Source organism: Haemorhous mexicanus, chromosome 10 (assembly GCF_027477595.1).
Source record: "Haemorhous mexicanus isolate bHaeMex1 chromosome 10, bHaeMex1.pri, whole genome shotgun sequence".
Lineage (NCBI taxonomy): Eukaryota > Metazoa > Chordata > Aves > Passeriformes > Fringillidae > Haemorhous > Haemorhous mexicanus.
The window spans coordinates 19,495,835-19,567,923 of NC_082350.1; the positions used below are offsets into that span (position 1 = coordinate 19,495,835).

At 40.3% G+C, this 72,089-nt stretch overlaps 2 protein-coding genes across 2 annotated transcripts; one reads left to right on the forward strand and one right to left on the reverse strand.

The window, feature by feature from the left end:
- The first annotated feature begins 16,724 nt into the window (after nt 1-16,724).
- Nucleotides 16,725-34,929, forward strand: CCDC39 (coiled-coil domain containing 39). Its single transcript, XM_059855716.1, has 20 exons — nt 16,725-16,881; nt 17,202-17,321; nt 18,334-18,480; nt 19,475-19,633; nt 20,586-20,678; nt 20,765-20,893; nt 21,417-21,608; nt 23,233-23,336; nt 23,654-23,786; nt 26,721-26,915; nt 27,580-27,744; nt 28,302-28,439; nt 29,006-29,214; nt 30,414-30,537; nt 31,278-31,437; nt 31,740-31,846; nt 33,111-33,251; nt 33,389-33,568; nt 33,784-33,866; nt 34,484-34,929. Exons 1-20 carry the CDS (start codon nt 16,771-16,773, stop codon nt 34,641-34,643), a joined length of 2,850 nt encoding a protein of 949 aa, XP_059711699.1. The 5' UTR covers nt 16,725-16,770; the 3' UTR covers nt 34,644-34,929.
- A 154-nt stretch (nt 34,930-35,083) lies between these two features.
- On the reverse strand, nt 35,084-44,144 carry TTC14 (tetratricopeptide repeat domain 14). Its single transcript, XM_059855717.1, has 12 exons — nt 43,957-44,144; nt 43,758-43,879; nt 43,340-43,539; nt 42,887-42,971; nt 42,668-42,797; nt 41,939-42,091; nt 41,187-41,258; nt 40,025-40,144; nt 39,821-39,943; nt 38,990-39,107; nt 36,939-37,048; nt 35,084-36,510 (listed from the first exon to the last, which is right to left on the reverse strand). The coding sequence occupies exons 1-12, from the start codon at nt 44,112-44,114 to the stop codon at nt 35,553-35,555; spliced, it is 2,349 nt and encodes a 782-aa protein (XP_059711700.1). The 5' UTR covers nt 44,115-44,144; the 3' UTR covers nt 35,084-35,552.
- Nucleotides 44,145-72,089: the final 27,945 nt, after the last annotated feature.

Sequence of the window (72,089 nt, forward strand, 5' to 3'; positions counted from 1 at the left end):
AGCTCTCAGGCAGTAGTTTCCCACTACAGCACTGAAAACCCAACAGCTCCCTGCCACCACGGGGAGCCCTCCTGTCCTTCCTCTACTTGCATATTTCAGTTCTCAAAAATAAACCAGGAGAAAACCATCCAGTTTTTTGGTAAGGTTAGTTTTCTGAGGATTGAGGTTCCTTATCTGATTGAGAAGATGGCTGAATAAATGCCAGAGAGGGATAATAAAGACAGAGAGATCGTGTGGCTGTCAGTTAAGAACAAATGCTTTCACAATGAGGTGTTTCCAATGTCCATTCATAAAAAAAAGGCTATGGATAGGCAGCAGAATGAAAAACCATCAGTGGGGGTAAAAATAGTCATAGATTGCAAACAAACTGCAGAGCTCTGAAACTCTGCAGGGTTCATTACAAAGCTAAGGAGAGAAGAAAAGAATGAAATGAATAGTTTGTTTATGTAAATTTGGATTCTGGTTCTAAATTTGACATGAACACAGGGTAGCAGGAGGTGCCCAGCTCCTGCTGGGTTCTTCCTCAGGCAGGTGGCACAGAGCACTGTGATCCCTCTTGGGTTTCTGGACCTGGCAATCTTGCCCTGGGCTGATGGGGGCCCCTGGGCCAGCACTCAAGAATTTCTGAGATTTAAGCCACTTCTGTGCACAGCCAGCAGAAATCCTGCCTGTGGAGAAGAGAACAGTTCTGCCTTCATGTGTCTATTTAAGCTTTATTCACACCAGGAACATTTGCCTCACTCAGGGTAACCACGTGAGAAAAGCCAAGCAGAGTGCTTGGGACTGGGATCTCAGAGAACAACTTCTGATCACAGCCACTCATGTGCTTATCACCCCTAAAGTAACCCAGTTTTTAATTCTTGGGAGTGTTTCCTCTCAGCAGTGGCTTTCAATGCAGACTGAATCACTGGTTCTATTCAGTGACTCACATTCCTTCTTATGTAGATCTATAAAAGTGAGCTAAGTTGAGCAGATCTTGTGCATTTGGATAGAACATGCAAAGCAAATACACACAGTTTTCACTAGATTCCTAGCAAAAAGTACTTTTTTAGCTGCTTCTAGAAGTGGTTCATGTAAAAGCAAACGTATGAATCCAAACTTTATTGCATACTGTACAAATTTATGAATCTCAGCATTAGTCAAGAAAAGTTGAAATCCTTTCTATTATGGAACTTCCTCAAACTCCTTTCGCTATTAATTTTAGAACATACACATTTTTTTCACTTGTTTCTTATGGTTTGGTTATCTAATCAAGAGTACAGGTGGCTCACTGATTAAACACCAGGTTTTATCAATATCAAAAATATTTGAAAACTCATTACTCAGCTTCTCCAAAATCATTCATTGTTTTATCTATAAATATTGCAAATAGCTACAAATATTTCAAACTGAGATTTTTAGACTGTACCTCCTTCATTTTTAGACTGTACCTCTTCCAGGGTTAGAGCTTTACATCTATTTCTCTCCACTCTTCAATGACATTTTCAATTATCATGGTTCCCTGTGAATCCAGGAACATTCTTTGTCAGAAAGTATATGTTGCAAAATTCGTGGTAAAACGATGAAAATTAGCAAGCAGGGTATAATACTGTATTTCACACACAAAAATGGTCATTATATGGTTGTATGCTTGGACAAATTGAAATGTGATGTAGAAAACATTAGAGAACACTGCTGCCCACAGTATCTGACAGTTTCCCCTCCCTCCTGGCAATTCCATCCCTGTGAATGACTTAGCTGAACTCACCCTGCACAGCCAAGGCTCATGGGGAGGCCTCAATGGGACACACATTGCAAAGGCTCGAGACACACTGGCACAAATCATGTGGGGTGAATGACTGGAATTTATGGCTTATATCAGGGGTACACATAGGAATTCTGGACAGGACCCCACTACGGTACATGGCACACAAACAGGGGGAAAAAAAGGTTGTTCTTCCTGTCAGAAATTTTCAATCCAAATAATTTAAGTTGTAAACATATTCATGGGCATAATGCACTCTGCTGCACAAATAGCTGGTGAGAAACCCATTCTCCTAAAACAATGACAGATGGCTTTGAACAATAATGAGCAATTGCATTAAAAACATTTAAAAATTCTGTTTCCAAACTGTTCTTGAACACAACAGTAAAAGTATTCACTCTGAGTAACTTTGCCAGATGGAGCAGACAGCAATGAGTAAAAGCCTATCAAGAATTAAAAAATATTTTGAACATAAAGTACACCAAAAAACTATGACTTCTTTTTATACCCTCTCAAGTACAGAATGTCCTGTGAGCTAGTAGAGGACATCCTATACTATAAGTCTGTTGAAATGCTATAATTAAAGGTCTGTCAGAGTTTCCATTAAATCCCTGATTTTCAGGGTTTAATTAATAATAACAGTGAAAATTAATGTGAGTAGAATTAAAGCCACTGTCATAGCTGTGCTGCATATTAATTCCTGATTTTAAGTCTCTACAACATGTGGGACTGATCCGGCTTCCTCTCCTCAGTCAAAACTCCTATCACAATGTAAAATTCCTCATTGCAGACAGTGGATATTTGTCTGAACACAGAAAGTGTGCTCAGGATCTGAAATACCTATGGCATTTATACAGTAAATTAAGTGAACATTTCAGAAAGTCAAGAATTATAAAATTGCATAAACTTTTGGAATAATTGCCTTAAGTTCAGTTTAAGCTCATATACCTGAAAACCAATGAATATTCAAAATTTCTCAGAGAATTCCTTCCCAGAAATCCACTCAATGTAAGATTATCCATTTATCTTTGCTATATTAACAACTATAATTATTTGTATTATTTTCTAAGAATTAAGGCATTAACTCCTTAATAGAAGATGGAGTAAATATTGGGGAATGGAACTGGAACTGGAAGTTCCTCGGAACTGCAAGAGCAGATCAGATGTTCTGTTACTGAAACAAAGGCTCCTGGCATTTTGGATTTGGGTGCAAATAATTTAGAACACAGAACATTCCATGAGATAATTCCCTGAAAATAAGCACTGGTATCTCACCATATAACACAAGGAAATTTAATCTTTCACATAAAAGGATCAAATAAAACTACCTCAGTGTGGAAGTCTAGAGAGGGACCTGGCAGAATACTAGGGGATATTCAGTTCTCTTCAAAGTAAATAGTATTACAGCTAAAAAACGTGAAAGCATGAAATTTTCTCAACACTGCTGTGAGAAATAGACCCAGAAATCCCAGACATATGCAAAACACTGTAGTGAAGGGTGGAGACAGTACCTTCAGAAATTGCTAAAAATGTTAAAACACTTTGTTTCACATAAAAGAACCTATTATAAAATACTTTTTTTCCCAGATTCCAAAATAATAGGTGTCATTATTTCATCTTACATTAGAACCTATGTTGTAAGTCAATATCACAAATTTCAGAGGTTAATAGATAAAGAGGATCAATGCTATTCACTGTTAGGACTGCTAAGTAGGTCAAGGAAGTTCACAAGTAAGAAACTTCCAAGTAATAAAGAAAAGTGGGAATTTATATAGGTAATGAAATCTAAGCTGTTGCACTGACAGAAAATGAAGATTACCTAATTACAAATTCACATTATATTGTATATAATGATAAATATTAGGCTGGAAGCCAGTGACAGAGAGTATAATCTGTTTTCAGTGAAGCTGGATACATTTGAAGCACAACACAAAAAGGGGGGGTAGAAGGTCAACAATCAAAAAGGCTCTGTGGTGGTTTTGTACCTGCACTGTCTTGATATCTAAATGTGGGGATCCACTGTGGTTGTCACAGTGCAAGTCACTAAAAGGCAGTCTTTGATCTGCAGAACATAAAATCTAAATAGAGAATTTGGTAAAGGTGTTGGAAAAGGAAGAATTATCATTCAAAATGTTAGGAAAGAAAGAAGTATTATACTTTCCAATCTAGAATTGAGGCCGTAGTTCCAGAGCAAGCTAAACCAGAAGTGTAACTGCCAGGCCCTTCCTCACTGTGTGCTCCTCAGGACATTGCTGAGCTGTCTTGGTTCACTATTCCAGCATAAAAACATCCCTACAAAACCAGGCACAGTGAGTAGTGACACAGATCAGTAAAGGAACTGGAAATACCTGAGGCAGCAAGAGACAAAAATGTGTGGCCATGGGGGAGTGGATAGAGGGGGAAAAACTCCTGCTTTGGGAAAAGTCATACATAGAAATTCAGTCATTTATCCAGATTCACCTAGAAAAAATTCTATGGCATGCACAACATAATTTTTCAGTTATAAGTGCCTATAAACAGGCCCTGGATAAGTTTAGAATGGATGTTTCAAGACACTTCTTAATCTCTGAAGCACCCCAAATTTGCATCAGCCATCCTTTAAGGTTTATAAGAGCAAAAATTGTAAAAAGATTTCAGATGGAGCTTTGCACTTTATGAGATGGTTGACAAAGGTGATAAAAGGTTACAACTTGAAAACTCTAAATTGTCCTTTCAATTCTTCGCATTTTGAAATGCCTCAACTAATTCTTAACTAAGAAAATCTGAAAAACCTCCCTCAAGTATTGGAGGCAGGTAAATCAAATGACTGCTAGTGTTAAAACTGGGAAAAATATTCAAATCCAGATGTGAAACCCTTAGAGATGGAGAATAGTGCTCTTTATGATTTGCTAACATCACTAACCAGTCTTCATCGAGACAAATTACCAACATAACCAGAGTAAACTCTACCATTAATCTGGAGTGCATCTTGCTCTGCTTCCAGTCTTTCAGAGCTTTAAGAATTGAAAAACCAAAGCAAAATTTGGCATGAGGACATAGTTTGCTGTAATCAATATCATGATAAAGCAGGGAATGTCTCAAAAAATGGAAAAAGCCAGTAACTGTTGGTGCATATCTGTTGCTGAGCTATGAGCCCTTCTGTTAGATTTAAGCTAAGTACCACAGCATCACATTCTCCTCTCTCGTGTTCTAGAAGTCACACGGCAAACATCTGGTGATCAAAGTGAAATCACGAACTGGATAATTTCTATTTGGATGTTACTTTTTGGCTCCACTTATCCCTGCAGCTGGAGCATTTCCTTCCAGAAGCTCTATGCTGTTCTGTCAGCAAGGCTGGAAAAATGCCACAAATTTCTGAAAAACTTTGAAGGGGCTTGGTGTTAACGACTTGTGCTTTCCAATCAGTACAGCTTGAATCAATAGCACTGCTGCTCAATGTAAACAGGCATAATGGGAATTTTACAAAGCAAGACTGTTTGTATGTAACATCAAAACCCACACAAAGTCCTTTCCATAAGACTGCAAATCGCATTTAGAGTAAGACCAGAGAGAAAAGCAAGATTACTTTGTGATGATTTGCTGCAAAGTTCACTACACTCTTTGCTTGATAATGAATTTCACTCATATTGTTATGTATTTCAGGTTTTACCAACAGAGTGCTCAACTGCCAAAACATGATTTTAGCACATCAGAACAAAGGTGAAAAAAATGTAAAAGAGTACACATTATTATGTGATTTTCTGCAAGTAATAATTCACAAAAATATTCTTTTACTATTAGTACTGCCTAAGCACAAATTCCAAAAAAAAGAAAAGGAAGGGTGAAAAGATGGATGTTGCTGCTTCAAGGATGAACATGGATTCAGGTATATGAAAAACTGTCTAATTATGTGGTAAGATTTTGCTTCCATCAGAAATAATAACTGGGAAGAGATTGCTAAATGCATTTCTTCTGCAAAGGGAAAAAAACAGTTTCTAGTGTGTTGCACTTGTAAAAATCTGAATTTTTTCTTTTTGCCTTGCCATTATTTACAGTATCTTATGTACATCAGGGATAAATACAAGACAAGCAGCATCTTTTGTTGCCTCTCAAGTCACACTTCCTGGCTGCTCTATGTGTGCTTTCTACCAGCTGTACACACTGACAGCGACTGGTGAGTGGGTCCAAGCAGCCTTCTCCTGGCTTTTGGACATGTATAAAAGCATGGCCCAATTGTAAATAATTAAAAGATTTACTGGTCAGGCCAGGCTCCAGAAGCTGTAGCACACAACAGGGAACAGCCAGGCTTGGTGCCTCAAGTTCCCATGTGATACAACAATTACAGAAGTACACAGATCTTGGTCTGTCTCCTCTCTGCTTACATTTAGCCTCTGGCTGCTTCTGCTCTTACAGCTGCTCCTCTCAAGCCCATGGATATGCTTTTGAGTTTGCAGGAGTCCCTGGACAGGGAGGCAGAGAGCAGTTGCTTTTGTCAGAGCTTTTGTAAAGAACTTGCTGCGAATACTGCAAGAAATCAGTTCTCTGAACTGGAACTTTTCACCGGAGTTTATCCATTTCGCCAAAACTTTCAGAGAGGAAAGTATCTCAAGTCAGTATTTGTGACAAAGCAAAGAAAGAGATGCATGGCCAGCATCCCAGGATAGAGCTACCAGCCTGGAATGTCAAAGACAAAGCATTCAAGTGAACCTGAGGCAGCATTTGTACAGTTGTAAATACAACACTGTGCTTATTAGAACACCTACATTTTCCAGATTGTTGTCAATACAGAAGTTGTTTGGGTGCATGGGACTCCTGGCTGCTTACTCAGGTTCTGTCCTGTACAACACTGGGCAATTAATCAGGAACCATCTTTCCTGAGATGTGCAGTGCTGGACGAGTGCCCAGCCTGCCCAGAATCCTCAGCCTCAGGGAAGATGTAAATAGGAGCTTATGGTGAGTATTGAGGAGCAATGACTGGAAAGCTGCCTAAGGACTGTGAAAGTGCTCTCCCAACATCCATTTGATAATGAAGTTACTCCAATGACTTCAGTGAAATTATCCTTACTTTACATAGGAGTCAGAGGAAAATGAAGCTGCCTCAAACTGTAAAACCTACCTTGTACATCTTATCATGCAAATTAAATTAAAAACCCCCATGGAAATAGTCCAAAGAACTTTCTCTGCATGTGGCTGTAAGTCACTTAAGCCATTCAGTGAGACAGGATAATGGCCATCACTTTTCACTTGGCCAGTTCATATTGTGGCACTGGGAGGAAGACAGTCTGTCAAGTTTTTGTCTGCAGAGTCTGATTTTTCACCACACTGCTCCTGCACTCCCTCCATTGTGTCAGGAGTGCATTAGGTGTTGGAAGGGCAACAAGAGGCTCAGCCAGTGGGTGGGGAGGCTGGAGAAGGGGAATTGAATTGTAGGCAGTCTGCAGAGTCTGTTGGAAAGGCTGTGCTGGCTCCCTTGGTGGCTGATATGTATCTGTGTCCCCGTGCCACATTACATGGAAGGGATTAGAAACAGGATTTCTGATATTTCAGCTGACATGACAGGAGTGATAATTTCATGCAACTATGTTGCAAGCTAAATTCAAATATTCCACCTTTAAAGGGATTGTATATATTTTCATCTGTGCTCTTAGGCTCAGAACCTTTTCCTGAAATGACTGATACAACAATAAAATGCACTTCAAAGAGGCTAGTACATAGATAATGTCCTGCCTCTCTAAGTGTACCTTACTCATGCCCTAATGACTTAAATGACTACATGAAATGGCAATAAATGTTAAAATAACCTCCAAAACCTCCATGGATCACAGTTTACAAAAGTTTGGGACATCTTTTGAAAATCAAAAATCTAACACTCTTTTTGTTTCATTTTTGGGGATGCTTTTCTTTTTTAACAAAGGCCAAGACAATTATGAAACAAAGTCATAAAAATATCTCAACTCTAAGTAGAAGGTATCAAGGTCACTGACTATAAGTATAAATAATGCTGCTTCATAAATCTTAAACAGCTTACTGCAACTACTAATATAACTTTAAAGTATTTACAAGATTAATCTTTTTAAAGTAAATTACAGGATCATAATATCAAACAAGATTATGTTATGTCCTATATAGCATTTTACTATGCACATAGCAGTAACATGACAGCAAATATGCACTTCAGAGGTATCAAGTAGCTACTGCATGAAGAGGGTGACACTGCATGCCAAATACTAAGCACAGCAACAAGTCTTGGGGCCATCTGATCTTCCCATAAAAAATACTTGGTTAAACCCTTGATAGCCTCATTGTATGTTTAAACTATAATGTACAGGAGTAAGATTTTCTAGTTGCTGGCTGTTGAACCAGAAGAAATACTAGGAATACTACAATGCAGACAGTATCCTTGGATCCTGTCCTTGGGACAGAATGAAGGAACTTTTGCTAGGGTCTATGCATTTCTAGAGCTCTTGCAATGGCATTTTCTGTGTTGGGATCATGCAGCTCACAGAGTGCACCAGGTAAATTTCAGCAGAGGTCTGTTGGTTCAGGTGAGCCCTGTGCCTTATTCTAACTAAGGATCTTGTTCACTGTAAGGTTTGTCCAGCATGAGAAGCAAATCTCCCAGCAGAGGCAAGCAAGATCACCGCAGGAGTCCAGTTAGTAATTAGACAAATGACACCCTTCTAGAGCACTGAATAGTGATAAAATTTTTAAATAGAAAGCTTTGCTTGCTAAAAATTTTTGGTAGTAAAGAGAACCAAGATCTTTTTCCCAACCAAAAGCCAAAACCCACCTGGTTTATGCCACTATTTCAGTAGGGCCTTGTCCAGCAGAACAAACACACTGAAGAGAAGCCCAGAGTGTGCCTGTGATTCCAGACCAGAGTGCACATGAGGATGCTGCTCTCAGAAGCTCCATCTCATTATGTTACTGTGAGTAACTTCTACTTTCCCTGACCCAGCCAGAGATTGTGTTTGCAGTAAAGGACCACACGTGTTTCTGTGCCCTGCAACAAAAGCCCAGAGGACGTTCCTGTCCCTTTCTCTTTGCAGTCCCCAAGCAAAAGCTGTTGCCTTGACAACTCTGGGGTGTTCTCTGTTCTCTGGGGTGTTCCACAGATGCTGGCAGGAGGAAGGCCAATTTCCTTCCACAAAATACTGCTAAGGAATAAACAATTAAAACTGTTGTGATTCCTTCAGTAGTGCCAAAAGCAGAAAGAAAATGAAGAAACCTGCTACAGACACAGGATTTTATAAGCCAGAAGCAGAGAAGCACTGAGAATTCACAAACACAAGTAGGGAACAGAAGAAATTGCAGTTGCTTGAGATTTCAGCAAACAGCTGGGAATGGCTGTGGCTAAGGTCAGGCTAAGGCTCTTCTCTTTGATCACCCTTCTTGAACTGGAAGACCTCTGGCCTTCCACGGCACCACCCTTGCTGTACCATTACACTCTTTGTAAAGAAGGTGATAAAAACAAGAATGAAAACAAAATTAAAACAACACTAAAAGAATTTTTAAAAGGTTTGCAGTTTTCACTGCTATTGTGTATTCATATTAAGTAGGACTAACTTCCTGTATTTCTAATTTTGAGCTGCATTTTAATTTTTTTACTTTGACTCTACTTCGAAAAAATGTATTTTTGAAGCAAAAAGAAGACACAAGAAAACTGATGGTCAGGAAAGAGATCACAGTAGCTGCCCTCCACTAGAAAGAACAGCAGACAGAGGTGATGTTTGTAACAGCAAGGAAACATGGTGCCTTGAAGCTCTGTTTTTCTGTGTCCTGTAACTGAGCTGAGGGCTACTCAGCCATGGAATACTCAGCTGTGTGACCATTCTGTCACATCTCACTGCACCCATGAGGAACATCACATCCATTGAAGGACAGATATGCTGTTGTAATCTTTAAACTCCTCATTACCTTAAGCACATACAAGCACAAAAGCTTTTGGCTTTTCTCATTTATCAAACCTTCCCCTCCTTCAAGGGTTAGCCAAAGCACAAGCTGTGCTATATCCACTGCCAGCAGATATCTAATGATAACAGCTTATGTGCATCCTTTACCAGAAAGAAATTATTTTTGAAAGTATCTATTAGTAATTAGAGCTGGATTTTCAGAGTCAATAGAAGCTAAAAGTACAGGAAAAGCTACTCACAACTTCATGATGCCAATAAAATCTGTAATAAAAAGCAATGCACTCTGTATTCCAAAAGGCTGCAGCATCTCAATAGACACATCTGACAAAAGCATCTAACACCACTGAAGCTGTAGCATGCATTATTGTATTTTATTCAAGGAAAGCATAGACAAAATCTACTGGAGGAACATTTCTGCTAGCAGTAAAATTTAACATGCAACCAGGTATGACCAGGCTTCATGATACACTAACCTGCTAGTCAAACTAATAGCACTTCTATTTTAAGCTAAATGAAAGGGGATTAGGTAAGAAAACTCCCTCTGTTGACCACTGACATTGTTTATTACATAAAAGGTAATTGCTTGAAGAAGATTCCATCTCTTTTTGCTGCAGAAAATGTCTTGGTTTGCTGTTAACCCTTCTCCCATTACAGTGCAGCCACACTCATGCCACTGCTCACAGAAGCATAGAGAGCCTTCTGCATGATTGAGGGCAAGAACTTTGTAACACACTACCTTTATCTGTCATATTTTGGTCTACAGCAGTAAATTTTGTACGCCTCTACTGACTACTCCCTAGAAATATGGTAAAGATGTGGCCTTTTATACAAAGATAAGGTACACAGAAATGATATCCAGAGAAAATATGGTAATAGAAAAGAACAGGCTCAAACAACAATGAACAGCTCACAGTCAAATCCAAAAGCATTAGAAGATTTCAGGCTGTGTTGGTAGAGTACAAATCCATCTTGGATCAAATTATTCACCCATTTACTGTGGTCCCTCGCTTGGCCTGGCAATTAGTTCAACTGTGGAATGCTACTTAGGAGTACATTCACAATTCCTACATATTCTCTGCAGCACAAATGCACTTTGGGAAGGAAGAACTGGATCCAGGCTGCCCATTGTAAACAAAACAGCCATTACTTCCCCAGAGGTGCTAAAGCTGTGCCTGGAAATAAAATAAAATACATAAAAAATGAAAAATAATTAAGAATAAAACATCTCTAATTTCCTGCTTGTTTTTCTGGGCAATATGAGGGAATTTACTTAACCTCTCCATGCCTCTGTTTTGTCATCTCTAAAATAAGGATCACACTACTGCCTTCACAGGACTCACTGCTATTTTTTGGCACTGACAGGGCCATGAATTTTTCTGATCTATGTAACATATATGTGGAGCTTGCACATTCTGTGCATTCCTGTAAGACAATTCTCTCTTAGGCCATAGACAAAGCTCATCTGTCAAGCAAAAAGTTTTGTTAGCAAAATCCATTCAGCAAAACATCAATAAATAAGGAAAACCCAAATCTGATCTTTAACACATTCTTGAGGAACTCGTCTGCACAGACAGAAGGTAGAAATAACTGTCAGTGGATGGGCCTGACTTGCAGAAGGAGATTTTTCCATTTTGTTTAAGAAAAAAAATGACGGAAAAATCTATTTTTAGAATTACAATTTGAAATGCCTGTTGGAAAAATTATGAAAAGCAAAAGTATATTTTGCCCTCTTTTTCCGTACCACTACTGATTTATCATTGCATGGCACAATTTTTGCTACAACTTACAGTAAAATATTGAAATTTAATCCCTTAGGGATGTAAGCTACTTTGTACATGCGTAAACAAACTGCTTTATGCTAAGCACTAAGTCTCAGTCTCTTCCCCAAAATTGTTTAAAGTAATTTTGGATATAATTAGCAACCCCTGAGAATGCAATTAGTCTATGACTGGCAATTCTGCAGTAATGATTCCCCTCCTGTCAAATGGGTTTTAAATTGAAAGGTCATTTTGGATAATAATTTCTATGATTTTACCTCTCTTTCCCCTCAAAGTTAAAGCCTGAGTTAACTTGTGGTGTCTTAAGGGAAAGGAACATGTTTTCTTGGAGTGTTTTCGAAAGGTATTATAACCTTCATCAACACAGAAATCTTTCAGAGCTGCTGTTTTGTTTCTCAGAGTAAATCCTTAGCTTTATTCCCAAATTCCTCAGAAAGCTGCTACTCATAGCATCAAACAAAAGGGTGATTTTTACAAGTTTTGTGCTTGAGTCTGTAGAATTTGCTCCCCTAATGCACAATGCTGTATTTTCCTTTGCATTTGCCTGCTTTCACTGAGTGTAAGCAGGCCCTCAGTTACCCTTCAGCTGACTGGTGTCAATGATAATAACAATACATTTTTTTTTTTTGACCACTCCAATCTAAAGGCAAGTTAGCTCTGCACATGTATGCACGCACACACAAATGTAAGTAATATGTGAACATTTCCAAAGGACAACAAGTCCTTTTGGAATAGTAATGAATAGAGAAATCATCTTGTGCCCTGCATGAGATAGGTGCATTTCAAAATTTTCCTGTATAGCTTCCATGAAAATTGGCCCCTAAGCAAGGGTGTGAGTCATTGATGAATACAGCTCTGAGGCTTCACGCTGTGCAGCAAGAGCTGTAAAAGGCATTAGAGGAACAGAGGGGAGGAGGAGGAGAGAGAGAGAGGGTTAGGAGGTTATTAAATAAAACCTGGTAATGGTTTTACATGAACGTTTTCTGAGCAGTGTTTGGAGCAGGCACACCCCGCCCCGCCGGGCAGCGCCTTTGCCGGGCGGGGCACGCAGGGGCTGCTCTGCCCCTCCGCCAACCACTCCCGCCTTGCCAAAGGCATCGCTCTCACTGTTGCCCTCCCAGCGCTCGCTGAAACTCGGGACCTACAAGTAACACAAATTACCCTATGGCACATTGTCTTATAGTAACTTTTCAATTGAATATTGCAGCAAAAGGACGGGGTTTTGTCCTCCTCACCCATCTCCAGCACACAAAAGCCACTGCTCTGTACCAGCAATATTGCAGCCTTTGCCTGCACAACTATGCAAAAAGTGTAGAACAGGATAAAGAGAATAAATTTAGGCTTCCTCAAACTTCAAAGGTATTTGATTTTGGCTCATATTTGTCCTTTTCTTTTCCCCAAGATCAATGTATTAAACTGCTGTTAATTTATATGATTTACTGGTTAGTAATAAACATAATTGATAACACATCAGACCTGAATTATGAGAAATTCTACTTTTACATGCAATTGTGCTTTTCCTACCCAAGTCAGGAGGTCCAGGTTTTGATAAAGACATTGGGTTCTTAGTCAATACTTCAGTCATTATCATGCCAGATCCTCCATCCTTCAGGCTTCCTGCATGTCCTGATCTCACACTCACTTGTGTGGTCCCCTCAATCTCTCTCCCTCTTTTTGCTTCTTCCATTTTGCAGCAGCCTTAGTGCACCCATCTGAAAGAGAAGATACAGTGTGGGCCATTACATCCCATCATCAAGCACCCTGCCACTTGCAGGTTCACATGGGAAATTGATTATCTGCAATGATTAACTCACACCAACTGTCTACACTGGGTTAGTTATAAATAATCCAGCAAAACATTAAATGAGTTTTTTTTCAGAGGGTGGCTTAGATGCACAGTCAGGAAAAAATATTTTCCCATATTTTATATAGAAAAAGTATCATGTATTAGAAAGAAATCCATAACTGAAATCTTTATTTTCACACAGATAACAGTTTAAGGAGATTGGGCATAAACAAAAATGATGGTTTTTAACAGGTACAAGAGGAGCTTTAACTCTTTTGAAGGCCAGAAATGCTGGTTTTACATTTAAGTCTTTTGAACAAATGGGCACAGTGGTTTACATTAGTGAAAATTCAACCCAAAAGGAATATTAACAGAAAAACAGTTTCTCATGCTACAAGTACTCCTGTTCCTCTAATACCTTTAAGAGATAGAATTAAAAAAATTTTAAAAACCCCTAACTTTCTGTGTATGTGTATATACATATATATATATATATATATATATATATATATATATGTAAGAAGAGGAATTTTATAATCCCTTTTAACTGAAGAGTCGATAACTGACTGGTGTTATTTTAAAAAGAGACACCAACAAAACCCCCCTGAATCCACAGACATGCAGCACCATCTGGTGGATTAGCAGGTTTGACAAACCTGCAGTTACTGAATACCTTTCCACAGGCAGGAGAAAGGAGAAACTACAGGAGCAAAAGCATCTCATGGAGATTTGTTTAGCCAGCATCAGGCAGGAGAAAGTGAGGAGTGTGGAATTTCCATGAAAATTGTGAAATAATACTCTTTAGTCACATAACACTTCATACTTTTCAGACACTATGTATAAATCTGGACACAAAAATATGTGAAGAGTACACTTATGATGACAAAAATTCAAAAGTTTGATATGCAATTTAATTAAGTGCTTCAAGATTTATTTAATTTGATTTCCATCATGCACGCATTAAGGCACATGTTTATAAATTACTAATTTTTCACTGGAAGCCTTGCTTAGGGAACAGAACTGACTGCTCACCTAACAACAGTTTTCCAATAATGTGCTTTCTTCTTCTCAGGCACTATATGCTCTCATGTTCTTTCACACAAAAGCTCAGCTTGGATAGTACAGGATTATCAGGTGCTCATCACTGCAAAGCCACAATGAATTACAGGTGTCAATTTAAAGCCCCTGCAAAGTTGCATTTCTTCTTCACATACAGTGAGTAAAAGGAGCTTCTCATTTAGGGTAGGAAAGGAAGGGGCCCTTATATGTACACAGGGATGTGCCATTGTAGTCTCTGCTGTCTCTCTAGTAGCTTGTAGTGTCTTTAGAATTCCACCTTCCCATTGAGCCAGGTCACCTCCCTGCTCTCTGCAATAGGTGGCTCTTGGCACACAGCCCTTGAGGGGGTCAAAAGGCTCAGTCCTCTGCAGGCACTCACCTGACACTGTCCAAGCAGCTGAGGCTCAGCTGAGGCTCCCTCCTCGTCATCACACCCCTGCATCACCTCTGCACTGATCCCTTTGTGCTAATCCCCATTTCTGACACTCTGCTGTGAGCTGCTGGTCCTAAGATTTCATTTTGAAAAGACACCTGGCTGCACAGGTCCAGCTTCTAGATGTCTCCTTCATGTATGCTAGAATCAGGAATATAAATATATATATATAAATATATATATATAAATATATATATATATATATATATATATATATATATATCTATCTTAAGTCTGAATTTTCTGCCTATAGAAGTTTCCCTTCTTCTTAATGGCCATATATCCCAGCTATCTTTCTGCATCATCTGCATCTTTGTCTTGCCCACATTGGTAATGAAGGTCCCATCATCCCTCATTCCTCAGGAAGACACTAACTGTACTCAGCACATCATTCTCACAATCAGACACATCATCACTGAGCTGTGAAAGTGTACACACAGCAAGATCAAAACACAGGTCACTGGCCATCACAACTTCACACATCCCAGAGGGCAAACAGGAAGGTGGCAGGGGGCTTCTTGCTGCCAATTACTGTCTCAAGACACTGCGTTACCCTTGATGCTTCAAAAATATTATTCAGATCTTCTTACAAGCATCCACAGTCAACCATGCCAGGCAAGACAAGAGGCAAAAAAGATCTTACTCATGACATCTATATTTTTTTCATTGGTAGCTTGAGGCACTGAACCCTGTACTAATCCTTTATTTTTAAGGAACTGATGCCCCCATACATTGTTGTTCCTTTTTTTTCAACACTTTAAGAATAATGCAGGACTGTTCTCAGGGGATGATCAGTGCAATAATCTGCACAATACTTCAAGTCATGCTTTTGGGGCATCCTCATCAGGCCTGACTTTCACTGTCCTTCAGCAAACTTTTCTTCTCTAAAAATATCCCATACTACATTTATAGTCATGTAGCAAGACCAATGTCTTCTGTGGTCTGTGTTAGTAGTCTGCCATGGGCCCATGTTTGTAAGAAATCTCACTGCAAACTCCTTGCTCCTCCAAACCACCTCCCAAACATTTGTCAGTACTTATTGCTCTTTGGCTAGGTCACCTTTGAATCACGCTTTGAATACTTTAATGTCTTTTCAGATGCTTTAGCTAGACAATTGTCACCAACTTCTTGATGCTTCTGCATCAAGGCTACCCTTCCTTTTTTTAGAGACTTTTTACAAGAGCATGTAGTGACAGGTCAAGGAGGAATGGATCCAAACTAAAAGAGTGTAGGTTTAGACTAGATATTAGGAGGAAGCCCTTTTCTGTGAGGGTGGTGAGGCCCTGGCACATGTCCAGAGCTGCTGTGGCTGCCCCATCCCTGGAATCGTTCAAGGCCAGGGTGGATGGGGCTCTGAGCAACCTGGGCTAGTGGAAGGTGTCCCTGCCCATGGCAGGGCTGGAACCAGATGAGCATTAATGCCCCTTCCAACCCAAACCATTCTATGGCTCAGTGATTCTTGCCAAGAGTGTTGTGTCTGCCTTGGTCGGGGAATGGTGGAACTCAGGGGCACAGGGTAATTTACAGCCCAGATGCACAGATGGTTTCACAAGGTGACAGGCAAGCTCACGAGGACATGGCATTAGTGTTTATGGTCGCCTGAGCGCAGCGTGGCTCGGGAAACCCACCTGCTAGTCGTGGAGATAATGCAAAAGGCCTGCTCACAAACACGTACAGTGTACCGTCCCAGACACCTATCAGGCGGTGTCACCTGCGGCAGGTGCTGTCCGCCCCAGACCTATTTTGGTGTCCCCAGCGCCAGATGAGCCGCCCCTCTGCCGCCCCAGGCGCGGTGCAGCTGGCTCTGGCAGAGGAGCGGGGGGCTCTGAGGGGCTGCCGGCGGCTCTGGGCCTGACACCCTCCTCCGCAGCACGGCCACGAACGGCACAGCCCATACCCGGCCCGCTGACCCCCAACGAGCCCCGGCCATCCGCAGCGGGCCCCGCCCGGCCCGCGGGAGCAGCGCGGGCGGCGACGCCCGAGGCCCCTCCCGGCCGTTGCCGCCGTTGCCAAGCGCCCGGAGCCGCCTCAGCCCCGGCCCTGCCGCAGCCCCGGCCCCTGTGGGCCCCTCCGCGGCCATGGAGAACCTGTCCAGCCCCACCGCCGCCTTGGTGCTGGCCGATCTGCAATGGGAGCCCGGCTATGCTGTGCCCGTGGCCAACGCCGAGAACAAGGCGCTGGAGGACGAAGTGAGCGCGGAGAGAGGAGCCCGGCCTTCCCCCGGGCCGGGGAGGGAGGGGTGGATGGAAGGAAAGCTCACGGGTTCCGCGGAGCTGCCTGGGGAATCGGGAGGGCGATCCCCGAGCCCCGCAGGAGCAGCGAGTTGTCCCTTCCCTCAGCAAACTCCGGGTTTTCTCCTGAAATCCCTCATTTCCCTGCTTTGGAGGGATGTAGCAGCTCCTTCTTACGTTATTTTCTCATTAATTGTTGCAGTAGCTGTTTTTAGGTAATTGCAAGTAATAAGCGCTTAACCACAACCAGTAACTTGACGATTCTAACTCTTAAACAGCTGAACAAGTTGCGAAAGGAAAAAGAGGACCTGCAGAATGAGCTGACCAACTGTGAGGAGCGCATAGAGGCAATGACGTCTCATTTGAAAAACGTGAGACAAGAGATAAACTTCTCGCAGGTAAATCACCCCCTCTAGCAGGTCCGTGTAGTCAGATCTGTAACCTGAGTATCTCTCTGTGACTGATGTCCCTATCTATTTTGCCAGCTTTGTTAGAGATTTGCTAGGCCTTTATCCCAGGATTTCCAGAGGAAACAAAAGTTAAATTATGTACCCCAGTGATATTATTTGATGGTCATTAAGACCATCAGAATTCAAATTGCTGTACTTAGGAAAAAGCCAGGAAGGGTGCATTTTAGAATTCTTCCTGAATGGGGATTTTTGTAGATATTAATACAAAAAAAAAAAAAAGGTCAAGGAAAACACCAGTGTAAGGGGAAAAAGATTATAATACTTATAATGGTGAAGAATTAGTTGTGAAATGCTGGTGAAAGATTTAATTCACAGACATGAAAAATGAAGTGAGATCGTCAAGATCTAAGTCATTACCTACACTCTGAATTAACTGACCAAAAGGGCAAGGAGTCTTGAGAGAAATATTTACACCTTCCAGATAAAATATCCTGGGTGAAAAAGTCTTAAGAAACTTCCCTGCAGCTGAACAACTTCTTAATTTTTTTGGCCAGGTTCAAGTTAATTAAAGGAAAGAAAGGTTAGGCAATATCCAGGTACTGCTGTAGGCCAGCAGGGGAGGTCTCAGCACAGAACAATAAAATATTTTTTTTGCTGTGCCTTCTGGTTGTGATCACTGGTAAAGTCACTGATGACCAAGAGCATCAAGATTTTGATGTTGAAATGTTAAGATTCTAAATCTTGGGTGAAAAATCTAAGAACTGAGTTTTTAGGTCTACAAAAGGTTGATCTGTGAATACTTGATACAATGTGTACATATGTATATATAAGAATATGTGTATTTGAGACACTAAAATCAAACCAATAAATTTTCTCTGAAAATTCCTTCATTTACATGGTGAAACCACCTCTGACTTGGGATTCAATTATATATAAAAGAAAAGATTGCTGATGTATGACTTTTGTTTATTGTAAAATACTGAACTTTCTTATTCTGCAGACTCTTTACAAAGCCAAAGAGAATGAGATTGAAACTGAAAATCACTTTAAAGCCCTCGCTGAGAGAGAATATGGACGTCTCAAAAACGACATTAAACGACTGAAAGATGAGATAGCTTCCTTGAGAGAAAAGAAAAACACTCAAGAGGTAAGGTTTGAATTTTTGGAAGAGAGCACCTGTATTGCAAAATTTTATGGCTTGTCCTCACTTGCACATGGTAGTATAAGTCATGAATAGTTAATTATAATAAAGGTTATAAAGTGTGGTAGATGATCTGGATGAGCTTTCCCCTGTGTAGGCAAGTAGAGTGACACTGAGAATGTTATTGCATAGACTGGTCAAGACTTAGCAAATATTAATTAGATATAGAAAGAATTCTGTTCTTAATGCCAGATACACAGCCATGCATCCATCTCACTGTATTTCTAATTCTCACAGGTATTTTCTTAATGGTTTAAAAATCAAATGGTTGGTGGCAAATCTTTTCTACATAAAATTAACTTTGGGTCATGATTTCAAGATCAAAGATTTGATTTAAGTTACAAAATAATCTAATGCTACTCAGTTACAGGTGGTCTTCTGGGTTTGGAACTATCTCTTTTTCTTTCTATTCATTATTTAATTTTTTAAAAAAATTTTCTCTTTTTCTTCTTAAGTCTGTTTGTAATCTCCAGTCTCTCAGAATGGGTAGCAGGATGAAGATATTCACACTGTTCATTTGGATCTAGATTCTCTCATTTTTATGTCAGGATGTCTCTTCACCATCATGTGAAGAGGTCACATTTAAAAATTGATAGGTAGGATAAGGATCTAACAACTGGGCCTCAATGAGTAAGGGAGAAACTTTACCTTTGGGTGCCTCAGATCAGTTTATTATATGGAACAAATATGGGTATATCTTGCCAGAGGTTGACTTTCCTGTTTAAAATTATTTGCATTTTAAATTTGTGGCAACCTACTGGCTTGTGTCTTCTTTAAGACCAGGATGTCCAATAGCATTCCTCAAGTATAATTAATAAAAAAGAAAACTATCAGTTCTGTGGACAAGATACAGGTAAACTTGTTAACAGTAGCTTCAATTACTATTCAATGGATATTAGACATTTGGTATGGAACCTTTCATTTTCTCTTCTTTTATTAGAATACTATTAAAAAAACCACTAAGAAGCTGGAAAACCTAAAACAACAGATGGACTGGGATGAGGAACTTCTGGAGACTTGGCTAAAGGAATTAAACCGTACAGATAATGATGCCAGTGCAATCCAGAAGTATGCACTGCAAGATGAAGGGAAACTAGGAGTAAGTAGAAATGACAGCAATTCTCAGAAACCAAAGGAAGAACCATTTTATCACTCAAAGACCTTGTTATGTTATCAAGTCAGATAAAATGAAGACAAGATTTTTTACAACACTGGTTTGAGCCTGTTTTCCATTTGGCACAACAGTGCAAGTCTATATGAGGCTCATTTTGAAGTTGAGAGAGCAAGTTTTACAATAATGAGAGACATAATAGAAGACATTAATTTTCTTATTAATCTGGGTAAGATTTAAGTCTAAATTTTTTGAGAGTGTGCACAAATAGATAATAAAGTCTACGAAACAGTGCCATTGAATTAAGAGGAGTTTGTTCAAAAATTCACACCAAGTATGGGTGAATAGTGTAGGATTTCCCTTTAGAACTGAACTTATTAGTATTGCTGAGAACAAATTACAGCTGCTTCAGTAAAGCTACCTGGAATAATGGAAGACATAAACATATATGTCTGTATACAGAGGAATTCCAGTCAAAAGTTCAGAGTTTATAAGGGTGAGTTCCCAAGTATATTATTAATATAGAGATAAGTAACCCTGGTTATTATTCTTTTAAAATATTCTTTATTCTTTATTTATTAATATTATTATTTAAAATATTTAAATAGAGTGAGGAGAAATTCTATTTTTTACTCATTAAATACTTAACCCAAAAACTTTGGTTTACACACTCCCACTGCTGTATGCCAAGGACCACACACACATTTACACACATCAGCTGACAGTTACTTTGGCCTTGCTGAAGTTTGGTTCTTAAGGCCACTTGTATTGACCGAAAATTTTGGAGGCTACACTGTCAATTCTTTGTTTTCTAAAACACAATAAAATTGATGCCTCAATTTAAGCCCTGATTGTAACAGGGCTTTAAGAATTTATAAAATGTGATCTATTTATTTTCAAATACTTCATTTTCAAATATTTTCATATCTTTTCATTTTAGTCATTAAACCTTCAGATAGAAAAGTTGACCATGGAAGCAAACCAGAAGCGCAGAGCTCTGGATAATGAGCTTACAGAAACCATCACAGCTCAGGTTTGTGCTTGAGGTTCTCAAAGATCCCTTGTTTCTATGTGGCATTTTTAACTTCAGAAATCATGGAGGTGCTTTCTTTTAAACAGATGGAGCTTGACAGAGCAGCTGAAGATTTTCGCAGGGTTCATCAAGAAAGGCAAGAAGTCATCAGGCAGTGGGAGAATGCAATTCATCAGATGCAGAAAAGAGATCAGGAGATAGATCAGTGTGCTTTGGTAAAGCTGCTGTAACTGATCCATTTCTGGGGTTTGGGTCTGATGTGGGGTGGTTTTTTTGGGTTTTTTAACATCAAAACTACAGTATAATTTTCTGGGTAGCTAATTGTTTTACTTAACCTTTCAAAATGCACAATTTTCCTTCAGTAACTATAAATCTGTCAGGTAAAGTAAGCATCATTAGTGCTGGTAATTTTCCTGTTTAATTTCATCTGTTTCAAGTCTACCTGAAGTTCTGCTTAGCTTCTTTTTTCCCAGTTCAATCAATAAAGAATTATTTTATTTTCATAAGAGTTTACAGTGTCTTATTGTTTTTAAATTATTGGAATATTTTGGAAGTTTCCTGTCCAAAACCACTGTAGTGTTTGGTGTGATGTATCCATGGAATAAAGTAATTTTAAGAATGATAACTGGGCTGTCTCAGGCATATAGTAATCATAATAGGAATTGATCTTCTGGTTGTACCCTTTATTAATCTAACACAACTAATGCAAGCAAACCTAAAAAGTTTTTATCCTGACAGCTAATTGCAGAGATAAAACAGGAGATCCGAAACAAAGAAATTTTGCTGAGAGAGAAGACTGCCTTTTTGGTAAATGAAACTGTTAATAACATGGAATATGAAAAGAAAATCTTAGCTGCTGAGCGGGAAGCAAACAACCTCCGCAAGGAGTTCCAGGCTCAGGATACTCGAAGGACTCAGCTGCAGGATGAGGTAAGGGTGACCAAACAGTTCAGGAAAACAGACTGAAACTAGAACTGAGCACCAGATGGAGGAAATACAGGAATAGCATTTCCTTTTCTCTGGTTTTATACTAGGCTCTTAATAATTCAGCAAAATGTTGCTTTTCTCAGCCAAGTCCTGTTTATTGGGATCTGAGCCCTCAACTTAATCCTGTCGTTGAGAGTGGTGAAAAGATTGGAATCTATTCTCTGTTGTCTGGGTGTAAAATGATGAATTTTCTCTTAAATGGTCCAACACTATTAGATGACTCAGGAGGCTTCTTTCCTTTAGCAGACATAGACTGCAGTATTGTATAAAGATGAGAGAAATCTCTTCCAGATTCCAAACAATTCCTGTCCTGTGCTCTCAAAGGTGTGAGTTGATGGCCTGGTAGTGAGGTTATAATCCCTGGGGAAAACACCCAGTGCTTTCATGTGGCTTTCTAATCAAGAGGCAGTGGGATAGGGCTGCCCTGTGAAAAAGCCATGCTTGATGCTGTCCATACTGAATTTGCACTTAAACTTGGGAATGAGCTGCACTGCTAATTGCTTAAATGTCTGTAGAAGTATTTCTAAGAAGTAATTCAAGTTTCATGGCTCTGCTGAGGGGGGATACACTTGTATTACCTGAGTAAGTTTTTTCTTAACAAGAGAATGGTGACACTGGGGTTCTCAGCAAGCTCAGTGATTTTTGAAAAACCCTGCATCTGCTGTTGCCTTAACTTTGGGATAGCTTTTCTGTAGCAGGTGCTTTATAGACTGATCTCCTAATTAAACTGTAGGTGACTCAAACAAGGTGTAGGCTATTAGATTACCCTATAATTCATGCAAGCTTGAGGGTTTGTAGAATTGGTCGGTTTTCATCTCAAGCTGTGAGATTCTTGCTTGAAGTTTTTCACAATTAATGCTCTATGATGGGATAATAGAACAGTCTCCCCTCATTAGAATATCTGTGGGATGCACGTGAGAAACAAGGAAGGAAGGAGACAGTTCAGCCAACAACTTGTGACCTCTAAGAGACCTGCTATACATGCTTCTGATCAGTTTTCTTCATCTGTGAAAGTGAAAACAATTAAACTTATGCTGCTAAGTGATATTGTGAAGATGAAAGAGCTACTGATTGTATTCCTATCCTATTTAATGAGTGTATGCTGTCATGTATTTTTTACCAAATTAAATATCTCTGTATTTTTGTCACAGTGATATCTTAATCAAAATAATTTTATGTATCCAGCAAAGTTTGATGTAGAAATGTTTATTAGATATATAAGGTTATCCACAAAGAACTTCAGCCAAGTCAATTGTGCAATATAAAATAAAACCATGGCTCCACTATACAGATGCTGTTGGACAAGAACTGCAGTCCATAGCATCTCCATAATTCATGTTCTTAATTATTATTACTTTTTCCCAATACTCATACTGTGTAATTAGTCTATTGAATTTACTAGCTGGGCCAATTTACAGTGCCTCAGAATTTGCACCACTCCTCATTTGGAGAGCACTGTTTAAAAGCAATGGAATACTTCCCAATAAATAGGAAAATATAATTTTAAGTATCTTAACATGTACCAAAGTAAGTAAGAACTTTCTTGCTCAATTTTGTCATTTATTAGCTGCAGAATTTGAAATCTATTGTGAACAAAACTGCTTCTGATCTAGAGTCTTTGAGAACACAAATAACCAATCTGAAGAAAGAAATTCAGGAAAAACAAGCCAGGTAAGAAACAGACCTTTAAAGATAACATTTGTAAGGATTAATAATACAACCAAATCCTTGAGAAAGACAAGAACCTTAAATAATGCTGATGACTGAAACCTCCAACTTTCTAGTTATTCATGCATAGATTTGGGACTGGGTAATTTAGGCAAAATACTCTTGGTAATCCCTGTTTTTAAAGGGCGGGGGAAAAACAATCAGGCCCTTGCTTATCATAGATTGACATTTAGACTGAGGCAACTGCTCAGTCAGATTGCTGCTTCCTTTTGGCAGCATTGTCTAGGCAACCTACATTTAACTTCTGTTATTTTGTTTAGATTAAAACTTCTTAATGAAAAAAATGCAAGTCTTTCTGATAAACTGAAGCTTGCAATTGAGGAGACACTCACAGCAGAAGAGAAAGCTTTGAAGTTGGAAGAAATATTGAAAGAAGAAGAAAAAAGTGTTGAGGTAAAATGTTTTCCATGATTTCTAGAAATGAGGAGTTGTTTGTATTTGCAAGCTTTACATTTTAAATTATCTCTTTAATTTAAAAATTTTCTATTAAGATGAAATTAAAGTATTGATAGGACATGTAGCTATTTAATCAAATATTGAAGTATGCATGTAGGTAAGTCTGTGCTGAGAAAACTCTGGAGGAAAATAAATGATCCTAGTAATTCCAACTGTATTAGTTCAGGATACTGAATACCCTTCAATAAGGTTTTTAAAAAGTGAGAATCTTGTCAGGATGATTTTTCAGTATCACTGCCAAGAAAAACTTCTTGGCTTTAGTAAAACACCACCAAAATTTATTAACCTGCAAAGAGCTGTGATTTTGGCAAATAGTTTAAAAAACATTTAGAAAACTTTTAATCAGATTTGGCTGGCCTGGTCTGCTCTTCATTATTTTAATTCTACTACATGATACTCTGACACATCCAACTTGTGGACTGTTAAATAATTACTGGCTTGCTTTAGATTCATTTTTGTGAATAGAGATTTTGATCTGGGAAGTGGAATATACAAGCTATAATAAGGTGACTATTTTTTTAACATATAATGCCTAATAATACTTTTAAAAAATTGAAAACCCACTTCTTAGGTTGCAAATTAAGTAAAACTAAGTATAGGGAAAAAAATTCATCATCATCTGCTTAGCTGTAAAGAGATTTTGAATAAATGCAGTGTTGTAATGCAATCTTCTGAACTTTCCTGCATTTCAGGAAATCCTTATACTGTTTTGTCATTTTGCTACTAATTCTCTTAAAGTATTTTCACTATTTAGCTTCTGATTGAACATGACAGAAATATTCTTTTACATTTTGCTGGACATCTGAGCATTGGATAAGCTGAAGCTTTCATTGCTCCAGAATGACCAGGTTAAATTAATGTGACAGCAGGTGTCCCACATGACTGGCAACAAAGCTGTACCTCTGCATGCTCTCTCATACCACTGTGTGCTCCCTTTTTTCTTCTCCATTTTGTGTTTCCTAGAGCATGCATGTGAAATGATGCCTTGCAGTAGAGTGAATGTCATTTTTCAAACTTTTTAACTCCACAGGCATTAATCACACATTTTTAATACACTTTCAGAAACTAGAGATGGGATGTCTTTCTTTTATAGAGAGTTTCTTAAATTACAGGCCTTGCTGTTTTGGCTTTTCAGATAATTTGAAAACAAGTAATGATGTAGCATTTCATTAAAATGAAAACCCTCTTTTCTTCCCCTTTAGACAGTTTCCAGGGTGGCAAAAGCCTTAGCAGGGTTTCTTTACCCATGTCTGTGGCAGATAACCAAGATGACATTGAGCTTGGCAGCTCCACAGCTGCAGGGGAATATTTGAGCTAGGATGAACTGTTCTTGCACAATGTCTGTAATGTGTTAGTCAGAAGCCTCCCTTCCATCACCATTAGATACACATGGCTATTTGCTGCATCTGTTAATTTACTGTGAAGAGATATTTACAGGAACAATGTGGATGAAATGTCACTGTTTTGCTCTCTAGTTCTGTGGTACTTCTCCCTGTTCAATTTGTGGCAAAACACTGTTGAGCAGTGAGGCTTATTGAATGTCTCATCTCTTTTAACAACCTCACTTAAAGGGAGAGCAAGAATTTCTGTTCAAAAAATTAATTCTGATGTGCAATAAGGACCATGAGTGAAGGTCAAATCATGATCCAGTGTCAGTGGATGAATTTATAATTGTCATGAGCTTCAGAAATACAGCTCAGCATTTGGCACATGCTTAAAAATCAGTTTGCTTCCAGAAGAAAGTTCCTTTGTTCAAGCATGATGCAAAACCTACTGACATGTCCTACAGTCCATAATAATTTCATATTAAACTTACACTTGCCTTTTACATCTGGAGTTTTGAATTTGGAATTGCACTTACGGCAAGTTCAACTACAAAAAGATTCTGTTGGGTAGAATGGGCAATGTGATTACAAACCTTTAGAGAAGGCATTAAATTATCTTTCACCATTATTTAAGCCAGCAAGATGGTTACATACATATTAAATCCAGAATAAACACATTGTTAATCAATGTAGAAAAGTGATTTCTCAGGTGTTTTGCATATTAATTTAAATCTACATCTTCAAATTCTGTACCAGACTTGAGCTGAATGTAAATGAGTCCTTTGGAACAGGAAGGGGAAATCACATCACTTGTTGTAGGATGGAAACTGGCATGCTCAATGGCCTGAGCTTTGGATGTCAAGTAGTCTTTGGCTACTTGTGTGGGAGAGGTGGAAGGATGGAGGGAAAGAATAAAATTGTTTTCCTTATTAGGGTTATACAAATAATCTCAATTTTCATTGTTTTCAGTCCATTTCAGGTTACCTGAAATATTCAGCATTGTTTTTTATCCTGCTAAAATATCATTTTCTGCACTGATTTAGGTATTAATGGCAACTTCCCTCTGAGAGACTGATTTTGGAAAGTGTTATTTTTCAGAATTATTCCATCTTAGATAAACACACACGTACATATATGTGCACACACAGCGTTACAAAATTTAATAAACCATTGGAAAGCTTTGTATTATATTCCTCAAATATTCACAGATGCTGGAGGCAGTAAGGAGATTTTTTTGAAAAGAATGACAGGAATTTAGTTTTCTGAAAGGCTGAAAAGAAGAACACTCCTATAACTGGGAAAAAAAGTCATGTAATTTTAGGGTAGGATTAGATTTTTTAAAAATTAATAAAAAGTATTACTTCTTCTTTAAGTCAAATAGGTTTTTTTGCCAACCATTTTGAAGACTTAAAAATTCCATGTTCATATTAATGGATATTGTAATAATATTTTTTCTATCTATGATTAATAAAAACAATTTCTCAAAAATTAATTCTGATGTGATGAATTACTTATTTCTTCTACTTAATGATCTATTTGTCACCAGGAAAAAGAAAATGAAATGAGACAGTTAAAGGACCTACTTTTCAAGAAGACTCAGGAGTTAAAAGTGCAGAGTGATAAGGAGAAGATTATTCTGGCAGAAATTGAGGGAGGTCAAAAATCACTTAAAAGTCTCAAGAGTCGACTGTGCAAACTTGACACGGATCTGTTAAAGCAACAAGAATTAATATATAACCAGGTAAAATAATAATGTATTTTCGTACTATGATTGTTTCTTGAGTCTACTGATAGCACATTGCTTGAATTCTGTCATCTTGAACAGTTTTCCATTTTGGAAATGTTATGCAGTACCATTTGAAGTCTGCATTTATTTCTGTTTCTAGATGTACAGATAAAATTGAAATTACTGAAACTTGACAAAGTATATCACCTACATTTTGCATTTCTGTGTTTCATTATTTTTTGGATCTGCTGCTTTTACAACTAATTCCTAAAATCCATTCTTTACTTTGATCCCTCTGAACCACAGGCACCTCAGGGTATATTTTTAAAGCAATACAAGAGGTACATGCCAAAATCCTGTTATTTACTAATTGGATTATGTGCATATTTCCTATGCACCACTTTGAAAATTTGCTTTATATCAGCATCCAGTGGTAGCAACAAGATGGCAGCTCCATTGTAAGCCTCCCTACAGCTGCCTGTGCTGAGTGTGCTTTGTTACTCTTCTAGAAGATTACCCCAAACCATCACTGCTCATCAGTCATCTGAGATATTTTGCTAATGAGGTCTAAAAGCCAGAGAACAATAGCTTAATTGGGTGACTGTCTTAAAGCCAACATTTAGATCCAAGTTTATTGCTTATCTCAGACTATTAATTCTCTTCAAATTTATTTTAACAGGATTTTTATATTCAGCAAATACAGAGACGGCTGTCACGGTTAGAAGGGGAGGTTAATTCAGATGAAAAAGAAGTTTTGGAAGGAAAAGTTGCTGAACTTAAGAAAACTTTAGAAGAAAAGAAAAAGGCATATGATGCTCTGCAGTCACTGTACAGGAAACTTCAGGTAACTTCCTCAGAACATCATTTTGACTGTGTATCATTTAGAAACCTCAGCAAATTAAATAGATTGGGTCTTAGTAATTAAGAAGTTGGTATTAGACTAAAGGGTATCAGAACTTAGTGTAACCCAAGTGGAAAATTTCATAAATTCCCTATAACTTCCAGAAAAATACATCATTACTGCCCAAGTGAGACACCTTAGCATGAAGACAAGCATTGACTGTTGAAAGACAAGCTGAGCTTTCATCAACATGTGACTGACTGCTTGCAAATGGCTGAGTTTATCATTAGGCCCACGCAGAAATAGGAGAATGCTGTTTTGTAAAGCTATTACTTTTATAGTTTTCATAAATTCTTAAGTACTGTTGCATTCAAAGTTGTCCAGATTCCCCATGTAGCACTCTGCATAAGGACAGACATGCAGTTTGCAGAGCAGCATACTGGACACACCATGGTGATGGTTCCTGGTTCCAGGATTTCATCTCATTTAAAATTAACTGATAGCTTCTGCTGCAATTTACATTCACTGAAATAAGCTCAATAAAACTTATTTTGAAACAGAATGATGTCCAAATCACCAAGAGAACAATTGATAAGACAAGAGAAGAAACAAATGGTTTGATAGAGAAGATAGAAGAACTAACTCTTTTCAATGAGAGATCACTTCAGGAGTTAAAAAAAGCAAAACACATTAAGCAGGTACAGTATTATTTTGCAGCTTTACTAATACAGGACACTCTTGTTTGTTTGGGGTGTCATCTGCCTTCCACAGTGTTAGATCATTACAAACATTAGTATACCTTCTGTAGTTTTCTAATTTACACTTCTTTCATGTATTTGTTCATGTAACAACATGATTTTCAGGCCTGCAGAATCTAGAATATACTCCAAGACAGTTTTAATGGTTCAAGCGAGATATTACTGCTCCAGAAAGCTCCTTGTAAGGTCTCTTATTTTATTTGAAACCACCTAAACTGAAAAAGTTGTGGAAGGAAAAGTCTAATAACCCAAAACTCAGCCTGAATTAGAAAGTCTGATGAATTTGTATAAAACCATTCAGGAAACAGTCTACCCCTGTCACAGTCACCATGTTAGACTGTTGGCAAATGAGAAAATGACAAAACTTTTAAATGCAAAGCAAAAAGAGTTTTACAGTTGTGCATAAATGAAAGGTAAAATAATGAATAAATATTAACTTAATAAATTATTCATAATCTTAATTAAAACAATGATATCTTATTTTGATACCATTTGGCACTGATTAGGAGATGATGGTCGAAGATAACCTCTTAAAACTAGAACTGAAGCGCCTTCGAAATACTCTGTCTAATAAAGCAGAGAAAGTTCTAACACTGGAAAAACAACAGTTGGAGTTAAAGAAAGTCATAGCAGAAAGAACTGAGGAAATCAGGATCCATAAGGCAATGCTGGATTCCCAGATAAGGCTGCTGGATCAGGAACGGCATCACCTGAGGTAACTGTTCTTACAGAAATTCAAATTGTAACTTGGACCAAGTGCATTTTTTATGGGGATTTACTAAAAAGAGAAGCATTTCACCCAGCTTCGCCATTAGAGAAACTGAAGAGTAAATATATCTTGCTCTAAGTTATCTACCAAGACAGCTGAGGCCAACAAGAGATTCCATCTGTGACCCCCGCAGGCTGCAGCTTTAACCCTTTGGTGAACAGGAGATCAGTGGCTTTGCTGGGAGTGAGGAGCCTCAGCAGAAGTGAGAGGAAACCTCAGTCACAGACATCTTTTTACAGTTAACACTGTGTGTGTGACTCTGCCCTTTTCAAAATAATCTGGACATGTGAAACCATGTGCCTGGAGGTATGCCAAAATACTTGAAACAGAAAAGTTGCTTTTAAAGAGGGTTTGCTCCCAGCTGCTTGATAAAAATGTCATTTCTTTGATTCAAACAGTAAGACTGGTTTGCTTTGTGGTGTATTTTGTTTGATTGGGCTTTTTCTTAACTAATGAGCTTTCCATTATGTGTCCTATACAACAAATTCTTATTAATTGCATATGCACCCTCTTATAAAGCAATGACATAGAGATATCATTCCCCTCCTGTAATAATCAGTCCAAAGTATCTGGCATGGTTTTGGCCCTGAAATCCCAGTATCTAGATTCAGCCAAAAATGAACACCTCAGCAGCTCAGCTGCCCTGCTGACCACACCCCTCACAGTGGGAATTGAGTGATTTAGTGTGACTGAGAGCACAAACTGTGGCCCTCTTCCTTTGGTGACACCTAGCTGTGGGATATTTCCAGTGTCTGATCTGGGGCTGTTCCTGGCTGTTCTCACACTCATCCTGCAGTGGCAATGTTGAGGAACCATCAACAGGAGCAGCTGGGCAGCTCTGGGAGTGCATTGCCAAACCTGTAAATCTGGGGAAGAACTGTGGCACAGCCTCCTGGGATGCAGTGATGTGGGATGTGAAAACAGATTTGACTTTTACAACTTCAAAAGGCACATGGGTAACCAGAACAAGGGATGTTTGTGGCTGGGAGAGCACAGAAGACCACCAAGATGTGGTGCAGCACGATTCCTGGTACAGACTGCTGGAATGACATCAGGAATTTAAATTGCTGTATCAAGAACTGCCCACAAAACACTACCAGACAAACATTTTCTCAACCCATTTATTTTCTCCCCAAACAAATCAGTGCTGAATTTCAAGATCGCCTATGGAAAATTGATAAACTGAAACGCAAATATGAAATTTTTACTCTTTCCATGATGCCACCTGAAGGAGAGGAGATGAAAAGTCAGGCCTACTATGCAATTAAGGTATTTTATCAACATCATTCATTATAATTCAATTATTTAAGCTGTAGATTTCCCTGGGCTCTTAGACAACCTCCTTGCCTACTGCCTACTTTGAGTCTAATTGTTTTATGTTATCTGACACCACTGGTTATTTAAATGATCAGTAATTTCACAAGAACTTATGTGGAGCTTTAATTCTGAGCTCTTAGAAAACTTCAATGCTCAATATTTTACAAATACAGAAGAATTAGTGGTCAAGTAATAATCCACTATGAACTGGAAAGAACTTTTTCATTATTGGAATCTCACAGGACCTTAAGTTCTTCTACCTGTCAGTTATTTCCAGGTATTCATTTCACCATATGGGGTTGTACCTTGAAGAATATCTCCTTTCCCCTTTCACTTACCAATCACCTATGTATACTTCAGCTTTTCACTGGAAAAAAGAGAAAACTCTGTCTTTATCCAAAATGCAATACCCTGGTTCTTGAACAAGAATCTGTTTATTTTGATCTCCACAAAATATAGATGCTGCTGGCAGGACAAAGTGAGCTCAGGCAGAGAGGCAGGTATCCATAATGAAACACCTCAAAGAACTTCAATACTGTAAATAACTCCTCCTCCCAGTTCCCTAGGCACCCAGATCTCAGTTCAAGTGGTTTTAACCCCAAAATATTGCTACATAATAAATATTTTCTGTATAATTATCGTAGTATTTTCAGAATGTCTGCAGTCACCTAAAATATTGGGTTTGCTTTCAGGCTGCACAGGAAAAGGAAGCACTTCAGCAAGAAGGTGATGATTTGGATGCAAAGATCTGCAAAGCTGAAAAAGAAATCACGGCTATGGAAAACAGTTTGTGTGTACTTAAAAACTGGAACAGACACTACAAAAACTCTTTAAGGGCAGTCCCTGAGACAAGTATGTGAAATAGAAATTAGATAGAAAATAGAACTTAATTCTAAATACTACTTATTATTTAACTTTTGTGCCCTCTGCTGGCTCTGGAACCAGTAGCTCTAAAATCATTCTCCCTCATGAAGTCAGTTTACTTTTTCATAGTGATTTAGAATTAGTAGGAGAGTACTTAAAAACTCCTCAAACCTTGATGCACTGAAATACTGCCAACACCAATATAGTAATATTCTGAGATGCAGTTATTTTCAAGTGAAAATTGAGTTGTATGTACAGCAATAATGCTGCTTCATTGTTTGGGATCACAGGTGAGGAACTCGAGGAAAAATTGAAACTAGAAAAGGACAAAAAGGATGCTGATGAAAAATACAAATACAAAAAAAGAAAGATCAAGGAACTTCAAGAAAAGATCCAGGTAAAATACAAGTTCAGTTAGACAAGACTGCAGCATGTAGCTAAATCCATGCAAGTCATCCTAGAGGAAGAATAGGAAATTGTGGTACAAATTTTTTCTGCTCTTTTATTAAGATATGATTTTTAAAAGGTTCTACATCCCCTTTCAAAAAACGATTATTTGAATTTCCTTGAATCACACCAAAATTTCAAGGGTTTAGTCACATTCAGCTAGAAGTTTCAGAATCCCACACTGACAGCACTGACAGCTGCTGTTCTGGCAGCCACTAAAGCAGCCACATGTGCAGCACACAGCACCATGGTACCATCCTGCCCAGCACCACAGATAAAAATCCACACAGCTTGGGACTCTGGCATCTACACCCCGGGATTTTTATGGAAAAGTTTTATTAGCACTGAGGGTGCCTCAGTTAAACAGGATTAAATTAGCTGACTTGCAACTTAGCAGGCTGAGCACTAAATGCAGGCAAATGAGAGCTTTCAGTCTCAGGCTCTATAGCAAGGAATCACTCATGGTTCCCCTGGTTATCAAAAAGTCACCTGGACGTTAGGAAAGAGCAACACTTAATTCTGGTGTGTGACATTTCAGTTATAATTTTGTTAGGCAGAAAAAGCAAAGGCACATGGTCATATTCCACATGATTGTTCTAAGCCCTGAGTCACTGCCTACAGTCAATAATCATTCCTATTGCTTATTCTACCACCACAGGACACAGCTCTTATTTCAGAGATGTTATTTCTTAAGGTAAAGAAAAGGGACACAGATCCTCATCAGGGAGTAGGTCCTGGTATATAATGAGGTGTTACAGCAAACGCATTCCTGCCTTTTAATTGTTTTAAGTTCTATTTATTTATTTATTAAAGAACCCAGTTGCCCTTATGGAACTGATTTTATTAATTCTAGTCAAAGGTATCCCTCTTCTACAGGAAACAATGTTGGGGTTTTTTCAGGCTAGGTTGGTAAATTGGTAGGGTGCAAAGTAAATAGTTTGTGGCCACTAGGAGATGTATCTTAAAAGAGATACCTGTAACTTCATTACCACTGCCTTTAAAAGAGACCTAAATTACTGGGAGTTTCTTTGTCCAGGTCTGTATCCACCAAACAGTTGGACTGGCATAAAGTTTTGAGTTAACATTAGCACTAATTGCTTGAGTTACATTTAGAAACAAGTAGTAATGACAACAGACCCCTCCACAAATACAAAAAGTGAAAGGATACCAAACCTGCTTTATAAACTAATATTACTGTTCAAATGGATTTGCAGAGCATGCAACAACACTTTAATGTGATACAGACGCAGCAGGCCCTCCTCAAAGAGCAAAAGAAGGAAAAACAAGCTCTTATTTTCCAGCTGAAGAAAGACATTGAAGAACAGAAGCCAAAACTAAACAGGGTTATAAAACAGGTTTGTGTGTTTATTGCTGACAACCTCTAACTTTATAGGCAGTAGTGTGGGTTAAACTCTGTGGTTTTAACTTAGCAGGTTTCTGAAAAAGTGTTGTATTTTCATAAGAATAATGTTGTAAAAATATTTGTGTTAAGTGTTCCAAGCTATCCAGAGAAATTGAGTCTCAGAGGGAAGGTGGAACAGAAACACTGGAAGAGAAAGACATTCATCTTCGGGAACTGAAAGCCTTCAACAAAACCATTAACCAAGTGATAGCTGATGTTCTAGAAGTAAACCCTGATTTATTTGAAGCCTTTCAAATGTACTTTGACAAGGTGAGCTTTCCATTTAGCTGCCACCAAAATCTTGAGTGAGAGCTCTAGCCTATTACTGAGTTTCTTTCAAGGACAGCTCAGAATATGGGAAAGCAGGGAAGTGAGCACCTGCTTCCAACATCTCTTCCAATGCCAAGCACTATAAATGCTCCTGATATCCCAATCCTATTATACAGCCATCAGGTCAACTTGTTTTTTCTTTCCAAATTTTCTAGTACAATTTAGAGCTTCCTGTGGCTCTTTCTCCCAGCGGTAGTCAGATTTCTCAGACCCCACAGAGCTCACTACCTTCTACCAGGTAAGTTCTAACACTCTTGGGTTGCTTTCAGGTTTTTATAAGATAAAGTTTAAACCAGCAAAATTAGTCCATAACTGAAAGAATTCTTTACTCTTGAAGGTCATCTCTATTTTATTTTTGCTGAAGACTCCGTAAAAACTTTCTCCATATTCTGTTTTAGTTTACTACATTCTTCTAGCACGAGGACGTTTACTTCAGCATCCATCACAGTTTAGAAAACCCAATAATTACAGAATAATTACATTTACTTTTGTTTACTGTGCTCTAACTAAAAAAAAGTGGTTTGATGTTATAAAAGGACTATTTTGAGCCACATTTTACACTTGGTAGTGTGAACATTCCTTCCTAATTAAATAGAGAAGATATTGATGCTTTTACTGGTACCTTTTTCCCCTGTTCAATGTATGCTCAAATAGAACCTGTGTCATGCTGACCAGTTATGATCCAACATTGCCAGGGGTTACTGAAGCCATTTAGTGGTGGTGGCTACAGAGATCTTTTAGGGGGTTTCTGGAATGAACATGGCTACTGGGTGGCTTCATTGTGAGCCACCCTTGGTAGCAGTGCTTTAGATGCAGGGATTTCTGTATCCTAATTAGTAAATTTTTGTCTTTCAGAGGTCCTAGTAGAAGAACTTCAGCCTCTAGTGAGGTTTCACCAGCCAAAGTGGTGGAGCTGACCCTGCCCATGCCCACCCCTGAGGAAGCAGCAGCTCTTGGCTCACAGCCAGCCAGCAGGGGCAGCACCTCTGGGATTTCTGAACGCAGGAAGACTTAAATCATTTTTTGAAGGCCACAGTAGTTGAGATTTCTTAATTTCTGCAACAAACTTATATCCATGGAGTTACCTGGAAGACTCGCAGCTGAAGTACAATTGTCGTTGTGTGGTTCTGCCACTCACCTTTGCAGATCTCCCTGAAAACTATGTAACCTTTTCTTCAGCAACACAATTGCTGCCTCCAAGCACTTGCAAGCAAATCCCCCCCACTGCTCAAACCAAGGGTTCACACTTGAGCTTATCTAGACAATAAATGGTGTTGCAAAACTTGCTCTTTTGCTTCAAATTGGGGTTTGGGTTTTTTTTACATTAGTCTCAGAGAACATGCAATACACTTGCCTTCACAGACACAGCAGGGTTCCCTGGACTAGACAGCAAATGTAACAGTGCACTAGGGTGAAACATCCCAGCAACATTCAGATAAACCCAGACACAAAAAATTAAGAAAAATTAAGAAAATTTAATGATAAAGTGGGCTCTATACATTGATGGCACATGACTCATTCTGTTATCCCTTTGCTATAGCTGGAAGTTAAGTTTGATAGAAGAATATCAACAGTCAATAGTACCCCAGGGACAAGGAAAACCAAGCCCAGCTGTTGTTAAAGTGCATATTTGATGTGAGCACAGCTAACTACACCCAGGGGTATCAAGGGATTTCAGCCCATCAGAATATTGTACAGGAACACCTCAAATTAAGAGCACAGGAAACTTGTATTTTAAATAACTGATATTTTATGTAAGATATTCTTCCATCTCTTTCCACCATATGATCTTTTAGAATTCCTTGACATTCTGAAATGCAGAAAAAATTCTGCCTTTCTCACATGTTGTGTGTGTTTCCTCACAAGATACTAAGTTGAAAGCTGACACAACTACACTCATCCAAGTAGTGTATTCTCAGGTACTTCACTGTTTCTTCTGCTTACTTCCTTTTTCCCTCTCAAACTCAGCTATCTGATTAAAAATGTTAACTAAGTTTTGGGGCAGGTTTCTTTTACCACCACTTTCTGCTTCTTCTGTACCATTTAATGACACTTCTTCATCTGGTTCCTTTGTTTTATCAGTCTCTTCATAACTTATTTTTCTATTCTTAGACTCACTTTCATTTTTATGCTGCCTGTCACTATCATAACCTCTGTCACCTTCATGTGAGCAGCTGCCAGAATATGACCTGTACTTCCCCCCTGACCTGCCATAATAGTCAGACCCTGGGGACATGTAATACCTGTCTTGACCTGAGCCATGTCTCTTAAACTGCTCCCTTCTCCACTCTCCATCCCTTTCAAATCTCCTGTGATAATGCATCCTGGGTTTATAATCTGATTTATGATACGAACCTGAAGGACCCCTCCAACTGGAGAAAAATCTCTCTGGTTTACTGTATTTTTCAGTTTTGCTATGACTTGGCTGACTTCTGGAGCTACTGTAAGAATCTCTTGAATCTTCAGACCTACCTCCAAAAGTGTCTTCATCATCACCTGAAGTCCTCGAAAAAGAACAGTGTCTGTCTTTCTCTTTTACCTCCATTTTTGGGCACGCTACGCTGTCCTGCCTTTCCAGCAGCTTTTCCACTTCAAAACTTTGGTTAAGAAAGGAAGCAGAGGTATCAGCTGGAGGGGAATACCACTCCTCTTTCCTATTCTGATCTTTATAATGAGAAGAAGCTCTAGATGAGCTTTTTTTGGAGCTGTGAGCAGACTCAGATCTATGCCGACGCTTTTTCCTACATTTCTTGTGAACAGAGGAAGAGGAGGAGGAAGAAGCTGATACAGCTGATGATGAATCGCTTGATGATGATGAGGAGGAGGAGGATGAAGAAGAAGAAGAGGAGGAGGAAGTCGATACTTTCCTTTTCTTCTTCAACCTAAAAAAATAATTCACGTGTGAGATAACCTTCAGCGTCAGGCAAAAACTACACATAGAAAGTAAATCTGCATACCCCAGCTTGGACTGTTAGGTGGGAACAGAAACTGAGCCTGACTGACATGACAATTTCACATGTCATTTCTTCATCAACAAATTAAATCCACAAAAAGACTTCCCCAATTTCATGTGGCATTACGCTTTGCAAATATGTCACATTGCAAAGTATTCCTCAAACAACTTCTCCTCCACACACATCTCCATTAAAGATTCTATGCACTAAAGGAAACTATCCACAAAAACATTCTGAGGGAAAAGCAGCTTACCCAGGGAGAAGTTCTCCCCAGCCTGCTGTTTGTTGAGATGGATTGCTCACAGTCTCATCTGCACTTATTGCCACATAACCAGTACACTGAATGTAACAGTTACCTCTTTTCTTCTTTTAAGAGCTTACGCAATTTTTCTGCACTTGTTTCTATTTTCTTTGCTTTCTGTCTCTCTTCTTTGGCAGCTTGTTTCTCTCTCATTTCCAAAGATTTCTTTTTTGAACCCAAGCATCATAAAAAAGATTACATTAGTAGTGTTAACACGGGTATTAACCCCCATTCAACCCCATCCAAATGTATACACCAGGAATTTTTTACCAGGATTCCCAGACCAAAAATGAATATTGTTCAGGATTTGGTATTGGCCATTGTGACAGGTTTATATTTAAGGACCATATTGCAGTTTTTATTCCATTAAAAATATATTTGACCAGTCATTGCAGTGGTACCCATGATCCAGCACACCAGGAGGCATAGAGCCCAAAAGTTATAGACAGAATATGCAAAAAATCCCAAATATTACCAACATGTAGAAAAATAAGGACAAAATCCCCAAACAACCAAAACAGAGAGAAGAGTTTGAGGGAAAGTGTCATCATTATTGTAGTTTACAAGAGAAACACGGCAGAACCCAGTTGAAGATGAATTCAAGTTGGCCATGTTTGAATACAAACCATTTGGTAACAATTCACAGAGCAGTTTGATGCATAGTTTACGTAAGAAATCAAGTTCCAGGGGTTGGGTGGTGATGAGCAGCACCAGACGCAGGCACAGCAACAACAGTTCCGTTCAGAGGGAAATGCATTGGAGAAAAACACATAATCAGAATTACAGGAAAACACACTGCAGTTATTTCAGCCATTCTACACAGCAAGGACAGCATCAGACTTATGTACTAAGTTACAGGTAAATGCAGGAGAGCATCTAAGTAGATAAATAATCCTTAAACTACTTAAGTCCATAAGAGATCAGCCTTCTGCCACTTACAGCCCTACAGAGTCACTCTGTTCAGACTGAGCAGGAAGTCTGATTTATAGCTTTTTTCAAAGCTCAGCAACTGTCTTAACATCTATAATAAAGGAAACCCTTCACTGCAGCCAAGGCCATGCAAGCAACAAATAACAGCTGTCATAGTCTTCATCTGCTGCATCAGTGACCACAGGAGAATGTCTAAGGAGTAACATTTATCTCCTACTTGCTGAGAATATTCTTCATCATTTCAACTGACACCTCTTTCTAAAGCAGCCAAATGCAGGTACTGCTGAAATTACACCTCTTTATCTCTGGTGTAGCTCAGTTTTATCAGATTGTCCTATCTCCTCTTCCCCCTTGTTTCCACACATCCTGTCAGCATTATGGCTCCACCAACTGAAGAACTGCTGACTAAGGCCATCTACCCCAGCCTGTGTACATCCTCTCATGCAGAAGCACAGAACAACACAAGCCTGTTCCTCAGTGCTCTATTTTACTCTTTGACCCACTCTGGAAGACAACACAAGCAAAGGAGGTAAATAAAAGGGAAAAGATGACAACTCAGATTAGCACAGAGACCCAGCAGGCTCACCTGGGAAACATGCTGCGTGCAGGGAAGAGAGAAAAAAACCCACCAGACAACAGAGGAGAGAGCTGAGATATTCAAACTGTCTGCCCGCCCACCCTCCACCTCCTGCTGTTTTCCTTCAAATTACCTTTTAATTTCCCTCTCATGTAAGCTCCCTGTGCCTCAGCTTTCCCTGGTGTGTTACTCCCTCTAATTACGACACGGACCAAGGGTCTGGCCAGACGATGGTAACAATGTTTATTTGGCTTGTGGAGTGCTTTAGAGTTTGAACATTTGTATTCAGAGAATGTTTTAAACAAAAGCTCATTAAACTCTCTGGGTGATGGGATACTCTTATCCCTGCTTTGCTCTTTCCCTGTCTCCACTGTCTGGCATTTCTTTACTATCCCAAAACAATGGGGTCACCAAGAGGTACCTTTCTTCTGGTAGGTACAGCCATAATGCTCACTAGAAAACATTTACTGTGGAGTAGGGAAGCAGAGAATAAGACAAACCATCAATTTAACCCCTCCCTGTTCAAAGGATTTAATATGATTTTTGATGTTTATTTATTGTCACTGAGAGCACCATATGAAAAGAAAGTAAAGAATCACCTGCATGTGCTTACGGAGTTTTGTTAAGGCCTCTTCTGCTTCCTGAAAAGTCTCATCCAAGCTCAAGGCTTTTTTATAGTAACTTTCAGCATTTAGCAGTTTCTCTTCCTCTTCCAACCTGCAATTCAAGTGATAATTCATATGCAGTCAGGACACAGATTTTGACAGCTACTTCTATTCTTATTTCTGCAATTATTTCTTATTATCACTCTGATACTACCACTGTATCCCTCTGAGACCCCCCTCTATCATCTCAGCTCACCTCACTAACAACACAAAACCATATTTCTGACCTTATCACTCCGAATTCTGACCTGTAACACTATTCTTCAAAGTACCAATTCCAGTTTAAAAAATACTGTTTCTCTATCTTCTTATCACAGGGCTTAAAAGAAACCTATTCCCTGAATATTCAAAACTAAAATTTTACATTCGAGTGGGTCACTAATCCTTCAGCAGAGTAACAGAATGTAATTTTGTTACAAAACTTTTCCAAAAAAATAACCAAACAACCCTCAACCTTTTGGAATATATTCAAACAATTCACAGGACTTTATGCAAGCCTAGTATCCTACCAGTGAAAGGGTATCCAGGATTTAAAAGGATATCAAGGATTAAACCTCAAATATTTTGCCAGGATTTTAAATGGGACAGAGGACAAAGTGTAAGCAAATTACACAAGGACAGATATTTCCAAGGACTTCTATTTTTCTTTAAACACATAGCCAGGAAGGAAAGATGCCATTTTGTGTCCTCACTAGAATGGTATTAAAATAAATATTTTGAGAAAACTTGTTAACAGCCAACCAAACTCATAACATCAACACTTACTGCCCGCCTCTTTCCACAAGGGTCTGACACAGATATTTCCTTGCATTTCTATGGGTAGGACAATTTTCTAAAGCAACCTCAAAATCCCCTATGGCTTTGTTCAGACTTCCTTTGGTTGCATACCTAGAACAACAGAAAGCTGCATATGAAACAATGATGCTTCTCTTTCACAAAAGGGGAAAAAAGTGAAACAAGCAGACTTACAGAGCTCCACGTGCTACCAAAGCTTCAACATTTTGTGGATCAATTTCCAAAGCCTTGTTGTACTCATTCATGGCTTCCACGTGGCGCCCAACCTTAAAATAATCCACCCCAGCCTTTACACTGGAGAAAAAAGTTAGAAAATGGTATGTACAATTAGTCTATGCAGATTGTTCTGTTACTCACAAACTGTGATTCCAAACAAGGAACAGTTAAAACCTGACCTTGTTATTGTGTACTTTACACTGGCATTTCAGTTAGGTGATACTGACCTAATTCCACAAAAATGTATTGTCTTTCATCCAATGTCTTAAGGCATTTGAGAGCATTTATGCAGACATGGCTACTATATTACATTGTTTTTTATTGATGGAATTATTGTTTAAGCAGTTTTCTGCACAAAACTATGTGTGACCTACCACTATTAACCTTGAACAGGCTTAATTATATCCAAAGCTAAAAATCCCCATTAGAGCAATGGCACAAGGTGGCATGGGCAGATGGTACACGCTCAAACCAGCTCACCTAACACAAATATCCTCAGGCTTTACATTTCATATTCCCTGAACATTGCTTGCACATTTTCCAAGGGATTAACTTATATAAATTCTCTTCTAATAAGTTAATTTTTAAAACAATTTATTAAAGACTTTTCTTAAAAATTAAAATTCAATTTAACATTATATGCAACCTTTTCTGCAAGTAACATTGCAAATGCACAGCACAGTGTAAAAGCAAAAGTAAATATCCAGGGCTGCTGCTCCATTTAACTTTCCAAAGACAGCAAGTGCACTTGTTACACTTGTTACATCTACAGTCTGAGGCTTAAATGGCTTGATAAGTATGAGATCATTCAACACTCAATTATAAAACAGAAAATTGTGTGCTTGGTGTTATCACAAATCTTGCTCTCAACTCTAGAATGGCTCAGGATATTAAAAGTATTCTAAGACAACTCCCTTAAGCCTGACACACATTTTGGAACCGAATCTCCGGACTTTATCTGTCACACTCCCACTTGGCAAATAGGTTTATTCTCAATAAGATCCTGGTGATATTGCTACACATGCAGTGGAAAAACTGTTTCAATGTGTTTATTCTTTGCATAAATATAATCTGCAACCCAAACTAACAACAAGCTTTGACAAGAAGAAGTATCACATACCATTTCAAGGCCCAAGATGCCGACTGCTTTTTCCTCAATGCAGGGGCAAAATCTTCTTCACTGAAATTTTTACTTTAAGGAACAAACAAATAAAAACATCAAGCTGGCTGTCTGAGTCTACAAAGTTAAGATTACTGTAAGCAGTGGAGTTGAAATAAGCTAAAATACTATTTGTCCATGCCTTACTGCTCTCCCTTAGTCAGGTCTGTTCTTTCATATTTCTGAAACCAGTGTTTCCCAAACCATTCTAGAAGTGCTGAACTGAACCAGTATGACTGCAGTACATTTAACAAAAACATACAAAGTCCACACCTGCTTTGAGCCTAATATACATAGGGGTCACAGTATCAGTCACTGCATATATTTGACTCTTATTTTACAAAAGGGGTCAAATTTATTACTAAAATAAACATTGTGAATAAACATCTGTCAGAAGACATTAAAACCTAAATATCCTGTATTTCAATCCACAGATGCTGACAGCAGCTACACAATAAATTCCGTAAGTATCTGACATCAAACATTGTGTGTGGTAAGGTGTCTTGCTTATTCAGAGCAATAGGATTTCAAATGCAAATTTCTTACTCTAGAGGAGTTTGCTTTTAAATATTTAAGGACGTGTACGCTGCAGTCATGCAAGTCAAAATGTAAAAGGTTTAAGTGATCTAGGACTCCCACTCACAAGTCTATTTCAGTGGATTAGAATAATCTCCACAGAGCTACAGGAGAGGAACAATGTAAAAATCACTTACATTTGAAGACTTCTCAGCAAAGACGGTGGATTTGACTCACTTAGTCCCAGTTTTTCTGCTAAATATTCAACTAATGATGGATTAGCAAATCCTGGGGAACGATGCAAAACCTCTTCGAATGTCTCTCCTGTGTTGGCAACTTCCAGGCTTCGCCTTCAAAACAGCACCAACGTACACAAATGAGACCTCAGGCTCTGTGCCCTATTTCATTACACTTATGTTTGGAATAAAAATGCCCATATGGTATCTGCATTACTGCTCACAAACTGCCCTCCTCTACTGGCATGTATTTTCTTGCTATTTGCCAGCCCTTATGTCCTTTACACCAAGTGAGCTTCTGAAACCTATTTGGGCATCCAACCCCTACTGCTAGGACACACAAAAACATGACAAATATCACAGACAGGTGTGTCCCCATCTTCTGAGGGGAATTTTAAAATGCTAAGAATTAACATTCCAGTTTTTGTATTTGTTTGTTAACACAGTCCAAAAGCAACAGATATCTCACCCTGCCTTTTGCTTTCCTTATATTTTTGGAAAGAAGCTAAAAGGCCAACCACACCTACATATCCAGACACAAGTATACTAAAGAGAGGAACAAGGAGGATGTCATCAGCCAATTAAATGAGAAAGCCCACTGAGGAGTTTAAGGGACAGCCAGCCTGTCAGAGATGCTCTTCAGACACCCTGACTGCACCCAGCAAGTGCAGCCAAACAGCACATCCTTACTTATAATGCAGTGGGAAGTCATCAGAGGTGATCACACCCAGCTTTGTACTGGAAAGCTTGGGTGGAAGAGCTGAGCTGTAAAGTGACACCGCCAGCTTCTCGTGGTAACGGTCAACGTCCTTGAGCGCAGCTGCAGAAATAACACAAGGAGGGATAAATTCACAGAAATGGCTCAAACCCAAGACAAACCCATTCCTGACAACTTCTGCAGCTACTCACCTCGGATAAGGTCTCCAGTTTGATAATAAGACAGAGGATCTCCATGGTTGCTTTGAGGAGGCACATCCCTCACAGGACATAGGGCCTGCAACAGAACAGAGCAGGAATGTCATAAATGAAGACATAGGGTTAGGGTTTTTTCCTCCCCAAGAGCATGCCAAAAAAAAGAATACTTTAAGCTTAACACACATCAGAACTGCAATTCTTAAAATATGGCTTGGTTCAAGTAAAAATTAATGCATCCATAAATTATGAACTTTTCAACCCAATAATGTGGGTCATTGCTGTGAAAGACATTCAATGGCTGAGCAAAGTATCACAAGCTGCCCACAAAGTCAGGCACTACCCATCATCCCAAAGCTGTTTCACCTTTACACATTCCACTCCATTAAGAGAAGCAAGAGGCAACAAATAAATGTCAAAAATGAACTATTGACTAAAGCTGTATCTTACAGTGATTTCCAAATCTGCAATTTCCCGTATGACACCACTTCCCAGACAAATCAACACCATGAAAAAGCCAAATTCACGGATAGATGTAATCCTCCCAATCACGATATCGCCCCGCTCGATGTCACGGAAGAACAGCTCTCTCCTCTCCTCCCTGGGCACCTCCAAGAACCTCTCCAGGGGTGGCATGACAGCGTAACACTCTGCAACAAGGGCACAGCCAGTTACAAACGGCCAAGCTGCACCCCGAGACCACTAAACATTTGACGACAGCAAAACACGTGAAAATATGATTTCCTGTGCTAACAGGAAGCTCACGCATACCCTATAAAAATCAACAGGAAAAATTTTAAGCCTCTTTTTAAAGATACCGCAAATTCAAGCGCTGTCCTTACAGAGTGACCGCCCCCAACTCACACACCCTCATTCTCCTCGATGCTGTCCTCGATCGGCCCGTTGGGTTTCCACGAGTGCGCGAACAGCAGATCCGCCTTCTTGGCGATGAAGCGCTTTATCTCGGTGTCGATGCTGGCCCTCTCTTTCCTGGGGGAAGGAGAACGCGGTGAGTCGCGCCCCGCGGCCCCTCACGCCCGCCCGGCCGCTGCCCCGGCGCCCCTCACCAGGCGGCCGGCGGGGCACCGCGAGGCGGCTCCGGGGCGGCCCCGGGCGGCGGCAGCAGCCCGCGGAAGTCGGGGTTGTCGTGCTGCTCGGCGCGGAGCAGCGACAGCAGCGCGGGGCCGTGGTGGTTCAGCGCCTGCCGGAGCAGCTCCCGATCCATCCCGGCGCCAACGCCACCGCCTCGCCCGGAACGGGAACCGCCGCCCGGGCAACTGCGACGGGGCGGGACCGGGCGGCCGCAGCGCCCCCAGCGGGCGGGAGGACCATGCTGAGCGGCGGCGGCGCTGCCCGCCCTGTTCGCGGGCTCGTCTCTAGTTTATAAACAGACAGTAATTAAAGAGAGAGCAGTTAAAACACGAGGCGCAAATTACACAGATTTTCCCCCCGGGAATCCTGGCCGGTTCCGCAGCTGCAGCCCGCGCAGGCAGCGCCCGCTGCGGTGCTGCCGGGAGGGGGCGCTGCGCTCCCGCCGGCCCCAGCCCGGAGCGCACAGAGCGGGTGACAGCGCCGGTGTCACGGCCCGAACCGGGCGTGTCGCAGGGCCGCTCGAGGAGGCGCAGCCGTGGCACCGCTGCGTTCTCCGGGAGCTGCCTAGAGCGTCTTCGCTTCCGAGGGAGCGAGCCTGGAGCCGCACTGGCGGCTATCGGTCAGGCCTCGGCCAGCGCTGCCGTGACGGCCCCGAGTTACGGCAGTGGAGCGCAGGGAAAACCCACGGAGCTAGGGAAGAGGCTGGAGCACCGTGCAGTGAGGAGCTGCTGAGGGAGCTGCGGGAGCGCAGCTGGAGGAAAGGAAGCTCGGGGGGTCATTGTCACTCTGCTGTCGCCCTGACAGGAGGGTGCAGCCAGGTGCGGTCAGGCTCTGCTCCTCGGGAACCACCCACAGGACGAGGGGAAACGGCCTCAAACTGCTCCAGGGGAGGTGTAGGTTGGACACTTGGCAGAATTTCTTCATTCAAAGGGTGATTAGACATCGGAACGAGCTGTCCAGGGAGGTTCTGGAGTCGCCGTTCCTGGAGGCATTTACGGAAAGATTGGATGTGGCGCTTGGTTCCATGGTCCAATTGGCAAGATGGTGTTGGGGCACAGGTTGGACTAGATAATCTCAGAAGTCTTTTCCAACCCAGTTGGTTCCGTGATTCTGTGGCTAAAGGAGAGAGTGTGAACCCAGTGCAGCAGCGCAGGGCTGGGCTCAGCTCCACAGTGTTCCTAATGCCCGTTCCTTGCGCTGTCCCTGGCCAGGGTCCCCTGGCACAGCCCACAGGTGACACGTCCTGGCTTTCCTGAAGCAGGGAGCGCAGGCGATTCCCTCGGCAGAAGGTGATGGGCTGAGGGCACAACCAAGCTGCTGCCGCGGGCCTGGCGCCAGGCTCGGCCGCCCTGCTCCCAAGAGCTAACTTTAAATGCTGAAAAGACACTTCATTCAGGAGGCTCTTCATGCTAATCACCTCTCCAGCTAATGGAGAAAGGTGCTTAAAACCAGCTGGAAATAATCCAAGCCTATTAGAAGGATCGCAGTTTTTCATCTCCCAAGAATAATTTGTCCCTGGCAATACATTTAATAATTTAATTTTAAAAGGGGGGGTGGGTGTGAGAGAAAACCCACTGCAAACTGTCTCTTCTCCCCTCAGTACAATGCTGAAGAAAAAATAGCAGTCTGGCTGTCAGCAGATCAGGGACACGGACTCCTCTAGGAAGCAGCATGACTGAGAGGGCAAGGATCATATCAAAGACTCTGGTCTCAGAAGCTCAGTTCAAAGCCAGCAGGGATATCACTGGTGTAGCAGACTTGGGGAAGACACTGGAAGGGCAAATTTATATTTTAGTTTCATTTCACATCCCCCTGTTTTAATATAAAAGAAGATAAAGGAGGCACAACACTTACTGCGTACCAAACAGCTGCCAAGATTTTGATTTAGAGTCTTGCTGATCGGTATGAGACCAGGTGTGCTCTTAGATTGCTGGTTACCATGGTGGGGAAACACCATTAACACCAGATGGAAATTTCTAGACATTAAGAGTGATTAGACACAGGTTGACATGGGAAGGTTAATGCACCTGCATGGATGCAGTGCAAACAGGAACCTTTCCTGGATGAGTTTTGTGGCAAGTGCAGAGCCCTGAGCAGTGTGGCACAACTGCAAATAGTGACAGTTTTATTTGAGGCAATGGTATTTTGAGTAAGAGTTAATTGGTGTTGCTTAGCAAATACAAGATCTAAAAAAAGGTTGTTTCAAGCATGAACTCTGCTTGTGTAAGCATTTCCCCAGCCTCATATGCAGATACACACACACACACACAGAGTGTACAAGAAATTAGGCATTATTAATAGACTTCCAGTGTGTTACAACTTCTGGACTTAAAACAGCAGCCAAAAGTCACTGTGAAAGCACAACCACTTACAGCAGCAGATTCTTCTTACAGACATTTTCTTCTTTGAATAAAATCAATTGCATTTCAGGAAATTCAGTAATTTGAACGGATAATTTATACACACTAATCTACCTCTACAGAAGGTAGATTAGTTGCCCCTGAACATGAGAGCTAACTTCCTATATAAAATGATCCATTCTTTATCTGGGCCAAACACATCCCAAAACTATCTTAGTCAAGCAAACTAAATTCCCCCAAATAGTTCCAGCTTCAGAAACATCTTTGCCAGAGCAGAATGTGTGCTTGAACTTGTAATTTTTATTCCTATTTTTCAGGTTATAGTCATGAACTGAGATGTAATGTAAGACTGTGACATACTGTTGTTCCACCTCATCCAGGGCATACATGTTGTTCCTCCTCATCCAGGGCACACACCAGCTTTTACATCCTTTTCTCTCCCAGGATACTTCCTGGATATTCACTCTGATTTTAAAAACAGCTCTCCATCTTTTCAGTGGTGGAAGTTTCCTGCTTTTATTTTCATTCTTTGCTTGCTTTGCTTCAGTTGCCCAACAGGAAATGCTTTTGATAAAAGAGAGTAGCAGCCACCACAGTTCAGACAGGAATAATGATAAATGGAAGAGTTTGGAATAAAGCCAGGGCTATATACACTGCTCAGGAGATGCCAGGCTTGAGGATGGGGCATGCTCCATATGCTTTTAATCCTCTGTTCCATTGATTTAGGAACTGCCTGGATGAGTAGTGCCTGATCCCATCTGCTGAGTAAACACAGGGTGGGCAGGAGTGTCCTGATTCTGCAGGAGAAAGCGCTGCAATCTACATCTCACCCTGCTGGAGGAGGAACCCTCGGGATGCTTTGAAACCAGACATGTCTGAGCACGCTCGGTGTAGCTCTTCTGCCGGCTCAGGTCGGTGCATGCTAAAAGGCAGCTCACAAAATCCATCCTGCAGCCTTCAGCTCCCACAGTAAAATGATGATGAATTTACACCACGCCAGCTTTGGACCCAGGGTCAAACTCGCAGCGATATTGCCCCTGAGCAACCCCAAACAGTCATGATAGAACTTCAGAGGGGGTATGTGAAATACTAAGCAGATTTTCATCCAAATCCAGTGAGCGCAGCTTGAATGCAACAAGGTCAAGCTGCTTCTCAAATGTTTCCAAGTATCCAATATCACTGGTGAAGCTTACAAGAAAATCTCATTGCAGGAAAGAACTTTGTGCCCAGAGCCCAGAGCCACATTTTATCACTGACAAAAAGATTAGATTCTCTAAGATCATACATGTCAAAGTATTATTCTCTGTAAATGTTGGGCATATTTGAAGATAAATTTTAGCCTGTTGCAAATAGGAGTGAAATATTCAATGAAATATGTCCTTTGGGCTAAGAAACAGGAAGCTAATAGTACTAATGAGAAGGAACATGAAGAGCTGAACTTCCAGCTGTGTTATACTTATGGAAAATTCTGCCAAAAGCAGTCCTGCTGCCTAGACTTGCTAATTTATGAAGCAGCAAAGAGACTGTCCAATAGCCAAGATATGATTTTATGTCAAGACTGATGAAGGGGCCTTCAGCACAGAATAACTGTTAGCCAGTTAATAGCCCTACTGTGAGGAAAACAAGATATCTGCAGGGATAATCACCAAATATGATGGAGGAAATGTGGAGACAACCCCAAACTCTGAGTGATGGAGCAACCCAAGCCATGGCCATTGGAGCATTTCCCTTTGTAATGAGTTCATTGTTCAGACCAGCTTTGGCATGGTCTGTGAGAGAGTACGGTTTCAGTGATATAGACTTACCTGGAGTGTGCTCAGCACCTGCTTTTGGTGTCAAGGACCTTTGCACTTCTCAGATTTCTAGAAACATGTGGACAAAGAATAGTCAGTTGCATGTTATAAATATACAGAGACAGACTGTGGGAACTGCCTGGGCTCTGAATTGACAGTTAGAGCCTGCTGGAGTCCAACAGGAATAATGGTTCAGAAATGTCAGTGGAGACCCCCCTGGGAGTCCTGTGGATTTCTGTCAGGCTGCAGGCAGTGGCACTGCTGAGCCTTTGTACGCTGGGAGTGCAGCGTTCTGTGCCTGCACAAAAGTGACAAGTGCTTAGAGGTTCCAGGTGAAACTGAAAAGGTTACTGGAGGAAACATCGCCCTCGACATTTTTTTACCCTAAATATGAAAACCAGACTGTGTTGAATGAAAGTTTGCTTATTTGGCAGGAACCCCAGTCAGGCAACTTAGCAGCAATCATGACACAGACAATATGTACCCACCCACCTGTACAGCTTGCAATACATCTAGAAACCCTGCCTGCAGAACAAATTCCTGTGGTACATGGGGGCTCAGCAGCAGGTATGCTGAGCAGACAGGTTTTTGTGAGGTTTTCATGGATTTTCAGCTTCTAACATGCCACAGGCTGGCAGTATCTCCTGCTTTATAGCAAGGGAGAATCATCCTGGTTTTCCAGTTTTAGAGTGATTGCACCTTAAAGCAGCATCAAAACTTTCCTGTCAGCAGATTAGATCACTACTTAGAGCTCAAAATTACATTTCCAGGGTGTAGCAAAATACAGAGTGGATGTTTGACCTCAAGGCTGCAAGCACTCCAAGGAGATCTTTAAGCATGCAACTTTTCTCAGTTATTGAGTCTCTCATTTGCAGTAGAGCAATATTCACGTTTTCTGTATAAAATTATTTTTCCAGAAATTTGCATCTTTATAACTGTCATATAACATGCATGAACTTTCAAAAGTTGTCCAAAGGAGTCTCTAAAAATATTTTGAAGATCTATACCAGTTGGAGTTCTTCTATTTCTGGTAAAACAACCTACTTATTTATGTATCTCATGGTCAGTTGCTCTAACATTCAATTTGTACAACAAGTGCAATAAATACTGCCTAAATAGCAATGTACAAAAATCAGAAGTTGTTTTCTCAATGGCTTGCAATGAACCAGGCGTGTAACCATCATCACAAACTAACTAGCAGCCTCCTAATTTCTTTTAAATTTGTCACTATTTAAACTACACTAAAACTAGAAAGTTGAAACTGCTTTAATTAACTTATGAAGAGCTAAACAGTTGGCAATACAAATTCCCAATATAGACTAATTATCTTCATGTTTGCTCCAATTTAATGCATGAGCATACCTTGAAAACAAATAAAATGTACCAAAATTATTTTTGTCTTTAGCAGGTGTATCTCTCATTAAAAATGGTAAGCTGAATTGTTGTGATATGATTTCCAATTAATTTTTATCTCAATAAGAATTTTTTTGAGATACAGTGATTAAAGAACACTTTTAGAAACAGAAAGAGAAGTTAATTACAGAATTATCAGTTCGATATAATTCCAGTAAGTAACAGCCATAAGTAGATATTCATTAGTCTCTCAATAAATCAGGTTTGTTTTTCCTATCAACAAAAAGCAGAGGCCAGATGGAATAGTGGAATGCCAAACTGATATATGGATGTGATATTTATTTGTTTAAACATTTGGTGAATTCCTCACTGTGTTAAATCCAGAAAGCTGAAATTATTTGCAAGTAAATTAACAAGATGTGGAAAAAAATCTGCACTGAATTTAATAATTATCTTTGGGTTTGTAATTTATTATTAGAAGCCTCCTGTTTCTATCATAAAACTTTTTAAAACTGTAAGTAAAACCTGTTGCCTGCTGTTCCAGTCTGCCTTATGGCCCAGTGAAGAAACTACAAAGGCTGAGACAAAAACAACTGCCCCTGGTTTAATGGGCAGTTTTGTGCCTCTGGGGGATTTTGGAAGGAGACTTTGTGGACTCCCACTGACTTCAGCAGGTTTCAGGTCAAGCATGAAAGACAGAAATTGTTTCTTTGCTTTCCCTGCTGTCTATAATTATGATTTAATCAAGTGTCAAAGTCCAGACATGGTTTGGCTGGAACTTCTGGAATATAAGAAATATACAGCTGTTGATTTCCTTTTGATTCTTGTCTCATTAAGGCAGTTGAACAAAATACATAATCACAGGTAATAGAGGCTCCCAAACAGATGAAAATCTAAAGCAGAATTGGGAGGAGGTAGCTTGAAATGTGAAAAAAAGAAATACCAGTGTGAAATAAAGATGTGTATGTGTGCAGGTAATGACCATGGCTTAGAGCAGAAGAAAGGAACCTCTGCCAAAAGTACAGGAAAGGCCAGAACTGCTCTCTCACAAAAAACCCCAAACCAAACCAAAAAGCCCAACCTTCAATACTGTGTCCCAAATCAAATGCAGAGACAACTGAAATACAAGTTATGCATTCCATGCATCTCCCTTTTGTAACACATTTTATGACACTGATACCAAATTGTGTTTTTAAAGATATTGGCAGCTAAAATCATAGACTGTACCTAAGAAGAAGTAAAAAAAAACCATGTTAGGCATCTGAATACCTTTGTGATTCTGGCCTAAGAATGGATGATAATTAGTATAGCACAAATGAAGTTTTTACATATGCAAATGGAATTGTTTGCTGTTGCAACTAATTACAGAAGTAGCTCTGTGCTGATTTGATTGGGAGGGAGCAATAAACATACAAATCTAAACCACTGGTGTCTAAAACTCCCCTCTTGTAATTGCGATGATCTGATCCTCCTACAGCTGGTAAATATATACATGGGAGACTGTGTGTACGTGCGTAGGAGAACAGTAAGTGGGAGAAAGAAATCCAGATTTTTCCATCTGTACAAAATGTCAACATACTCTCTTTAGAAAGGCATCAACAAAATCCTTGTAAACGCAATTCAAGCTACTCGAGTTCCAATCTGTATCTTCACTGACAGTGAGGGTTAATCAAAGCTCCAATACAATGTTTCCTTAGTTGAGAAGCTGCAGGGAAATGATGTAGCACTTTCAAAAATGCTGTAAAGCTTGGGTAGTGCCAGATAGCATTCGTGCAATTTAAAGTTTAAACAGAAGGTTAATAGCTCAGGAGAAGGTTGGTCCTGAAAAGTAACACTTCAGGCTGACTTGTTTGAAGTGCCTGGTTGGCCCCACCCTCCCCACCAGAATGTGCCTGTGGGAAATTCTAGTGGCAGCCAGGAAAACTGATAATTGTCAGGTCCTCAATGCAGCTTGCTATTTTTTTTTTTTTTCTAACTCTCTAACCTGGTTTGTAATCTCATAATGCAAATTTATCACTTCACTTCTTTAAAGATAGAAAAACCTGCTTTGTGTTAGAAGTGATCACAAAGGACATCTGAAAAATATGAAGAACAGTTTTTCTTCAAAACTGATGAATTTAAGTGAATTTCAGCATCCAAAGAGAGTTCCAGCTCCTGCAAAGCAGAAGAGGTTTGGAAATTTCAAAAGGGGGAAGGGATTTTCCCCAGACTGTGACAGTTATTTTGGCATTGAGTGCCAAGATAAAAGGAAAAGCCTTCCCTACCCAGAGCTAGAAGTGCCTTCTCGTAGGAATAATTTACAGGGTCAGGTGGTCAGAAACTATAGAGAGTCTTTGACAAACCAGTCATGGCAAAGTGCTGTCAAAAAAAGCCCACTCTACCAGCAGCGTGTAAAGGGAGGATATATGACAGGGAAAGGATGGGGGAAAGTAGAGTAGGATACACAATATTTTTGATAAGACCAAATGAATGTATCAAAACATAACAAGAGCTGCTGTGGAACTTTGAGATGTAATGGCAGGCTCTGAGCAATAGTTCCTGCTGGTACCTAAAATGGACTATAACCCTCTGCATTCAACTTCAGAAATTGCACTCACACAGCTGAGAGATGAAACAGTCATTTTGGTCTCTAATAGCTGTTTTAGAAGCCAGAAAGAGCAGGAGAAAGCAGCAGCCTGACTAGTCTGATATACCAATCCTTTTTTCTTTTTTTTTTTTCCAAAGTAAACATATTATTGTTTTTGTACTTTAAAATAATGATCTCTGGAAAAAATTATATTGTAAAGTAAGATAAAAGTACAAGAGCTGTTTAGCTTCACTGTTACCAGAAAAGAAATACAGCAACTTTTTCTGTAATTGCAAATTATGCAGACACGGCTTTGCAACAGGAAAAAAGGAAAGCCATTATTAGCAAAAATCTGAAGTTTCTTTAGGTGGAAAAATACACAGCATAAATTGTTTACATTTTCAATGGGGAGCATCCCTCAGTGCATCGAGCTGTCACAGCTTAGCAGCATGACACATCTTAGTGATTAAATGCTGGCTCCATGGCAAAACCCAAAAAACAAAACAAATGAATTTTTCAGTGGAGAAAGCTACTGTTCTTTTGTACAGTGGCTCTCAGAGCCGAAAAGAGGCAGCAGCAGGGTGGTAGAAATCAAAGTCACTCAGCAGGTGAACTGTAGTTTGAATGTACCACTTCACAGGGTACCTTTATCTGCCTTTGGTCTCACTCCTCTGTTGGGGTAAAATGCACCAGCACTTACAAGTTTCATTTCAGTTGTTGACCACGCAACGTGATGGACCTTGGAAAGCAGTTATTACATCCCTTCACTTGTTTTATTTGGAAACCCCAAACCAAGCAGAGTTAACCCAGTTACTCAATTGCATGAAATCAGAACAGTGACAGAGCAAGAGCAGCAAAGGCCACCTGTGAGTGGAAGAGCAGGTGAGCAGGACAGGAGTGTCAGGATCAGGGCTGGGAACAGGGATCAGGGATCAGGGTCAGGCACAGCCCAGAGTTGCCCAGTGGGCCCTCAGTGATGGGACAGCTCAGCTGGACAAGCAGCCAGTGGGTTTGGGTCTAGGTACAATTCTGGAGGCCAGAGCTCAGTGCAGACACAACTGCAACAGGGCTGCAGAGTAACATGGGGAAAATGATATTAAACCCTCAACTTAACAGCAACTACCTAGGGAGAGCAGGGACAGGCCCTCACTTCTAGTTTTCTTCATAGTAGTTCTTGGCAGTGAAGAAGCTGATCTTGAGCTCAGCCCATAAACCCCTTAACTCACCCAACTCAACTCCATTAGGACACGTACTCAAGGCCCTGGCATAAACTCTGGCTTAGCTCTTTGGCCAGTGCAAAAGCACTTGTAGAAGATGGCACAGGTCCATTTCATCATGCAGGTACTTGTATGTGACTCATCAGCCAGTCTGAAATGCAGAATTATCTGTATTTCTTGCAAAGTTCACACTTTGTTGTGCCCCAGCTGTTCACTGTTACCAGTCCCACTCATTCATTGCCACAGGAGCAGTCAGCTTAGTTTTACTTCAACTGGTATAAAACCAGTATTATTTTTTGGGTGACTTAGTATTGTTTACCCACTTTTGTTTTCTTTATGCTGTTTGTGGTTCCACAGGGGTCACATTCAGCAGCTGATCATGAAAAATACTCTCGTTAAATCAAAAAAGCAATGAGCGGTCCAGCACTGTCGCATGGGGCTGATGAAATGCACGAGCTGACACTTGACAGGACAGTGATTATCCCAGAGTTTAATAACATGTTAATCATCTTAAGAGTCATTATTTTCTCCCAGGCACACACTGTACTCCCACAGTGACATTAAAAAAATCCCCAACAAAACACACCAGAGGGTATTTCTACAGGGCAAAACATACTGGAAATCTAAAAAGATGCTGTCTGTGAAAATGGTCTCTTCCACTGTCCTAGAACACAAAACCACCAGAAAGGTTGTGCTCTTTTTGTGCAGCTCTGTGCTACTCATCCCAAATGATTTGGAATATAATTGCACAGATTTTTATTTACTAAATTTAATAATAATGTGAATGTGAGCATGCAATGTAGTCTCGGCATGTGAACACAAACATCAAAAACCTCCCCCCACATGCCTTATGTTTCTTCCTAGGTTGCAAAGGTTCCTGTGGAAAATCTATATTTGATTCCTCTTCCACACCTAACTGTGACTTCCAACAGAGTTGTCAGTGCCAGGTGCAGCAGTGGATATTAGTATTTTTTATCTGCATTATCTGTGATTTGAGGTCACAGCTACTTTCACATTTGATACCAGTCTGGAGGCTTTTAATTTTATCTGAACCTGCCTGAACTAGAGGTGGGATATGAGTACCATGGGAGGTTGCAACAGACAGTAAATGTTTGGTTTGGTAATTTTCAGTCTTAAAAAAGTGTCCAAGTTCAACAGACCCATCTAGCCCACAGGGAGACTGCTCCTTCCCAAGGAAGCAACTGAGCCTGTTCGGTGAAGATGGTCCCACTGGCACACATGGTAAAAGAGGAATGAGAAAATGACAGTCAGGAGCTGAAGCCCAGGAAAAGACAGTGAGACACTTAGTGCTCCCATGAGGAAAATCCCTAAGGACCAGAACAGAAAGTCATTGAGTTATCAAAAAGTCAGTCCAGAAGGAAAGCCAAAATCTGCAAACTCCCAAACAGGAAAGACAGACATTTTAAAAATCATATTTCACTTTTAGTCTTTACAGATAAAGTTAATTACTGTAGATTCTATTCTAATACAAATGACTTATGAGTTTCAAAGTCTTTGGGGGATACTCAGTGTAGATCTAAATGGACTCATCTGGGAGATGGGACTGGTCCCAGGCCCTGCCATGGGTCTAAGCTGCACTTGTTTGGAGTTTATCGTCCCCCAGCCAAACATTAACAGCCAGCCCAGTCCCTGCTGCTGCCTCATAAGGCACTTACACAATGTAGATTGATAGGAGTTGGTGAGAAGGCCATGTCCTGATACTAATGGAAATGAATTATTCCCAGAAATATATTTAGTCTAGACTGTGTCCAAGTCTTCAAGCAATGAGGTTCAAATACTTCCCTGTGAGATTTTTACAAGTTCATTTCTATATCAGAGTTTTTTATCTTGGTGTTCAGCTTAAATTTTAATTTCTTCATCCTTTCTGCCTTAGAACAGTCTGAAGAATTCCTCTTATTTCTTGCTGCTTATCCCATTTGTAGACTGTTGGCAAGTTCTTTGTTCTCAGCCACTTAACCTTCTTTTCACCAGCCTATAAATATTGATCCATTCCAATCTTCCCTTTTTGTCTATACAAAAGTCCCTCTGCACTTATTTCTGCCCAACACTGAATAACCTCCAATTTGTTTGTTGTAATGAGCTACCTAAAAACACATGTACTCTTCTGCCAGTGTTAAATGGAGATGAACAATACCTCCTTATTCATGCTGCATGGGCACAGGCCAAATTCCAACAGTTTCTCAGTCCTTCATGTTCCCAGATGTGCCCATCACAGTATGTACAACAAGAACGTCTTTCCTTGAGATGAATTGGCATTTTTCAGGTTGAATTCAGTTTTTTTTGTATTTCATCAAGATTCTAAGACCTCCAAGAAAGAGACTATTTGCTTCCCAGTTTGTTTCTATACTTTTTCCTAACTCATCCAGAGTGCACCCAAAGCACATGTGGGAGGTTACATTAACATGGGTTTGACTTCTTTGTCTTTGCTCTTAGTGACTGCATTTTCCCAGGAGCTACAAGTGATCTCTGCTGTACAATGAATCACCTTATTCTAACTCAGCATTCACCAATAACCAAACTGCATCTTGATGTTACTCTTGACTCACCATTAGCTTCAGAAAACAAACAACTGTTTGGCAACATTAAAAGGTACCATAGTAGTTGAGTCTTATTTCAGGAATGGAAACATCTGCAATTTTGGTGTATATATGGACAGATGTATTTATGAAAATTAGTATGATTCACTGCACAGATGAAAATTTTATGTTTCATAGTCATCATTTCACAGTACATATTTCAATCAGTTTTTAGTAAAACAGTAGATACTGCAGCAACTGCTGCTTGCAGCAATAGGTCTGGGAGCTGTAGTCAATGCTATAATGCACTGTGAAGCCATAACATAAACTGCCCGGAATGGTGACCTGAAATCAAGAAGTTAAAATTCAAAATGAGAATTAAAAATAGAGGAAAGTAATTCAGAGGAATTTTTCCCAGTTTACTTCAACTTAAAATGCAAATTCCTATTAAAACACTCTGTCTCAATAGTCATAAACTACTTCTGCTTAATATTGACATACAAAAAGAAGCCTGAAAAATCTGTTTAAGGGAGTTACTTTTAGATGAATTGCCTGTTGGGAAGAAATTTTCCTTCCATATTCCCAGCAGAACAAATGAGATGCCACTGAGCTTTGGAAGCAGTGCCCATGGCCGCCTGCACCCATCTGGCCTTAGTCTAAGTCCTTTCTTGTATTTAGACAAATAAGGCTCCATGTAGCAAAGTCCCACTGTTCAGGGCTTACAGCACCTGCTAAAAACATCTGGTTACTGCTATTTATCTAGAGCTCAGAATGTCCTCTCTTCATTCTCGTGTTTTTCCTCCAACTTGCCCTCACAAAAGGTCACAGAATAGAAGAAAGTCCTCCCGTTTTTGTGAACCTGGTATAATCCTATTGATTTACCTTGTGTTCAACTCAGTTAATTTCAATTTACCCTTTTGTGATTTGTTTCCCTCAAAGGTAATAAACCTGCACTAACCATTTTATTTCCAGCTATTATTTGTTTTTGCCAGACACCAGGGAAGAAAAATGAATGGTGAGCTCCTGTGCTGTGCCTCCAGGTGATGCAGCACAGCAATCCCAGCCCACAGAGCTGGACTGTGACACTTGTGGCTGGTTCCTGCCAGCCAGTCCCTGGAACACCTGCCCCATGGCTCTGTATGGGCTGTGACACAATTCAGGATCCTCCCTTCAATACACAGTTTTATCTAAGATATTTCTTTCCATTTTGATATGGCTTTTACCCAGCAATCCTGCAGGCAGGGCTCCGTGGCAGCTGGTGCTCTGTGAGGAGAAGCCACCACTGTGACCAGCACTGGACACTCAGTGCACACAGCACTGAGAGCTTGACAGCACCAAACCACTTTGGTGAGGGGCCAGATCTGAGCTAATGAAGAGCAGCAGCTTCCCAGGCAGGCTCATTAGTTCAGGAACATTGTGTTAGAGAAGTTTCACTGCTCTCCATTTCTTCTTGAGGTGTAGGTGACATTTCTTCGTGACACCTGAGCATGGGAAGTTCTTTCCTGGCTGGGACTCTCTTCTGTGTCAGACATAACAACAGAACCTACAGAATTCATCACACACAAGGCAAAAGAAATCAGGAGAGATCAGGACACATGATAATGTAATCTGTAAGCCTCTGGATCCACAATATGTGGAAGTGATGTTGAACAGGGATGTATTGTTAAGGAGTGGCCTCTGCATTCTCCTGTGATCTTTCTCTGAATGCGTTTTGCAGCGTTCTGGGGACTCCTCAAAACATGATGGAATCCCCAAAGATTCCAAAAGCTACATCAATTTCCACAACTTTTCTGATAATACTGCTATAGGAAGGTCAGAATCTGCTGATAGCAAACACTACTGAAGTCACAGCAATTGGGACAGCAGTGATTTCAGCCCAAATGCATTAGCTCACAATCATATTTATTTCAAAACCTTGACATGAAACTGTACTCATGACTAACGAGGTGTAATTTGGTGTTCCTCTCTGAATAAACAGAATGTTCTCTCTAAAATCCAGCTTCAGTGGATATCTGTAGCAGTTATAACTTTTTCAGCCAGCAGCCATTTCAGCTCATTGCTGAATTTGAGGCCTGTGGCTTAGAGCAAAAGAATCATTTGAGAAAAGCTAATCTCAGGTATTAGGTATTAGGTGGCAAAGAGGGGCTGAAATGTACCACACTGTGGCCTCCACATTACCCCTGTTTCATCTCAGGCAAACACTTTTCCAAGGAAAAAACATAACTTGATCCTGTACCAGTATTATTTTAATTAGATCTGTAGCAAATAGCCCAATATATGATTGCTGACTGACTCAAAAATAGCTTCAACTACAAGTGATAAGAAACAGATTAGAGCAGGGCATAGAGCCTGGAGATTTTACCAAGCAGCAGATCAAACTGCTGAACTCTTGACAGACTCTGCTACTTCCCTTTGCCTGCTGTTTCCTGGAGCAGCAAATTCAGGAGCCATTTGTCAATCACTGACCAGTTCACCCTCAGAAACCATTAATGGCATACCTGAACTTCCAAATCTCACAATGGTAACAGAAAAAAAAATCCAACTCAGAAGATTCCTGTGTCTCGAAGAATTGTTTCCTTGTACTTTCTGGACATGCTTTTGTAATGTGTATTTCAGGTGGTTGACAGGCCTCTGTTTGACATAAGTTTGGGCAGAAAAATGAAAAAGAAAAGCTCTTAAAATGTTCTCTTAAAGTTATTCCACTGAATAAATATTTTTATTGTGGCCAAGCATCAAATGCAAAGTGCCATTTCCTGAGTTCTCGCTGAGGGCTTTCAAATTTTCTTTTCTTGAGAAAATTAGTGTTATTCCCACAGTTCCCCAGGGAACTAATGCATTTTACTCTGGCAAGAACCACAGGGACATAAAGCTCTATGGGCTCATATTTTTGAAACCATTTTACTCACTGATTTTATGCCTTAAGGAGCCCAGAGTTCAGAATAGCCTTTTGTGTGCCACAACAATGAGGCCACCAGCCGGTGACATTTGTAAATCTGCTATTAATTGCTTCTATGCCTGGGCTCCAACGCTTCAGTGCTTTGAGTCACGGATCTAATGAGGTCAAAACTAAAACTTGCCAACCCTGAGGCAGAGGGGAAATCGTCAGAGAGGGATAAAGAGCCAAACTCTCCTGGCTGCTGGCTCCCAGGTGCTTGCTGATTGATCAGTGCAGCCTCAGGCTGGGGAGGGTTACCTGGGACACCCCTGCTGCTGTTCCTGCTCCCTCTCGTGTCACCAGGGCACTGCTCACCTCCAGAACATCTTGTTAGCCCTGGGCCCCAGCTGGGAAGAGCAAAGATGCCAACAGCAAGAACTCACCTCTCGCTGATGAGGAAACTCTTAACAGGAGTCCAGCTCCTCAGATCTAACTGCAGGCAAAAACTTCCTCTCTACTGACTGTGAAGAGAAACAGAGGAAAATTTACCTGGTTCAGAGCTAGAATTGGACTGTGATTATTGTCTGCGGGAGACATAGAATATATTTTTTGTTTAGGTACTTTAATATCTGGCTTTTTGATAGTTTGCATCTTTAAGAATATTAAAAATATCATCGATGCTCTGAAATTATTAAAACAGGATTCTAAGAATACCATTAGATGCTCAAGGTCCAACCTGCTGCACAGAGAAATAAAAAAATATTACAGCCTAAGGGAGGTTAGAGCCCTGAACTTTTCAGGAAGATTTTCTTTACAGGAAATCCCCAAAGAGATGTATAAATCCATACAAAAAATAATTACATAACAAAACTGTGAATCTTGTATGTCCACAAACTGCCCTGCTCTGTTTAAGTCTCTTATCACTTTGAAACAAAACCAAACTGTTTTAATCAACAAGGTGGAGGTGTTGTAGAAAAATAAAAATATTACTTATAAAAATAGTACTGTCTTTGTACAGCACTTGCAATCATTAGGTCTCAAAGTAATAGACTGAGGTATGATGATTTTTAATATCTAGATAAGGAAATGAAGGCACCCAGAGGTGAAATCACTTGCCTAAAACCCTCCAGTGGTCAGAAATATCAGTGAAAAGAGCAGATTTCAAACCCTGTGCATCACCTTAATGTGTTGAAGACTTTTTTTAAAAAAATTACTGATGTTCAGATCAATTCACAACCTGAAAATGAAGTTCAGGTTCCCAAAATGATCATCTGGCATTGCCAAAGAAATTTATCCTCCTGAACTAGGTAGAACCTAATGTGCCAGGTATGTTATATAAGACTGGAAAATATTAGTGTTTGTCTTGAAGAGATGGAGTTATAGTCCTTTTTGTCATCAAAAATTCTTTCTTACCTCTTCAGGGTTTCACAGTTTTGGCTCCCTTGCTATTAACTACACATTTCTTTCTTAAAGTTTTCATGTAACAGCTGCCTGAGAGACCAAAAATGGTCAAAGTATCAGGGGGTGCTGGGAAAGAGTTGTATTCTTTTTAGTGGTTTCCTGTGGTTTTCATCTAAGTACACAGAGACTCCCACTAAGCAGAAACTGAATTTAGTGGGGTTCAGCTCTATTCAGCTGAGGAATAGTAAAATAATCTCCTCGAGTTCATTGGATGTATAAGCCTGTGTTTATCCTCTTTCTCTCTCTCATCTCCATTTCTCCTACAAAGTGTTCATTCTGTAAGAGCAAACTGGATGGGTTCAGGGGTGCCCATAAACCACAACTGCTCCCACTTTACCTTCTCCTGTATGCTCTCAATTGCCAAACTCTGGGGCTGTAAAAGCACAAGGAGGAGCTGCAGCAGAGGTCTACAGCAAAGGCTGGAGAGTGTTAGTGCAGATGGTGCCAGGCTTTGCTTTTGTGAGCAGAAGTGTTCCCTCTTTGTATAACCACACATTTCAAGGGCAGAATACAATGCTTAGGAACACATCTTGTGTCATTTAGGAAAAGGTCCAGAAGGCCACTGTTGTATGTGTTTGAAATTGAGGAAACCATCCTTTACATGACTGCTCAGGTTCACCTTAACAGAAAATTGGCAGCCAAGCAGATAAAATAGATTTTTTTACAGCTGTTTTATTTTCTATTGCCAAGTGTTCTCAAATGGATCATTAGAAGCAAGAGAGTCTATAAGTTTCTTTGCAATTTTTGAGTACAAAGGATGATTATATGAGAAAGCAGCATTCATATAAGATAAACAGATTCCCAACCAGTGTAATTACAGCAAAGCAAAAGATTTAATACTCTGTTATTTACTGAAAGAGTATCTTATTGTCAACTAGATTAAAATACTTCTAACAATTTCAAATAAAATGAAACAAAATAAACCACTCAAATTGGACTAAAAGAAAACCTGAGTTTTTCTGCAATGGTTTAACCATCTTAGATGAAACTCATTATTAAATTAGACCAGTGGAATTCTGTGATAAAAATAGGGCCATAAATGATATGTTCACTAAAGCCATGGGAAAATGAATGGAATACTAAAGAAATTAAACATGAGGGCAAGGGCCAAGTATATGCATCAATCAGGCTTCATAAAACCCATAATCTGCTCCTGAAGCTAAATAAAACACACACGTGGTCAAGGCCCCTGAATTTCTGGAAAGACTAAAATTCTGAAGACTTGATTGTTAGAAAAACAGAGGCTCAATTTTGTGGTATTAGACCAAAGAAGTAATTCTTGGAGAAAATAATCATTTATTCTTTTTAAACAAACAAACAAACAAACAAACAAGCAAACAACGGCTTCTTAATGGAAATATAAATTTCAACATTTCCTGTGAAGGTAAACATGAACATTATTATTACTAAATTGGGAGAAAATTCTCTTCAACTTCTCAATAACTGAGAAGCAGCTTTTTAGTCCGTCTCTATGAAACTCTCCAGGCCAGCAGCTCTTCAGTGTCAGGCCAATTCTGTTTGCTCCCAAGAACACAGAACTCCTTGGAGCACATGGGACAGGGTGGGGAATCACGTGGATGAGCCCACAGGGCACAGGATAACGTGGTGATGGGGTGAGATGGGGGATGTGAGTACCCAAGCTGTTTTTTTAACAGTGGCTTGAAAAAGGGAGGTGTGAATAGTTCTGTATTCTGGCATGCAGAATGGATCTTGGTTGAAATGTCACCAACATTTTTCTTATTTCATTTTATCTGTGCCCCTAAATTCTCCCTTTTCCATTTGGGATCTCCTCCTCTTGTCCTGAGATCAGCTGTGACAGTCATTATACAACACTGCAGTGATCTTTTGCCCTCTTAAAGGCTTTTTCTAAGTGCTAGATTATTATTCATTTATAGTTAGATTGCTACTCACTTAGAAAGGGCCTAATTCTGCTTCTGCAGTCCCCTTAATTGTGAGACATGGCACAGAAAATATGTAAGTGGTGTACAAATAGGGAGAAAGAGAAGGTCAAGCCCAAGCTGATGAGGTTCTCTAGAATAAAAAAAGGAGTTATATAAATAGACAATTATATTTTCTCATTAACAAGAAAGTTTTTTCATTTTCTTTCTGGGTCTTTGAATGTACTGTAACAGTCAGTGGGAGCTTTTGTTTTCACTGCCTAACTCTGGTTATTCTCAGAAACTTCTAATAGAGAGTTTAGCTTGCAATTTCCTTGTGCTATCAGATGGAGAGCTCTGTGATTATCTTAGTGGGCAAGAGATGGAAACATTGCTCAGGCTGAGATGAGCATTTCAGCCTTAATGCTGAGTGGCCAGATTTTGCTTGCTGGTTCCTCAGCATAAATCAAAGGCAACATTATCACAATCATGGGAAGGAGAAAGGTAGAAGAATCCTAATAAAAGAGAGGAAAAACAAAACCTCAGGGGGTTTTAAGAATGTGGATTAGTTTAGGTAATTTTGAGCAACTATTCTCAAGAAAGCACCTGGGGACAGTCAAGTTTAATTAGGCTGCAGCTCGTCCTCACTGCAGGTGGTTTGGTTTCTGCCACAAAGCTCTTTCCTCCTCCCAGGGGGAGTGAGCACCAACAAACCCCTGGGATGCTCCTGCTTTGGAAGGAAGGAAGGGAGAGCTGACTGGGCCCATCAATTAAAAGAGGTGTCACCAGCGCTGATTTTGGATTACCAAGGGCTAAATCTCACTGCAAGAGGCTGGGCTGGGTGGGAAGGGGTCCTGGAGAGTGTGAGCAGGGTTGGGGACACACCTGGGCTGCTGCAAGAGGGGCTGGCCTGACCCTGCTCCTTCCAGCCCATCATTGTTCCTGCCTGGGCATCCCCCTGAGTGTTTGGTGCTTTACCAGGAGGCAAAATCTCTCTCTAGATTCTCCACTTTTTCCTACTCATAGCTTTTAAAAAATTCAATTTTTCTGCCATTATATAATTCCATATCTGCTATTTATCTGCTGAAAAACTTACAGGTCTGATCTATTTGAGGTCAACACAACTACAGGAAGAAAACCTCAGCAAGTGCACAAAACTTAGGAAGAGGTTTCAGATTGCTGAACTTTTTTTTTTCCCATTATTTTTAATTTATTTCAGTTAAATTTTAATCAGGCAGAAAAAAATGTGAGTCTAAAAGCAGTTGGAATAAATTATACTTCGTAGAAATTAATGTAGGAATTAATTATACTTTATAGAATACTTTGTGTTTTCTATATTCATCCACAATTTTTCTTAAGATGGTGTCCTTGACATGTTGAGTTTGTGACAACAACGTGGTGGAATGGCTAAATTTTATACATAATTTATTGAAAAATTTTAAACTCCACATTCCTTGAGTCATTTTCATGTATAATTGAGCTTAAATTGCATTTGTGTTATTTTGAATTAGGAAATCTTATACTCTATCAAGTCACATTAATATGTGCTTATCATCTAATAAAAAGCCATTTCTAGGTCCTTACTGATTTTTAAAATATCCTGGAATCCCATTAAAATGAAATCAAATTGCTGTTATATTCAAACTTGGAGTTTGAATATATGAAAATAGGGATTTTTAATCTTCCTGAGTATTTCCTTACTTTCTATTGAATTATGAAGTTGTCCCAAAAATATTTCTGACTGTACTGTGGGGTTTTAAAGTATTGATCCCAGTTTTGGAGAAACATCAGAGAACCAGTGACATTCTGGCAAACCAGACAAAATAAATTGCAGGCCAGACTATAACCCCAATGCTCTTAGACACCCTGAAGCTCTTGTGAGGAGCCATTTAGACCCTACAAGATGTCACACTGGCTACACTCAGCTGTCACCTTCTTTGTACCCTGGCAGGGGCAGCTGGTCTGCTGCAAAATGGGACGAAGAGCAGGAAAATGGGTGCATGGAGGCTGCTAATTTGGGAAGATGTGAATTTTCCCTTCCTTATCACACAAATTCTCACAGTAGTCACTGAAGTGTCCAAAAATAGGAGCTTGCAGCCCTAACTATAGCCTTGTGAAACAAGGAGGAACTCGTAGCATCTCTCCATCTTTCCTACTAGGGAGGCTTGTGGTTTGGGAAGCAGATGGATGAAATGGTGCAGCACATTTCAGCCACTCTCAGTAAGTTGGCAGAATATATCAAAGCACAGCACAGTTCAGCAATATCATTTTAATTATGACACAGCTCAGGTTTTAGCATCAAAATCATTTTGGCCTAATTTTGATTCATATTGACATGCTAACGGGAAGAAGGGATGCTGGGAAAAGAGAAGGAACTCTAAAAGACATTAATATTCATGGCAGCAAAAAAATTCGTCATGCATGACCTCAAAAAGTGTAAAAAAGAATATTATTAAGAAAGGCAGCACTTGGGAACATGGCTGGCTTTCTGCTGGTGTCAGCATTTCTGTAAGACATAATTAGCTTTCTTTTTTCATTGTAATTGGAGCTTAAAACACTTCCTCGGTTCTGCAACTTGGAATTTCAGTGCCAGCTCACCAGAAAGATCCCTTAGAAAAATATTTGGAAATTCAAATCTCTTCTGAATATTGAATAAAACACAGTTATTTCAACTCCTTAAGACTGGCTTGCTCCGATGAGCTTTCATGGCACCTCCTTGTTCAGCAAGGCTGCTGTCTGACATTGCTGCTCACTAAGATGCTGAAAGTAAACTTTTGCTCTCCTGTTCCTCCTGGAACTGATGCATCTAAGAGGATGAAAATTTGTTTGTATTACTGCTTTGTACAACAGAAGAATCACTGCATTTTCATTGCCTCCCTTTAAGGGTCTCCCTGAAGGCACAGGGGTGGCATTGGTCTAGAAGTCTGAAGAGTCCAACCTTCAGAAGTTTTGTTCTTAACAATAACATAGGAAAAAGTGTTTGATTTTTTTCCCCTGACAATTCTGTCTTCATAAAAGGTATTTTAAGATGTAAAGAGAGTGTATTTGATATAGAGAATTAGTAGATTAAGTAAACAAAGCACCAACAAGATTTATTTAGAGCAGAATTTTACTTTTGAGGGTTTTTTTTCCTGCATCACTGTAACAGTAAAAAAAAAACCTCATGTAATTGTAAATGCTAGTGTTAGAATGCTTATATTCTGGGATTGCAGATTTCTGTGCAATATGGCTTGACTTCTTTCAGATTACAAGTTCAAAATTTGTGAAAAAGTAGACATCAAATTATGACAGCAAATGGGTAGAATTTGCAAGAGTTCAGGATGCTGAGAGAAGAGCATTTTAAATTTCTGGCCATTGATGTCACATGAGATGTGAGATTTTGAAAATCAGGCCTTAAATGTTTTTTTCAGCTTTCCAAAGAACTCACTTGCTTAGAGATCAAGACAAATGGCCAGGGAGATTTATAGAAGCACCTAAACATTGGTTTAAGTCAATGGAAATTAAGCCTACAAGCCTGTCAGATGCTTCTCTAGATCATTCTGGACAGCCAGCTATGTATTTAAAAATAAAAAATGATTAAAAATCAATTCCTTTGGAGCTGTAACCTCTCATAAACCTTATCAGCTATTGGCACCTCAGTATCCAGGGGTAGATTGCTCACAGCTCAGATCCTTATTTAAAGATGCTCTTTACCTGTGTGATGCAGCAACCAAACACAGATGGACAAATCACAGCTGAAGCATCAGAATGTTCCTGCTGAGGGACAGTAGCAGAGCTACAATAGCCCTGCACATGTCATGGAACCATGGGGAAATATTTTGAGATGTTTTCTCCTCTGAGATTTTGAATTCATGCCAAGCCAGGTCAAAATGACAGTAACTTGTCATTAATATTCCCATAATACCAAAAGGAATTTTTCCTGTTTCAGCTTACTCCTGTGCTGTCTAATATAGACTTGCTAGGAATATACAGGGAGATGGCACATGTTTTGCTTGGAACAGATGCAAACTTGGATCTAAAAGGAGAGGTGTGTTTTGTAGGTTATTACTGATGACATATGGGCAGGATAAATTCAGAACAGATTGTCATTTAACACCACCAAGAGCCTTACCCTTCAAATGAGGCTGGGTATGATCCTAGCAGGTTACATCCTGCCTGCACTCGTCTCTTTGTGTCCCAGAGGGATTGTTTCAGCTCCTCTGGCACTGTGACAAATGCACAAGATCACATGCCATTTAAAAGGAGGCTTTGATGACCTGTGCTGCTGCCATGCCCCTGCTCTCGTGGTGCCCTGTGTCTCTTTGTGCTCCTTTCAATGCACACGTGCACAGCACAAGCCCCTCAGGCCTCTGTCACACTGAGGCTTGCAGCAGGAGTTCCAGCATGGAGCACCCTCATGGGACACCAGATTCCCCAGGATTTCACCTCCAGGTCTCTGTGGTACAAAGCAAGTGAGAGCCACTCTGCCTTGAGACTGCCAGAGGGTGGAAGGAAGCCTCTCACAGGCAATGATCACTGGCACCTTGGAAATGCAGAGAGGTACTAGGTATTAGCTGTAAATCTGAAACTTTTGGCTTGCCAGACAGTCACCTGTGGGTGACTATGGATTAATGATGGGAGAGATGGCTGCTTTCCATGGAGCTGCCTTCTGGCTTGTAATCAGCTCCTTATCACCTCACCAGTCCAAGAAAATTTTCAGAGAACTGTGCTGGCCTTTTCTCCAGTGACATGAGGAAGAGTGATCAAAAGAAAGGGGAAAGTAAAAAAGAGATCAGAAATAAGTCACTGAGTGCTCTGCTCCTCTGACAGGAGCTCAGAGTGGGGTGAGAAAAGAGCTGTGTGAGTTGTGCAGCTGCCAGAGGAGACTGAGGAATCCTGAGTGCCCAAATAAGCACCTGGCTCCATGAGACTGCACGTTGTGCCTGCATGTGAGACTAGTCCTAAGTGATGTTCTCAATTTCCATATTAATTCAAGGACTGCAGCCAAAGGTAGAAACCCAAAGTCTCCAGGGAAGAAAAACAAATTGCTTTGAGTTCTGAAGGAAATCAATATTGGACGGTGCATTGGTTAAAGTGTTGAAACCCATGGATCAGTTCCAGATCCTGTGTAAAGAGATCCCTTAGGAATTCTTAGAATAGATCTTCATTATATTCAGCTTAGAAGCACTTCAAGGAGGAGACGAAGTAAAGCTGGACAATTCTGCAAGTAGCTTGTCTTTTGTCTTGGAACCCAAAGTATATTTCAGTGAAGTTTCAAACAGACTGAAAACCTGTGAGCAGAAACACCACTCTGCCTCCACAATCTCCTACCTGGGACAGTAAAGAGCAAAAGAACAAACACCTCATGTCAAAAGAAGACAGAAAAATTTAGTTGAAATGAGAGACAGCACAAGCACCTTCAATTACATTAACTTACAAAGCTGGATGCTGGAAGACCACGCTGTGGCCTTAAGAAATAATGTGAAATCAGGAGTAAATATACAGGTGAGTTACAGGAATATGAGTTTTAAGTAGAGAGAAGACACTGTATTGGTTTAACCACTCCTAGGCAGTAAAAGGACATGCTCTTCTGTTCCAGCTGTGCCAGTGCAATATCCTGCCACTCTCAGTCTAATCCTCATGACAAATCCTCAGATTCCCTGTGGTAGAAATTATACTGCCTCAGATCTGCTGATGCTCAGGCTGCTGAGGTGACTTTTGCTTAATCTTTATCAGTCTAAAAAAGGACACATTAGTTGAAATGGTTCAACAGTGCATGTTTTCACTAACCCATCTAATTTTTGAATAAAATGGGTGAGGGAGCACACACACAAGCAGTGCTGCTGGCATGTTTGAGGGGCTGTTACCTCCAGCACAGGAATGGTAAGTAGGTGCTGGGGACTGTAGAACTTTGACAGCTTGAGAGAGCTGTTTGCAGAGTGAACCTCACACCTCACCCTTCCTCTGTTACAGGTTCATTGCAACCTTGATGCTCTGGGCAATAAGGAAAATTAAGACAAATGGTGAAGAACCAAAACAAGAAAAAAAAAAAAATTCAAGGCTGTTATAAAATCTTGCTTTGCCCAGTCCCACAATCCCAGTCAAGGATTGTCGCTACTCTCATTTAATTAAAAATCAGAACTAAACCACCTCTTTGGCAAAGACAGTGTTGGCTTCATAAATCAGTCAAACAACCCACATTTTCAAGAACTTCCTGAGTCTTTAAAAAGCCAGTAAAACCCATATCATCATCATGATACATGGTTTCATAACTAAATACTTATTAAAGACCAAAAGCACACACACACTCTCAAAGTCAAAAAGCATCCAGAGCTCCATGCCACATTCCATTTACACAAAAGCCTGGTTAAAAAAGGAGCAAGTCACCATCTGCTGAACCATCTGTGCCATCCAAGTCCTGTTCTTCATTTATGGTCACTGGAATAGGAGCTTCCACAAGGAAAAAACAATGCTCAGCATCATCAGAATCCCCAAATAGATATTTGGTACCTTCTCATGCCACCCTCAGCTTAGTCCAAATCGTGGTTTCAGGACCAAATTTTAGCTGTGAACAGAATTGTCTGAGCTTGCTATATACTTAAGGATTGGGGACATGTTTTTAAACAGCAGTTCAAGTGCAGGGAGTTATCTGAGGGGTTCTGCTGTTTCTGCTTCACTGCTTGCCATGGCAGTAGCCCATCACCTTGGCAGAGAGCCACTGTGGGAAAAGGCTGCACTGTTTGAGCTCCTGGGATTTGGGCCATGTGCACAAACAGTGAGTTTTGCCTGTTCATCCTGGTGTGCTTTCAGTTTGAAAAGGAAAAGCAGTGAGACTCACAAGCCCTGTATTTCTTTCCATATAACCTGGCAATTACATAATTTTTGCAACATGATAACTGTTTCAATGTAAGCCTACCTTGATATTTAGCCTACCAAAGCATTTAGCCTACCTCCTCCAAAGCCGAGAGTTCTGTGGAAGAAATGTCTCTGTGAATGTGATGGGAGCAATGAGGGCTGGAAGTTTCCTTAGACATCTAAATATTTCCTCAATCAGTTCACCTGTCAGTGTCTTGCCTGCCACCCAGGCAGTCAGAAACCCAGGCTGTATACTGTCCTGCACTGAGAGCACCTGTGTGTGCAGGGGACAGCTGCATGCCTGGGTTATTTACTGTGCAAACAGCAGGGCATGGAGCAGACACTCTTCCAGCCCCTTTGTCTGCAAACACTTTGGTAAATATTTAATCCAAAGCAGGCCTGATTGGTGCTGACCAGATTGGTGCCTTCCCTGGGTCCCACTGCAGCTGTTCCTGCAGAGGTCACCGTTCAGTGGAGATGGGCACAGGTACCATGAAGGGCAGGTGAGGTGGTGGCAGGGATGTGTTTTGGACAGTGTCTCTGGAGCAGTGATCACTCACTTCTAGCTCTGAGCTTCTCCCACCACACAGAAGCACCCTCTGTGCTTCACCACTGCTCTAGGCTGTAGAAAAGTCACCTTCAGATGGACTCCACTGCAGTGAAATAACAAAATGGGTCAGATGAGCTCTGCTTATCTGCTCCAGTGCAAAACAGATGAGTTACTTTAAAAATCCCAGCCCCAGCCTTGCTGCTCTGCCATCTCATGCTCCCTGAGCTGTCCCAGGGCACCTCTGCACAGCTGCCCACTGCTCGTGGCCTGGGTGTTCTGCACTGTCTTTTCCTGTCCAAACCTCTTCTGCACTTTACAACTCCTCAATTATTTTGCCCTCAATCACTGAAGAGAAAACATGCATTAAAAAAAAAAAAACCCTAAAAATAAAAAAGTGTCCCTTTCCCCGTCAAACTCTTATTCTCCCTTTTGACCCTTCCTTTTCTGAATCCATTTCAGGGGGTTCTCCCAGAAGGGATTAATTGCAACAGCCCATCAGCACAGTTACCCTTTCCCATGTACATGACTGTGTTCAAATGGCATTTTCAGTCCCATAACAACAACAATTCATGGCTGCTGTCACCAGGTTTCTGTAGCAGCTCCGTGCTCCAAACTGCCCTGAGCAGGCACAGCTTTGGGTAAGGTAAAGTGACCTTAAATCTTCTGCTCTCTCTTTTGTCTTCAGCTGGAGATTGGCTTGGTTTCCTGGCACAGAGCCATCTAATAGAGGCTGCTCTGGTGCATCATGGGCTGGCACAGCCCCAGAGGGATATTCTTGCAGAAAAGGATATGCTGGGGCTGAGGGCATTTCCCAGATCGTGGTCCAAGGACAGCAGGCAGAAGGCAGCCAGTAATGTGCTGCCACTTTGTCACTCTCCCACCTTGAAGGCTCATTTGCTAACAAGACATTCCCAGGATTTTGGTAAGTTTAGCTCCTGGAATGGGACTAATGAATGACCCTGGAATGGGTCATTATCTGTCTCAATGGGTTTTATTTTCACATGTTTCTGCACAAGAACTGCACAAGGTAAAGGGGAGATCATTGGAAGTCTTTTACAGTCATGTCTCATATACATAAATGATAATTCAATGTAAAGCATCAACTAACAGATCTTCAGTTCATGCTAATGTCCCATTCTTTAGTACAAAGGGAAAGAATTTGCACAACTGTGTTATCCATTGTTTATATAAATATTGTACAAATTCATCATAAACTCCCAGCCTTAAGAAATGATGAGCTATGATAGCTGGGAGTTCTCAAGGTACCTATTTGCTAGAAAGGGAAGCAAGACCTAAAATGAGCAAAATGTTGTGTTTAGAGGGGGATCCCAGAGCACAGTGCTCATTTAAACCAGGAAGGGTGAATGCTAATCACAGCTAATAGACAATGCTGACTCACTTCCCACAGAAAAATGATTTAGTGCTTCCATTAGAATTCCCACTCAGCTTGAAAGCAAGATTGAGAACACTGGCATGGAGCTGGGCACTGGTGTAGGAAAAACACAGCTCTGCCTTGAGTGGAGGAACCTGCAAAGGTAGTGATAAGTGGATAATGGACAGGATTAGCACAAAGCCTGACTGCCCCACTGGGGCTGTACAGAGGCAGGGTTTATTCCTCTCCTGAGGAGAGGGAAGGCATCCAGGGCAGTAAACCTGGGCTGGAGAAGGTAAAAAAGAGATTCTGGATTTTTCTCTGACTGCTCTTTGTTAAGGATGGAATTCTGCAGCAGCAGAGCTGTGGTAACCCACTGCTCACTCCTGTAGGGACTGGCCCCTTTGGGACCCTTCTGTGCTGGAGCATGAATTGGACTGGAAATGGGATATTTATCTTTCTTAAACAACATTCATTTATTTTTGTCACAGTGCATAGACTTGCCTGACTCAGCTCCATTTTAACAAGAAGGAGGTAGGACTCCCTCATAAGGAGAAATATTCAGGCCATAAAAATGGACTATATTCCTATTCCTCTCTGGCTCTTTCAATCCCTGACAGAAAAAGCAAAGAGGATCCATATTACCTGATCATTTCATAACTGTCCCTCTCAGCCTTAGCTTCTTGTGACAGCAGATTGCAGTGTCCAGCCAACATGGCTGCACTTATCCTGCCTCCTGCACTTCATTTATGCAGAGGATAAGGATTTCAGGATATTTGGAGACAGTAATTTAGGGGAGAACTCCTCTAAAAGCCATGGATTTGGCAATATTTTCAGAGGAGTGTGGTTCTGCCTGCTCAACCCTCCCTTGTGCATTTCCAGACACACCAATACAGCCCCCAGCCTTTTCACAAGCTTGTTGGATATATCACCAAGCACCCTCATATTTAGAAGTCACCAAAATAAATTAATGCCTTTCTATTTTACAATTAAAGATTTAAGAATATTATCTTTGTGCACCAAAGATTTCTTTTCAGACCACACCTTGTTTCTGCTACTCAAACAACCAAAGTTTTACTGAAGAGCCACAGCTGAAGGATGAGGAATTGGATGCTGTTCCAATTTTTGCTTTTCCACCAGATTTTCTTCCTGGATTTAAGCCATTTTTTTGTTCATTGGCAATAAATAAATCCAAAGGTATCAGAAGTGGCACTGTCTAGCCTGCAGCATTGCTGTTACCTACAAAATGATGAAGAAATCTGAGCCAGGTTCACTGGCAACACCTGAATGCTGCAGTGTACCCACGTTTGGCT

Bases quoted from the DNA above. Each gene is read 5' to 3' on its own strand.
- TTC14 (XM_059855717.1), bottom strand. From the start codon at position 44,114: ATGGATCGGGAGCTGCTCCGGCAGGCGCTGAACCACCACGGCCCCGCG. The intron at 43,540-43,757 runs GTGTGTGAGTTG...CCCTTGTTGCAG, and splicing joins CAGCATCGAGGAGAATGAGG to AGTGTTACGCTGTCATGCCA. The intron at 39,944-40,024 runs GTAAGTCTGCTT...CTGTTGTTCTAG, and splicing joins TTGGTAGCACGTGGAGCTCT to GTATGCAACCAAAGGAAGTC.
- CCDC39 (XM_059855716.1), top strand. From the start codon at position 16,771: ATGGAGAACCTGTCCAGCCCCACCGCCGCCTTGGTGCTGGCCGATCTG. The intron at 26,916-27,579 runs GTAAAATAATAA...TTATTTTAACAG, and splicing joins AAGAATTAATATATAACCAG to GATTTTTATATTCAGCAAAT. The intron at 33,252-33,388 runs GTTTGTGTGTTT...ATTTGTGTTAAG, and splicing joins TAAACAGGGTTATAAAACAG to TGTTCCAAGCTATCCAGAGA.